This window comes from Cuculus canorus, chromosome 4 (genome assembly GCF_017976375.1).
Source record: "Cuculus canorus isolate bCucCan1 chromosome 4, bCucCan1.pri, whole genome shotgun sequence".
In the NCBI taxonomy this organism is placed as follows: Eukaryota; Metazoa; Chordata; class Aves; order Cuculiformes; family Cuculidae; genus Cuculus; species Cuculus canorus.
This window is the reverse complement of record NC_071404.1, coordinates 25,538,467-25,610,555: the sequence shown is the minus strand read 5'-3', so window position 1 is coordinate 25,610,555 and position 72,089 is coordinate 25,538,467. Positions and strand designations below refer to the sequence as shown.

General features: G+C 39.9%; 2 protein-coding genes across 9 annotated transcripts in view; both read right to left on the bottom strand.

The window, feature by feature from the left end:
• Window positions 1–20,011, bottom strand: part of RHOH (ras homolog family member H) — a 26,603-nt gene extending 6,592 nt beyond the window's left edge. Inside the window, exon 1 of one of the 2 annotated variants that reach the window (XM_054064738.1) lies at window positions 12,671–20,011. The gene's annotated coding sequence lies outside the window, so the exon portion shown is untranslated. Of the gene's footprint in view, window positions 164–12,670 lie in introns of those variants that run through there. The other variant, XM_054064739.1, reaches the window with a different exon arrangement.
• A 2,756-nt stretch (window positions 20,012–22,767) lies between these two features.
• On the bottom strand, window positions 22,768–67,501 carry N4BP2 (NEDD4 binding protein 2). 7 transcript variants are annotated; one of them, XM_054064732.1, is made up of 20 exons: window positions 67,378–67,501; window positions 59,747–59,861; window positions 59,261–59,346; window positions 58,533–58,709; window positions 51,353–51,692; window positions 48,275–49,499; window positions 47,373–47,497; window positions 46,103–46,191; window positions 44,529–44,605; window positions 42,590–42,745; window positions 39,226–41,570; window positions 37,809–37,894; window positions 37,035–37,077; window positions 35,759–36,003; window positions 34,208–34,326; window positions 32,711–32,849; window positions 32,421–32,630; window positions 30,127–30,295; window positions 28,202–28,325; window positions 22,768–27,374 (listed from the first exon to the last, which is right to left on the bottom strand). In XM_054064732.1, the coding sequence occupies exons 5-20, from the start codon at window positions 51,567–51,569 to the stop codon at window positions 27,329–27,331; spliced, it is 5,415 nt and encodes a 1,804-aa protein (XP_053920707.1). In that variant the 5' UTR covers window positions 51,570–51,692; window positions 58,533–58,709; window positions 59,261–59,346; window positions 59,747–59,861; window positions 67,378–67,501; the 3' UTR covers window positions 22,768–27,328. The 7 variants fall into 7 exon arrangements, with proteins under 7 accessions (XP_053920707.1, XP_053920706.1, XP_053920712.1 ...); XM_054064731.1 differs by lacking the exon at window positions 58,533–58,709; XM_054064737.1 differs by lacking the exon at window positions 58,533–58,709 and having other exon boundaries at window positions 32,421–32,606.
• Window positions 67,502–72,089: the final 4,588 nt, after the last annotated feature.

Here is a 72,089-nt window from a genome sequence, read left to right as displayed (position 1 = left end):
AGTCATTGCAACAGGCAGCACTTCCTGGTTTGCCACCACGACCGTGCCCTTGCCATCACAGCTTGCTTCTAGGAAGTGGAATGGAGGTTGAGGCCAATTCACAGCATTCCTGGCTGCCAGGAAACAAGCTGCTCTGTGAATTTAAGTTTCAGTGGCAGCCACTGGAAATTTGCTCCATTTGAAATGAAATCTTTAAAGATTCAGTAGGTCTGACTCCATTGTCTTGCCTTCTCTGTTCCCAAACAAGCTCTCAAGGGAATTAAACAAGATATTTATAAAATACCACTATGAAAAATTTGAAAAGTATGTGCAGGATACAGTGTCCAATTATATAAATGCATTATCATCTTTCCTTCAAGGTATTCTACTTCAAAATTGTGTCAGCAGTACAATTTGAAAACAGCCCAATTCACCACAAGCCGGTAGCGTATGATTCAGACAAAGCTCCGTGCTCCCAGGAGAAAGCTAGCACATACCAACTCTCCTTTTCAGAACAAACCTTTCTTTGGTGTAACTAGTCCTTAATGCCTTTGGGTTCATTATTTTGTGACTATTTGAATACTGGGGAAAATAAGGACATCCAAAGCATGACTTTTGCTACTTCAAGAATACCAGAATAGAGGAATACAGGTAAAAGAATTGTTCTAGTACTCAGTTTGTTCATTACCAGGTCTGATTATGTTGGCTATTTTGAGAGAAAGCACATAAATAATTAAAGATTGAAAAAGATACCAAGGACTAGTGAATATGGCTAGTGAATGCACAAAATAACAAAAGCTTCTATAACAAATAACAAAAAGAAAAATATTCTACCACAACAGTACAGAATTGTTTTCAAAGCAAATTATATTGTTCTACAGTCAATTGATGAATAAAAACACAGAGTACATAACAAGGTCTGTGTTCTGGTTCTATGGACAAATTATCATCAGTGGTCCTGATCTTGCTTTTGCCCATAACCATTTAGAGTTCACTTGCCTCTGCATATAATTTGGACTACATATTTTGCATACTGAAGATATGTTTTTAACTATGCACATAGACTATCCTTGATGCAGCTTCAGGGTAAGAGCAGTATTAGTGTATTAAGATATTTATGCAAATTCACCTCAATTAATGGAAAACTCTTTAGATTAAATACCAACAGAAAACAATGCCCCTTAAAGGATGGGCCAATACTGGGCAGTACTACACATGAGAGTTTTGTAAAGATTTGCAAAAGTTTTGGTTCCTTTCTCTGATATTATATACTATGATCTTGGCATGCTACACCCATTAAAAGTCTGTAGAAAATTTTCTGATCACAGATGGCTGAGTCCAAACTGCTGACAGGTTGGGGTTTTTTTCCCAATAATTTGATTTTCCAAATTTTTTTAACTTTATCAAGTCCATTTTGGATCTGGAATTCCAGATATAAACCTGCATCTTCTTTTACACTACTTTGGTTTGTGCTTACATCACTCGTAAGAATAGAAGATTTTCTTTAAATAATAAGGTGAGAGCTTTCATAAAATTATGAAGCATAAGAATATATATTTCTACTTCTGATGTAATCTAATTCTGAACGGTGACCTTTAATAAACTTTTAGATTAACCTCAAAAAAATTTTTGCACTGTTTTAGACTGAACAGTGTTTGAGAACTGTATCGCATCATCTGTGTAACCACTGCAACATTTATTTTCTCTGCTTTTCTATTTTTGTTCCCTCTGTCTGGAATACAGAGCCTTGCCACTGGCATGTGGTTATAGAGCCCTTGGACTTGACTGACGACATGAGCACAAGAAGCTGGACAACAGCTGCTCTCTGGCCACTGCCTGCCCTGCACCTCAGTGATCTCATGCAAGTAAACGACTCACATTTGATCATGGCTGAATATGATATGGAGGAGGTGAGTGGTGTTATTAACCTGTAACGTGATGGGGAGGAAAGAGAGAACAGCAGCACCAAGCTTTTTGCAGGTGGAGGACTCAGGAATATCCATTCCATGAAAAACTAACCAAATAATTGTTGAAACAATTCTATCAACAAAGGAAAGAAGGATTGCCTTTACCAGAAGGGCAAGTTTATCAACTGAAATAATGGGATTTTCATTTATGCCAGGAATGTCTCTGGCATCTACTATAAGATCATTGTGAGCATGGCTCACTGTGACTAAACATCTGCAGGGGATGGACACTATCTTATGACAGGGGGAAAATAAAAGGAGTCAGAACCTCCTAATTTCAAAATCTATCTTGGATATTGATAGTACACCCTCAAATAGGCTGGGATTTGGAAGCAATTAGCTCATACATAAACAAACAGTGCAGCAAGACAACAGGCTTTTTAGATCATGCAGTCACAAAATGCTTCAGAGAGTTAAAGCAATTAACGTGCTATTATTGCCATTATCTGGTCCCTACCACAATTACATCTCAGTGCAGTTCCTGTTGATATCAAGATAAGAGTAGGCTATTTTTTTTCAGTTTGAGCACTGTACACACTAGTTCCTGAAGAGACCTGATGTTGAGAGGAAATAAAAATATTTATACTTATTCAAAACTACTGGAGAGACTTCCACTTGGCCATGTGATGCTTGAATGCACATCCTGTTTTTGCCTGCCCACATTACTCCTCCAAGTCCTACCTCATGATGCAGAGGTGGGGTCTGCAAAACAGTGTCTACGATTCTTCTCTATTATGTTGATTGTAATCACTGCTTCTTCTAACTGCACTGCAGACACATAAAAACTCTCCTTGCTTCTCTTAGAGGCTCTTGAGGACAGGAAGGAGACATGGAGACTACCCTTTGGACCAGAACAGCATGCAGCTTTACACCTTCACCTCTGCGGGTGCTGTGGGCACTGCAGGGCACTGACAGAGCCTGAGAACAATGCCTGTGAGCAGAAGGAGAGGGTGAAGGAGGAAGGCTTGCAGGAAATCAAGACAGGGCAGAGATGATATTGCTGGTTAAGGGTAGCACCCAGAAGATGCAGCAGGGAGTATATTGGCCCCCACAGTGGAGACACTGCAGCCATTGTGGATCCAGTCAGGATGCTCAGTTAGATCACTGGGTTGCCAAGGTCATGATAACTTGTTTTCAGATCAGTGGGTGAGTTGTACTTGCTGCGTTCAGACACAAACCTACAGACTGCTGCACAGGCCTTCGCTGCTACAGTACCAGTCTACTGAAAACTAATACATCAGCTGTAGTCCATGTGGAGACCGCAGCTTGTCTGCAAGCAAATGGCCCCATGCTGCGAAGTTTCCTGTCACGCATTCATTAAGCTGATGCTCTGACATCCACGTTAGCAGCCCCTTGTTTTGTAAACTCATTTTAAGATGATTTTGTTCTACAGTACTAAGTGGCCCTGGTATTGTCAGTCTAATAAACAGCCTTCCTCCACTCAGATATTGACAGTGTTCCAGTACATCATGGAATTCAGTGGTGGAACCACTGCCACGAAGAAGAACTGGCTCACAGCTTGTACCATTGTGCAGTGCAAATCTGCATTCAATACATTCACTTTCCAAGCTACCACAAGGACCATCTTTATTCTCTGGCCCACAAGCAAGATGGCAGGTCATTTCATTGGCAGAATGCTCCAGCTATATGGTGTATTTATGATGCGGATGGATTAATTGCCAGCCTATCTCTCCATGTGTTTTTATATTTTAAAGAATTGAGAGGATGCCTAGAAGCTTGGATGAGAGCTTTTTTATAGAAATTTTATCCATTCCTGCAATGGATTCCTAAAGTCAGAAGAACAACCAACATACAATGAACCCGTATTTTCAAAGCCAGGATGTTTTGTCATTTCAAAGACAAACTTCTTTTTGCCAAAACCAAACTTCTTTTGGCATTAAAAAAACTGGTGACCTAACAACTTAGAATTTTTTCTTTCACTCCATTGTTCACAAAATTGAAATCCTGTTCATGTTTTCAAATTTTGGTGTTTAAAAAAAAATACAGAACTAGATTTGTTTTTATACCTAATTTATGAAATTTTAAGAGAATGGACAACCAGTTTCTTAATAGCCTTTGCAAAAAAATCACTTCTGGATCGAGATGACACCTGAAAATTTAAACATCACATTCTTTCTTTGGCAGTTTTAACAACTGAAACTGAAGAAATGTAATTATGATCAAATATTCAGTCATCTTGCCATCTTTCTTACTAGCAAGTTAACTCAAGGCAACAAATTTAAATGACATTCCCTCATACTGAGGCTAGGGAATCTTGCCATAAAATAATGGCAAATACAGACCAATGCTCTCTAGAAGATGAAATTAGACACTGAGTCCTAGTAAAAGGATGACAGCTTTCCATAGAAGAAAATGTACATATTTACACACATTCTTACAGTCTGTATATAAAGCTGTGTAATGAGATACCTTAAATTAAAAAATTGCTAGTTCATTACTTTAGTAATATTACCTATAAAGATATATATAAGAAACGGATAATGACATAGTAAACACCTATTCAATTTACTACCGTCACTGAGAAAAACTATTTAACTCTGATTTTAATTACCCAACTAGACAAAAGAAATATTTATTATATCTTCAAGAACTCTTTAGCCGTGACTAATCACGCATTGATTCACCTACTTACAAAGTAAACATGAATACAAATTATTAGAACCACTCTAAAAATTAACAAAAAATATGTAAGATTCTCATGTATTGATTCGGGACCCTAAATTCATCAGAAGTTAATGAGATCTGGCAGCGCCAATTGCCTGCTTCAAAATTCAAGCCATGAGCCCGAAGTCCCTTTTTTCTACATATTTACAGCATGAGACTGTAAATTCTGGACTACGTAGTATTCATGGCAGTAAAGGGCATGTTCAAAAGTGACTCATTTTCAGTATAAACGTTGCATCCTCTCCAAATTAAAAACTGGGTAAATCAAGTGTAAGGAAGTGACCCCTTCACAGAGGACCAGCTCATGCGTCGTTCTCAGTCTGATCCAATATTCTCCAAAGGCAGAAGAAATGGAGCGTGTGTGATGGCCAAAGCATGGCACATGCTCTTGTGTTTATCTAGTGTTTCCCTTCTGCAAGATACTGGATATGTGACCTTCCTTTCCTATCCTTTTTTGTGGTAATTTTCCTTCCCTGTTCTCAGAGAAAAAAATTATTCTTGAGTCTCGCTGCAGATAGAGCCATTCATGGAGCAGCTGGGGTGTAAATGTCACATGTGTGCATGTTTGAGCACAGTTCATCAACTATCTGTCTGTTTGGGTTCCCTCATAGTCTCTGTTTTTGTACACATACACATACACATACGTATATGTATACGTATATGTATATGTATATTGACCACTGACACAGAGCTATTAGGTCCAGATGAGGATACAGAGAGCTTGTAGATGAACATGGATTAAGTGCTACGTGCTGACCATAGCGCCATCACACATACCTATATTAAGTCATTCTGTCTGTCAGAGTGGGCTCCCAGTTAAAAAGCAGATTTCCACCCAAGTCTAACTGCATTGTAGCCAAACTACAGGACTATGTTATAAAATGCATGATATTTCAATAACTGACTTCAATGAGACTACTCTGTGTGTGGAATTATTCACATGTGGAAATGTTTGCAGCTGTGGGCCCCAAACCACTTAAAATTATTCATGTCACATCCTCTTTTAACACTGTTCACCATTCTTGAAGTTTGAGACTAATCAAAAAGGCACCTACAACATATTTTTTTTTACAGGTTTAACTCTTCAAAATCTCCTTGAATTTTTTTATCTCGCAAAATTTGAAGTCCTCTTTCATTTACAACCTCCAACAATGATTGTGTTCTCTTTCCAGAAAGTCTGGCCCTTTCCCTATTTCCTTTTGGGGATTTGACCATCTGCAGATACAGGCTGAATCATGATGAAGTATCCATTTCCCTTTCATACAAAAATAATATATCAGTTTTAAATAGGCGTTTATAATTTCCTGCAGAATTATGCATTGTTTGGTAGTCTGGATGCCCTCCACAGATCACAGAAACACAGAATCACTATGTTGGAAAAGACCTCCAGGATCATCGAGTCCAACCATTCCTATCAACCACTAAACCATGCCCCTGAGCATCTCATCCCTCGCAAGATCTCCAAGGTTACTTTCAGAAGTCTATTCAGGTTTAACTTTGCTATGGTTTTGTAAAATGCGTACCACAAAATAAGGAGACTCTCAAGCCCAAATCATCTCCTTCTAACTCTAACAGAGTGAGTAGAAGGAGGGTCTCCATGTTCATTAGGCTACGTATTTACATAAGATTGATTTCAGTGGGAGGTAAAGGTGGAGGAGGAAAATATTAGTTAGAACAGAATTATCCAATGTGTGATGGAAGATTATTTTTGCATACTTTGTGATAAGAATAAAATGTGTTTAATGCATAGGTGTTTTGAGTAGTAAATAATAACGTTTCAGTTGAACAAACAATTCAGAATAATGACTTTAGCTAAATGATTTAATTTTTTTTTAATTTGGGAAGAAAGCTTATTAAATGTGTGTCACTGTTCAGTTTTGCTGTGATGAATGTCAAGTTTCTTGAGTTACTAAGCAAAGCTAGTAAAGTAAAAAACAATTTTGTTCGTTAATTATAACGTGGAGAAACTAGCTGACTATTTTAGCTGTTCCCCTTAGAATTTCCAGCAGCAAGAAGCTTTTTCTTGTGTCTGCATATACTAGACTGTTTAAAATCATAGTCTAGATTTTAGCCAGAGGGACACTGCCATCTCTTTAAGTTCATTCTTAAATTTTGTGTGTGCACATATGTATATTAAAATGATAAAAATTTGGAAAGCTTCCTTGGAAGTAATTTCAATAACTTTAGAAGTAGAAAGTGCAATATAAAACATACAATCATTGCAAATTTCCCTGCATTTGTTCATTTTAGGTCTTTATCCTTTTGATTTGTTTTACAAACTAAAAAAGGAGTTGCCTTCCACAGTCTACTTTACAACTCAGTATTTAGGCACTATATCCTATACAAGGATAAACCAAGAGTTAATAGGACAACTAGGAGGATTTTTTTTTTTCTCACAATGTAGCTTCCCTAGAATTCTTTAATAGTAGTATATTAAATTAAACACAATAAATGGGCATGCCTATTTGCCTACATCAAATTGCCTAGCTCCTAAGCATTGCTATCATTAAAGCCCAATTTCAAAAGAACATGCTGTCAAAATTTCTTTTTTTCCTGGAATTACCACAATTTATACTGGGTAGTTCAGATTTTACATTGATTTATATCTTACATCAACCATATGCCAAAGCAGAATATATATTTCAGGGCCTGTTTTCCTTTACTTTTCTTTAATAACCTCAAGTTCTTGTCACCTTTATATAAAACATAAAATCCTGCAGACAGAAGGGTCATACGGAATAAGTTAATAGGAGAAAAGCCTCTACTCTTTAGCACAAAAGTATATAAAACCTTCTAGTGCATTCTTCAGTTCAGTATTTTAAGAAGCCATTTCAAATACTTAAAGCTGACATCTATTTGGCTTTCAGTTGGTTTAAAGATCATGCAAATCCCCATGCTACAGTAAATCTTAACGCAGAGTTTCTGTTTTTCAGTGGGAAGCACAGAAAGTTTTCCTTGATTTTCTTGATTTTTACATATTTTGCATTAAAATTATCACACATATAAAAAGAGAGAGATTTTAGGAAAGCAATGTTTGAATATTATAAGAACATTTCCCATGCTTTATTTTTTGATCCTGGTGGACTTGATTCAAACTCAAAAATATTTTACTCATCAACTTTTCTCCTAGAATTAAAACTCCACTGAAAGATACATGAATATAAAAACCTGCATTTAAACTAATGGAAAGAAAAGAAATTACATGAGGATTTTTAAGACAGATATTTTATAATATATTTTTGTAATCAGAAAAACACAAGCACACAGGTGATGGCTGGAAGCTAATATATAACTCAGTATGTCATTAATTCAATAACTTTGAATTCTAAAGACTTAACCACCTTTTAAGCACAGTCACTTAATCAAAAAAAAAGGCAAGCTGAAAACTGTGTGTTCACTTGCATGCCAAGCAACAAAAGGAAAGAATGATTTCCTTGCTAGAGCGAGAGGTTTAATATTCTTTCCATGGCTGTGTACACAGGAGATGACCAAATCAGATCCCCAATTATGTAGGAGTCTTGGCCTCACACTTTTCTATTAGGAGAGCAAATCTTCTCTAGTTTTACATAAACCAGGATAACCTTCAAAAACAACTCACTGTCACGCATGAGGAAAAGAGCCATCACCAGATGGCACAACCCCCTCAAACCGGGCAAGTGTCAGTTATTGAGAATGGTATTCCACACTCACACCTGTGTGTGAAAAGCAGCTTTGTACACGCCATGTAACCACAGCCCTTGGTGCCGGCTTCTGCTAGGAGAGGTGTTCGATCCCTTTCCAGCACATGCTGGGTCTTTCATATGCAACAGGTAACCACGACCTCCCACTGGGGAAAAACCCAAACCAGAGCAGAATCCATGTGTGGTTTCCAGTGAGTTCGTTTCATCAGGTAAAGACATGCATACAGAGTTCATCCCCACCCTCATTCTTTAGGAACTTACGTTTCTCCTTGGCTTCTGTAACCAAATACCCAATGTGATTCCCTGTGCAAAAGAAATATGTTGCAAACACAGTGGCAAGCAGTTGTGCAAGGTAGGAAAGGTCAAAGAATCTGCCACAAGTGCAGGGCACAGCCATGAGCAGGGGCTGGACACAAGCACATACTCCTGTACCCGCTGTGTAAGGAACACACACATGCAGTAAACATTCACAGCATGTTCCCAGCTATCCTCCAGCTGCCATGCCAGCAGTGACAGCCATCCTACCACACAGCCTCCAGCAGAAGATGGCCTGCTGGGAATATTGCTCCCTGCTACTTTGGCAGCTGCACATTTTAGATCCCATATACCAAAGGTTATACCAAAGGTTTGTACCCATGACTTCCACACTCACTGTGGCATTACAGAGGTTTTGCTGGCTCCATGTGTCTCCCATTCCACTGTAGACTGACGCTTTCGGTGGGTTAGGAAGGTTTTCCAGTTCTTCACTGATATAAGAATGTAGGTACAACTAAATTCTGCTCAGCTTGTAAGACTGTATTTGCTTTTATAAAGAAGAGCTAGTAGGCTATAGCCTGTAAATTTTGTTGTTACATCACTTTGTCACATTTGAGTGATCCTGTCCAGTATTTTAAAGCTGAAATGCTTTAATAGTGGGCTTAAGAAAGATGCAGCCAATGTCCTTTCTTAATTACTATGCTGGGGTTATCCCAAGACATTTTTCAGCTTTAAGCTGTGCTCATAGCATAAAAACATTTGAAAACTGCTGATTTAATAAAACCACAAACTGCTGGCCAAGAAGTGAGGGCCTAATTTGGAAATGATGTTAAGCTGTGTAGCGTGATGCCTGAAACATCACATTTAGACTTTGAAAAAGGCAAGTTCCACAGTTACTTCTTTTCTTGTTTTCAAACAATAATCAAAGCATTATAATAAAAACCTCTAGTTTTTCATTGCATGGCTGATGTCAAACCAAATTAATCACTTAAACAGTGCATTCAGTAACATTCAGCTGTTTCTTAATGAAAACTGTAGAATAACAGCACCAGTATTTAACAAATAAAATGGAGGTGTTTGCTTTAAAGAGAAGACATAGTTTTCATTTAAAATCCTTTTCATTTAATGCTCTTAATGCAGATGCTGCTATGCGTCTAGAGCTGCATAACAAAAGCAAGAGGAGAGACAGAATTTCACCTCCCTGTCTGCTGCCCTGGCTAGTTATCAGGAAGTGTCACCAAGAAAAGCTCCTCAGGAGCTTCTGCTGCCCTACCAGACAGGCCACACAAGCCTGCAAGAGTGCCACCACAATTTCTGCTTGTTTCCTGTGTGTTCTGTGTATACTGCAAAGTGTCCACTGACATCTTTAACGATTTATCTGGCTTACCCCTTGCTGTACAAGAGATTGCCTCCCTGATACTGCTGGCAGCTGTTATCAGCTGATGTGAATTTAATACCAGCCTTTTGGTTACTGGGTTTATGCACCAGGGAGAGTACTTTCATTTCATCCCCAAATTCCCCCCTCAACAGAGCAGCTGATCCAGAACCTGTTAAATTTCTGCATATGAACACCTTCTTGAGAAAGCTGGTCACCGGTCTGCAAAAGTATTTTTAGTAACTTTCTGGAAGCATAGCTCCAGCCTCACGGTTTTACTGTGTTGCATGTAGATACAGGGACCGTCCTCTAATGCAGGCCATCATGAGGCTTAATGCTTTTCTGCCATGAGACCATCTCAAACAGCTTTGGTATGGTAAAATAATAATCCCTTAATATGGGATTAAATAAAAGTAATTTACAGCCACTTCACCCTGCTGATGGACTGTGCGTTTTTGTTTTGCTATACATGAGAATTAAGTACATTTTTTTAATTTTAATTTGTTGCTCTGGAGCTTAGATAGCAAGCACAGATTACTTAGGAAAACTTAGAAATTAATTAGAATTATTAGATTCTCTAATAATACAAAACTACTGTTTTTCCCAGTTTGTAGCACCTAATCTAATGAATATAAAGCTTGGTATTACACCCTACCAAGGTCTACTCTCTCATTTTAGCAGGAAGTGAGTGTGTGGGGGGCTTTTCTATCCTGTGGTTGCTGTCTGAGTCTCAAATATGGTATTCATATCAATTCAGTACCCACTTTTGCTGGTAAATTGGACTTCAGTTGTGTGATACATCTTCAGAGCTGTCTTTGAAAAATTATATTAAACCGCATTTAAGTAAGTATATGTGCATGGTCTGTTCTACTGGAACATTTGTAACCATCCACTGACCTAAAAGGCAGGATTTAGAAATGTAAATTACAAAGCAGCCCAATGCAATGTACCATCCCACCTTATTCTGGCAGGAGCAGCAGACCAGCCAGTACTTACGTCAAGAAAATACTGTCAGATCTACTTGTTAACAACAATCTAATCTCAATTATCCTACCTTTTTCCTCTGCAAGTATTTTCTTCAGGATAAATCCTGTGTTAAAGCTGGCCTTCTCCAGATGCCAAGCCCCACTCCCACCCCATCCACAGGTGGAAGGATGGCTGAAAGAAGAAGCTAGAAAATCTTAAGGCCACATTCAGATTTTTGTGAGAACCTGTGTCAGAGAGGTGGTTCCAGTCTCTGTGTGCTCCCTCTGCATTCACCTTTTAGATCAGCTACCTCTCATTGGCAACGTGACAAGACCATCCTGCTCCACTAGTGTATGGTAAGATGCAGGTTTTGTAAGCAGAATCCAGAAATGAGTGTGCAAAGATGTGCATACATGCGCAAACACACACACACACACACACACACACACATACACCCCATCTATAAGGGGATCCCATACCATGAACATTCGGGTTCCTCAGTACAAGAAAGATATTGAGCTGCTGGAGCGTGTCCAGAGGAGGGCAACGAGGCTGGTGAAGAGCCTGGAGCACAAGTCTTATGAGGAGCAGCTGAAGGAATTGAGGTTATTCAGTCTGGAGAAAGGGAGGCCGAGGGGAGACCTTATTGCTTTCTACAACTACCTGAAAGGAGGTTGTAGCAAGGCGAGGGTCTGTCTCTTCTCCCAGCTAACAAGTGACAGGACAAAAGGAAATGGCTTCAAGTTGCACCAGGGGAGGTTTAAGTTGGATATTAGGAAAAATTTCTCTGCTGAAAGAGTGATGAAGCACTTGACAGGCTGCCCAGGGAAGTGGTGGAGTTACCATCCCTGGAGGTGTAGGTGTGGTGCTCTAGGACATGGATTAGTAGGCACGTTGGTATTGTGTTGATGGTTGGACTTGATGATTTTAGAGCTCTTTTCCAACTGTAAGTATGAACATGCCACAGTTGGCACAGAAAGCAGAGGACAAGAAGCCGTGGGGATGAGATGGAAACAAAGAGTTACTCCTGTAGCCATTTAGACAGCAAAAAAAGCTCCTGCACCTCTGAAGGCCGCAGAGGCGCAGTTAGATCCGGCAGGGCCAGGCTGCCACTAGAACCAGAGCCAGCAACAGACATACTAGCAAATTAAAAATACTTTGAATCTCACTTCAATCCTAAGAACCTAAATTTCATCTTACTCAAATCCTTATAATAAAACCTTCATCTAAATTTCCTTGGGAACACTTAAGATGAAGCAGAACAGTTTTATTGTATCCATGATGTGCTTCACCAATGAGGAAGAAAGACATCCTTTGAAGTGTTGCAGGTTTACACCTGCATATCTCTCCTGGGTTCATAGTTCATGCAACAGCAAAGCAGATCAGAATCAGACCCATCACTTTTAGAGTAATTTCCATTTTCTTTATTTTCTTACATCAGTTAATATGGAAAATATTTGCATGGCACAGTCCATCACAGTCCTCTTTCTACTTTTTTACAAGGCCTTTTTATGTTGAAGTGGAAACAAACTCTGGAGCAAATGAAAACCCAGAAGACACATAAACTGGGGCAGGATTAGACCACTGTTTAACAGGATATCACAATCCTAAGTGTTCAACAGACAGTGATAAAGGTAAAACCAGCTACATTAATCTATTTCACAAACTCGCTAATAAAAGTAAAACTAAGGATACTGGATTTAATTTGGAATATCAACCCACATTAAGACATTTAGGAAAAAACTAAAATGTAAAGAACTCACCAGACGCAGGAAGCTGAAAGCGGCTGTTGGAAATAAATGTTGCGGAAGTCAGCTATTCTAGACAAGACCGGGGAAGCAAAAAAGAAGTGGTGTTCTATGTTCTTGGCTTTTCAAATGGAATTCTTTTTCAGCGGATTAGAACAATATGTTATTGAGAGAGAAAAAAAAAAAATAACCATCAAGAGGTAACCAGAGAACACTGCACGCAGGGGCCAAATTAGTCCTGGCAACTGGGTCTAGCTCATCCGGAGGCAACAGTGACAGCAGACCCAGAGGTAGTGTGATGAGAAACAGCGGCGTGGTTTAGGGTAAGTCAACTTCCTGGTGAGAGCTCCTCCGCTCTGCCTGTGTGGGTTTTGTTGTGGGTTGGTATATGAGTGTATATGTCTTTCTCTCTTTGGTGACTATGGGAGCAGATGTAAAAACCTTGATGATGGGGGAGGAGGGGGGCAAACCCTTCACGCTACAGAGAACTTTCTCTTTGCACTGCTGCTCCTGCAGCCGCCTCCTCTCTGCGAGAGCGGCTAACGGGCATAGCGCAGCCCACCAGCTCTCACACATGCCAGGAGAAAAGGAGCAGATCAGTTGCTGCCTACCAGTGCCACAATCGACTCACACTCCAGTAGCATGAACAAGACTTGGCATATTTTTATGCAAGATGGAAGATGACTCTGCCTTTAAAAAAACAGTTTACATATTTAATTGACCTTGTGCAAAATTGAAGGCAGGCACTTTTGAGCTGATTCAAACTTGGGTTTGTCTTAATTCAGTGAGGATTCCCCACTAGCACTGCTTAGGAATGACTAGTATCATTTTACTAGTATACACATCCTCTGTTCTGTCAGCACAAGGAGGCTGAGGAGGAGGGACCACAGGCATGGAGACTCCCGTCCATCCCAGCACAAACAACTTGAACTAGCTGGGCTCTCATCACTTTCAGCTTTCCTGCCACAACACTGAAAGCAAAGCTCTGATAATAGTTTCAGGATTTCAGGTGCCAGGTCTCTGTGGTCTATACTCTAGGAGCTGTGAGCACTAGAGGTGTCCACTTAGGATATCAGGTAATCAGACGGCAGGGAGGGTATTCCAGTCCCATACTCCTGAAGCAGAGGTCCCAGATCATCAGCACGAGGGGCTATCTGCTTGCCAGTCAGAGGTATAAGCAGTGGGTTCCCCAGCAGCCTTGAAGCCTGCCCTGAAGGCAGAAAAATGGAATCCAAGTCCTTTTCTGAAAATATTTTGAGCTCAGTGAAGCTATTTCAGACCACCTCTAGCCACGAAGTAGAAGGAACAAGCTGCCTGATCCAGATCTAAAGCCATGAGTTTTGTGTTCTTTGCAGGATGGGAACTCTCTGAAGAAGCTAACATATTTGTCCACATTAACATTATGGCAGTTCAATGCATTCCAAGACAAAGTCATACCACTTCCAGGAATTATTAAAACACAATAGAATAAATTAAAAGATAAAGCATAAAGGAAACAAAAAGATAATTCATGTGTAGATGAAAGGCAGTTTGGGCCAAAACCATAAATAGCCGCTGAATTAACATAACCTGTGTAAACACACTCAAAACCTGCTGATATGAAGCCTGCAGAATAGTGCAGCACAGTTAGGCTGGGGAATCAAGTTGTTTCCTTATCTTATGAAATTAAATTCAGCTAACTATCAACAAGGATGAAGGTAAGGAAGACTAGAATGCATTTTTTAATACCATCTTCTTAAAATCTTCAATCTTCCTTTTAAATTGAGATAAGACTTTGGATAACAGGCTTCAGCACATTCTCAGTTTGTGTGAGAACTTGTGTAACTTAATTTTCAAATGAAACAGCTATTCTTCTGGTTTTGGCCAGGTTTGGGTTTCCCAATACCAGTGCATGCAACCAGGCAATAAGTTTCCATTGCAATTGTGATAATCAGACACCCAAACATTCTGAACAGTTTCCACCAGAACACTGAGGCTTGCCAGGAGTAGAGAAAGAAATACCATTTGCAAATTATGTTGATATAAATGTCTTTAGCGATCATCACCAATTTTAGGTCTGCTACAGATAGCAGCTGCTTAAAAATGCAACTACTCTTTTCTCATTTGAGCTGCAGACTAATCCAGATGTGAGGCCATCTGGCTAAGCAGTTTGCATTTTGGATAAAGAGTGCATCCATCTGTAAAATACATCATAAACAACTTTTGAAGTAAGTGAGTGAGTTCAGCAAAAACTAAGACTGTAGAATAAGAAACAGGTCATAACAAGTCTTGATTTCCACTTATTTCCCTCTACTCCGCTTCCTGGAGCATCTTGACCCAATAACCTCCTAACAATAGTTGAATGTCACATTTATTTTTGCTTCTTCCATTCTTTTGGGATTTTTTTGAATAAGAAGTTGAGACCTTTCTTAGGGATGCACATGCTTCAAGCACTTCCACCGTGACTTCACTTCCTAGTGACCTGAATTCCACAAAGAGACCCTCAGCTCCACACTCTCTGCACAACACATAGGCAATTCCAAAGTTAGGTGTAATATTGCAGCCTAACATGTTTCTCTTGATCAGTCCTCCTTTTTTTTTTTTCTTTTTTATTTAGTTTTTCTGCTCCTTTTCAACTTTTCATGCTGTGCAATGAAGGAGATCATCTGGCTGTGAGAAAATATTGTTAATACATTCAAAAATACGTTGCTTCTCTTTTTTTTAAACTCAGTATGAGTCATTATCTGGGACTTTCAGAAACAAACACTTTGTTGTGGAAAATATTTATGGGGTTGGAGTGGAGGGTTGCAAATTATTTCAGCACTGAAATGTAAGTTGACAGCAAAAAATAGTCATAAACCTCAAGTAACTAAGGGCTTTGACCAATTATGTAAAAGAGCATTATCCAGGGTTTTGACATGTAAAGACATGGGCCGGTTTACAATGAAAGGTCACATTTGTCTCTTACACCACTGATTTCTGTCACACTTACCACAGAATCATAGAATCATTGAAAAGTCATCAAGTCCAACTGTACCTGTCCACTGCTAAACCATATCTCTGAGCACTTCACCTACCCATCTTTTAAATACCTCCAGGAATAGTAACTACACCACCTCTCTGGGCAGCCTGTTTCAGTGCCCAATAGCCCTTTTGGTGAAGAAATTTTTTCTGATGTCTAATATGAACCTCCCTAGATGCAACGTGAGGCCATTTCCTCTCATCCTACTGCCTATCACTTGGACAAACCAGCAGGCTGCTGATGTCAGGAAGGGGTTTGGGATCTAGGAAGGAAGCTATTCCTGTCCCCCGTGCCCAATTTCCTTTTTGTTCTTAGATTTGCTCAGCTCTGATTTTCATCTGTCTCAAATAGTATGGTATGTGCAAGTCTCAAGAAGTAAATCATGGCACTCTCGATACCCATTGTATTTAGCCCTACAGGCATTTCTCCTGTCCTAGATGATGATTATATTATACGAAATAAAGTTGATTGTTGCTTATGTCTAGGCACTGCACCATAGATATGAACAACACACAAGAAGTGTGCTTATTTAGTTCAAAAAGAGCCTAATTTTTTGTTGTTGTTAATATTTTCAAAAAGAGAAAGGAAAAATGTATGCAGTCAAGATGCCAGCCACGTGTTGGGAAAATAGGGATGTGGCTATTTGCTTTCCCTCTGGTTCCTGGGCAGTACAGAGGAAATCAGGTAGGTTGCCCAGGCCCATTTCAACCTGGGGGTGAAAGAATTCCCTTCCGAGGAATAGACAGGTCAGAGAAAGGGAAGCTTCCTCGCAGCATGGCAGAGAGCATTGCTAAAGTTTCTGAAGTAGACCAGGCACAGCAACTTCTGCAGCATTACTCATTGTCAGAGAACTAAATCTGAAAGGGGAAATGAAAATGCAGTTTCAAAAACATTTCCTACATGGATTTTGGTAATCTCACCTTATTAACTACTTTGCCTTGATGAATTCAGGCACTGGTTCCTCAGCAAGCTAATGATCCTCAGTTTTGGTATTGCAGTGGCCCAAACTGAAGCATGTGGTGATAAAACAGAATCCAAAACCTAATGTGAGGCCCGTTGTTGACACATCCTGTGGGAAGGCTAGAGGTTGTCAGAGGGTGAGATAAGCGTTCTGGCATAGTGAGGCTGCCTGATGGAGAAGCCTAAATGCAGGAGTATGCCTGAAATGCCATACCCTGTCTGTGGACCCTCCTGCATTACAGGGGATGTTAGAAAGCTCAGCCCTCAACTCATGCCAAAGGAGCCAACACAGCTCTAGCACAGAGGGAGGTGTGGCGTACTGCTAGCGAGGAGCCAGAGTCACAGCTGCAGGTCCCCACTGCTGTGGGCATGGGCTGCACGCCAATTAGAAACCACTTCTGGCCGCCAGCTACACTGGCAGAGCCGTGCAAGGGCCATTAGGAGGCAAATGGGAAGTGTGGGGCAGTACCAGCCCAAACACTGCCAGCATACCTAGCAAGGAGAGTTGGCCAAGCAGTGCACCCACCTGTCCTGCAAAAAGCAGATCTGTCCCCCATGAATGTGGAAACGGAGCCGCCTTCAGTGACAGGCTTGTTCTGTTCCTCAGGTGGCCACTGAGCAGCCCTTCAGCTATCCCTGCTCCAGCAGATTTGGCCCTGGGTTGTGCAGTTTCCGAGTGCAAACAGTGCTGAGCGCAAGGCACTGAGAGACTCAGACCTGGGTACGCCTGAGCAGCGCAGACTTCTCAGGCCCAAAATGGAGAACTCCAAATGTGCAAATGATGATGAAATTTGGGTTTGGTGCCTACATTTGTGTGTGGGCATCTACATTTTCGAGACTGATACAGCTCAGTTCCACACATTAAACCTATACACTTGTGCAGCCAAAGCACACAGAAATTCCTCCACTCTCTGAAACTGCAGACTTCTGCAGTCTTAACCACAGAACTACTTCTTACTACTTTTACATGCTTTCCTGCTGCGTACGGGTTACTGATTAGCTATTTCTCTGGGATATTCCTCTTGAGATTGGGTTGTCAGCAATGTATGCTGTGTGACAAAACAAATGGACACCCTTATCTTTTTTCTTAGTATCTGATAAGCAGAAATTGGTGTGTTAACTTCCTACCACAATTCCTCCCATGACGCCAGTGCAGAATGGGCAGTCAGGACAATGTATGGGAAGTGCTTTCCTCCTGGGCAATACAAAAACCTCCTTCCCCTTTCTTGAAAGGGAGGCGTGCTTAGGAGCTGCTCTGAGTGTTACTCAATTCCCCCACGTCTCTTGTTCTCAGACAGTCTAGCATAAAAGCAGTCACACCACTGAGAACAAATTCTTTTTCCCAAAAATCAGGTACTAATTCCCAAAACAACCATCCTCTCTATTCAGGGAACAAGATTTCTTCCATGTTTGCCCACTGTTGTGCGTCTTTGCTGGAGAGGTTAGGAGATATTTGCAGCTCTAGGGAACACGGAGTGGCTGCACACCCTGGAGCTGGCAGCGAGAGGGAAGAAGCAGCCGACCAGGCAGGCTGCCTGCAGCAAGGAGGTGATGGCCAGAGCTGCGGAGCAGGCAGAGAAGAGCCCAGGCAGGGGCTGGAAGGGAGGGCAAGCCCTGCTTGGCAGTGCAGGGGTCTGAGGTACAGCCCTATCCAGCCCACAAACAGTTCCACACATGTAGCGTGCAAGCCCACATCTGTTTCTGTAAACTGTCTGACTTTTGCAATTTTCCCTCTCCCTAGAGACAACCACACTTCCTTTCCTCATCTGGATTTAATGCAAAAATAATCCCAGTGGCTTCTTCTAAACTATGGAGGAGGCTGCAGCGGTTTTCTCTGTGCAACTGCAGCCAGCCTGAGACTTCCACAGTAAGATGGGGGGTAATGGCTTTAAATTGGGGGTAAGAAGATTTAGATTAGACATTAGGAAGAAACTCTTCACTATGAGGGTGGTGAGACACTGGCACAGGGAAGCTGTGGGTGCCCCATCCCTGGAGGTGTTCAAACCAGGTTGGATGCATGGGGTGCAGACTGTGCTCCCCCCACTCCCCTGGAACCTGCCAGAGCCCATTGGGGTGCAGGCTGTGCTCCCCTTGCTCCCCGAGGGCTGCTCCTGCCATCACCTCACTCCCCTTGCATGCCTTCTTGCCCCACAGCACTGCCCCGTCTTGCTATTTCTGCAATCTTAGTCTTGTTAGGAAAAGAAAGGCCAGCAAATACCAGGCCTCTTGCCCCAGCAAAGTCGGAAGCCATAGGGAAAATCAGCAAGATGAAGGCAGCAGCTGCTTTTATTTTGAATGTGTCTTTCCCCGCTTCCTCCTGGTTTGAAGAAGGAGATGGGGACAGTCATACCATGCAGTCTCGGGCTCCCCGCCTCACCGGCCAGCTTCTGCTTTCTAGTCTGTGAATGCAGAGGTGTTTCAGCAGAAGGCGGCTCAGAACAGGAGCTTGACATGGGTGCCCTAAATTGCTCCTAAAGTACTCTCTAGGGGAAGCAAGCCAGAGCGTGTGGTCCCTGCAGGGACACTCTGTTCTCTCTGTACTACGTCCCAATAGCCACGTTACATTGCTGTCTCGATAACTGCTGAAAAGCTGAAGCTCCCAGTCCCCCATGGCTTGCTTATATGGCACTGCAAGACAGTAAAAGGAAATAAGAAGGACACACAGGTGAGGATGACTACTTTTACCTCCACTTAGAGGTAGGAATCCGAGGCAATGCCTTGTGAGTTAGCAGACAGAGCAAACTCCGTTACGCAGTGCTCCCACAGCCCAACCTGACAAGTCCATTCCTCCATTTACAGACCAAAATTGATTAAATTTGTAGTGTAGGCAGAGAATTTCCATTGCTCACTCTTCTGTCTAGTGAGTACAACCAGCCATGGAATTGTAAGAAGGAGGGTCCTGTTTCTCAACCTAACAAAAATAATAATGACCCATACAGTTGCTTACCAAGCTTGTAGAAAGAGTAGTCCTCATACCAGCACTGCCACACTGAAACGTCATGCTGCCCAAAGTCACAGCTATCACACCCTAATCACACAGGGGAAATGCAGCAGCTTTTAATATTTTAGCACGCATCAAGTCATGTAAGATGTCTACTGAGCCTTCTGAAAAAAACTTTCCCTAATCAAAAGGAGTACACAAATCTAGTCTTAGACCCAACACAACAGAGATTTTTCAAACCCTGAAAGGGCAGGGATTGCCTAGATGTCCTTCATGGAATGGATGCCAAAAGACTCATTTATTCACCAAAAAGCTACTAACACTGCAAATCCACCTCACCCCCAAAGTCTGCAACACAGTTTTTTTTGTCTCAGTCAAGACAAAGATCTATAGTTTTCTTAAAATATGAAAGCTACATAAATAAAGCTAAAAGAAAATCCCAGTCCTGAACACGGTACAAAACAAGTTGCTCACAGGATGTTGAGCCCTACCTACTACATTTAATTCATTGAGACCTCTAAATGGTGCAACGCAATGACAGTCTGATTTGAGATCCTGGGTTTGGATACAGCAGCGCTGCTTTGCTGGAGCTGGAGGAGATAGGCTGCTCCAGCAATAATGCCCCATCCATGCACAGTACCTCATTATACAGTCCTGCACTGCCTGCCCACCACACACCAGCTTTCCGTATCAGCTTTTGCAGATCCCTTCTATTGTTTGCCATCTTCTCAATTCACTGGCATGCCCCACCTCCATGCCACCATCCATCCTTCGCTGTGAAGCCCCTCACATTGTAAAAGGCTTTTCTTCTTCATCACATCAGTCTCTCTTCATCACATCAGGCTACTGGGTCTGGATCCAGTAGCCAGCCTTATCCACAGCTCTTTCAGGGTCTGTGCCTGTACCTGGCGACATGCTTCCTTCGATGTGGTCTCTCTAGTTCTTCCCACAAGATTCTTAGAGCTTACAGGCTTCTCTCTGTGCCCTGTAGATTCCCTCACCATCTCCCTGATACATTTTTCATTGAGATGTGGGAGAGAAAGCCTGCACCACCCGATTCAGTGTCTTAAGGGCTCTCCAGCACTGAGGGACACAGAGCAGATCAGCCCAAGGGGTGATAAAGAACCTCTGAAGCTCCTAACTGAGATTCAGGACAAACACTGGCCCTGTTCATAGGCAAGGGTGTCTGAGCTAATCCTCAAAAGACAGCATGTCCCAGCTCCGTGCCATGTAAAAGCTACTCCAGCTACAGGAAAAAGAACTTTATCTCCTGACCTATCCCACAGAATTAATGATGGCAACTAACGAGAAAACATTTCTAGCCCAGTCAGGCCCTGCCAGGCAGAAAATTAAGCAACATCAAGAGGGTCCTTCCCACGAGAGTTTTCAAGAAGACTCTCCGCCCCAGCAACACCCACAATGGCATAGGACTTCACCAAACAGCACAATGTCTTTGTGTCAGTCTCTGAACAGACTGATTTGTCCAAGCACTCAGGCAATTGACCTACAAAACCAACACAGGGTAGCTAAAGGAGAAACCCCAATGTTCTCAGCTTCAAATCTGAGTGCAAAAATGAACTTGTCTTGCCCATATTTAGCACAGAGCACCAAATACAATTTGAAAACAAACTCTACTCCACCCATCTATAAAAAAGAAAAAGAATTCACCAAAACAATACTCTGAATACAGTATTCTTCCTCTGAGGAAGAAATTAACAGCACGTGATATGTAATAACATCCTTCAGTGCATGTCATACAGAAAAACAGCAGCTCTGGTAAGGGCGCAGTAAAAGCCCTGCCATCATCAGTCTATGCCATTGGCAAGGGCACCACCTGTTGTCGAGCTACCAGATACATTCCACCAGCAGACACAACATTTAACTGTATTTTAATGATCTGGGCTGAAATTTTGTTTGCCTCAAGCAATATTTTTATCTTACACACTTCAGTTTTCAGCCTTAAAGTTCAAATAATTTCCATAAGTAAGGACAAACTAAAACATTCCACTTCTCATATCTAAATAGGGAGAATGACTCTGGAAAATCCCCAGAATGCTGTGGAGGAGCGAACTCCCAGCTCCAGCAGAGAGTAACTCTAAGCTAGCCCAGCACACGGAGGAAATAAGGGCATGACCAGAAACAGGAGCTGGTGAGTCCTGATGGACTGTTTTAGCAAGAGTAGGAGTCATGCTGGGTCTCCACATTAAACTGCCTCCAGAGAACAGGCAAGTCCAGCAGCAATACCTCCACTATAAAATATGATCATTTAAGAGACTAATCCCCAAGCTGGTCATTGAGCCACACTGCTACAGCAGGGGTCCTGCAAGGAGCATACAGTCAACCACATATTCACCAATCCTCTGTCCTAGTAATTGTGGCTCAGAATAAGCCACATCAGATCTAGGCCAGCAATGGCTGAGCTTCCCCAAAACCTGTTTTCCCTGCTCTCTTGAACAGCTTATTAGTTAGAGGCTAATTAATAAGCTGTGCAAATGCACAAACCTGGTTTGGTTCTGCAGTCTGTCCAAGCTTCAAGCCAACAAAGTGATAGGAATGACTCTGCAGGAGTCAACTCAGATTGAAACCAGTCATCCTCAACCTGAACTAATAAAATAGGCTGGACTCCAGTCAGCACTTTGCTCTCAGATGTCTTTCCACACTTCCAGGAACACGACACAAGAGTACCTGCACTTACTTGATCTGCACAGAGCAGGCCTGGGAAAAGCCAGGCTTCCTAGCGCTGAAGCCACAATACAGCAATTGTGCTTCCTCAGGATCCAACATGTCACTGCTTCTGACCTCAGAAGTCTTGCCTAAAGGAGGTCCATCCAGAACACTTCCCTCCCCCAAACTCTCACCTTTACACTGGTCATACACACCCCTTCCCTTGACATGCACCACTGCCCTCACTCACTCTCCTGCAGAATTAGCAAGACCTGAACAGCATCTCTGCAGCAAGTTCAGGCCAAGAAAAATCTGAAACCATGACCCCCATTTTTCAGTAATGTGAGCATTCAGCTCTCACTTGCAACACTTAAAATCAGGCCACAAATCTGTTCCTTTTTATTCCTGCAGATGGTTGCCTCATCTCCCTACAGATGGTATCCTGAAGTCAAGGCAAGTGGCTTTCATGCAGAACTTCACTACTACTTAACAAAATTTGACACAAGCTGAATTGTAGTCTTCCAAGGAAAGACAGAAGGCCGTACTGTGGCAAAAATCCTTTATTAAACTAGATTCTGCAAATTCCTTTTCACATTAGAAATTCTAAATGCAAATTATAAAACTGTATTTCAGTAAAAATTGAAATTTATAGTGAACAGCAAAATTACAATTTTATACAAATAAAAAATCCATTTTTATTTTAATTAAAAATAGACATCAATATCTTCCAATGTACTGGTCCTAACAGCTTTTACAACCGTAGCTGCAATACTAGGTCTTTTCACATGCATACTGACATGCATTCATTTCTTCTGTACAGTTATTTAGCTGAAACAGCATGAACAGTTGGGCTTTGGTGGGGTTTTGTAGTGGGTTTTTTTTTTTTTTTTTATGAGGACATGACACTTAGGAACTGTGGTGGATCAACGAACTCTCCTTTGCTACAGTGTGCATACTCTGTCCTCAGCTCTGCAGAGAGGGCAATGTTATTCTTGGAAATTTGAATTGCATTTGAAGATATAAGCTTCAAACAAAGTCTATGTATAATTCCTCATGCTACATGTATAACAATCCTTCTTTGCCATTATTGACAATGAAATTAATTCCTTGTCTACCCACCATATTTTGTGGCTAGATTAAATAAATTAGGCTACATTTCACCCTCTCAAGTAAAACCTCCTGGAACAAATATTCTGCTGCAGATGTAAAGATCTTTCCTGACATTATACATATCTGCAACAGTGATGTTCCAGGCGTTCTAGTTCGAGTGATGTTCTAGTCTATGACTAGAGCATCTGTACATTATTTAAATGGGGAGTCCCAAGTCACAATGGTTTCCAACAACCACCAAAAAATGCCAGTTAAACTTTGCCCGAAGTGTCCTTCAACAGGCCTATAGAAACATTAAGTTTAAATAAAATTGTACCACATACTACTAAAAGCAACAGCCAAAGTAATTAAAAATGTTATGAAGGTATCTTGAAACATTTTTTAAGAAATCACTTTTGCCCTAATACTTTCACAATCAACTCAAATATATTTTTAAACATACACATTGCTTTGGTGATCCACTTTCTTTGTTGCACCTCTGGGCCCTTTTTTTTTTTTTCCTTTACTGATTACTCAATGCTAGCACAAGCATTATATTTTGCATAAAGAGAATATTATTTCCCCAAATTACAAATTGAGATGTTAAAATATTTTATAAAAAAGAAACCAAAAGTCAGGTGTTAAAGGCTACCAGTCATCACAATCACATGCTGTTGAAGAATCAAATAAAAAGCAGTACGCAAAATAGGTATTTTAACAGTCGCATACTATTTCAGGCTGCTGGTGGCAATACTCTAAGTGCTACTTTAATTAAAAGTTTAAAATTATACAGAATTTACACCATACCTTGGGATTCTCACTGATGTAACTGCAAAAGACAACACAAAAGCTAGAAGTTCTGAAATGTAACCTACTTTGAAATACCTTTTTGAAACAATTATACTTGATATAATTAATCCCACTCTACATTATAAAAACAGTTAAAGAAATACAAGAAGTCCAGTGGGTTTTTTTTTTTCTGGACAGTTTGGCAAGTAGCTGAAGGCATAGACATCCTCTCTAATAAAAATCTGTCTTTCTCTCTGTGCACTGAACTTCAGCTCCAGTCTGCATCCAGCTCAGCACAGCTTCTAAGCACGACTAAGCTCCTTATGGAAGAAAAAGGCTGAGCTCATCATATTTTCTCCAAGATGGAACTGCAACGTTTCACCCAGAGATGCTGAAGGCTCTGTCACCAATGTCAATAAAGGCAAGACAGGTTTTGCCCATGTCACAACTGTAAACCATCATCTTCCATCAAAATTCAGCCTGTAATCAACAACTCAGACTACGCAAATGATCACCCTCAACCCCTCCCAAAAGAACAATGGATGGGGGCGGGGGGAACTGTTCCAAATTGCTCTTCAGCTATGTACTCCTCTGCTGACTTGGACAGACTGAAGAAAACAAACTCTCCTAGTAAGGGGCAGAATCGAGGTTTTACCCTGAACAATTTTTATGCATTTATCCAAATAGGACTAAGACACCAAAAAATAATATAGAAGGACATTGAAGCTCAGTGGGAACAGCTTCTTTTCAGAAGAGTCCTAGCCCTCTTCCACAGGCTGTTTATGCACTTTTTATTATTTAATCTCTTTTTGTCCCATTGATCTTGCATTTTTAGCTTTCAGTGGCAATTTCTGAAAGAGATTCAGGAAGTGGTGACTTCAAGAACACTCCTGAGCACACTGGTTAGAGCATTTTCTGGGGAGGAGAGAGTCAAGCAGAATTATTGTCCCCTTGCTAAGTCAGAAGAAGGTAAAAAGCTCTGTTTCTCACTTCCAGGGTAAACTTGTCAACAACTAGATTATGGTGAACAGATGGGCAAGACAGCAACTTCTTCTGCTTGTCTTTTGAACTGAAATCTAAGCTGCCTTTGTCCATGTCAGGAATGGTGTGAATATGATGAGTGAATCGGGCTCCCTCCCAAGACAATCAGAAGTGACAAGCACGTCACCGTGGGGCCTGGGCACCCAGCAGCTCAACACAGGGATATTTGCTGGTCAACTCAGCCACCTGGGCCAATCAACAGGGACTATGTTCTATACAGCTGCCCCTCCATTTGTTATAAATGGCAGCACTAAGAAAAACCTGTTCAGGAGCAGAAGGAAGTTCAGTTCTTTGGTCCAAAAGAAAGATCCTAGCTCCGCTGAGGCAATTCTAGCATCTGCAGCCATGGAGAGCTGATAGTCTCAAGTGCTTTCTCAAGTCCAAGTCCAAATGCCTAAATGACATCACAGTCCATATTAGGCACTATCCAAGAGGATGGAGCATGGGCTTCACCACACAGGACAGAAACACCTCTGCTAGCGCTGTTTGATCTTTTGTATTTTACTCACTTGTTACCAGAGCAGCCCAGAGAGAAAAAAAGAAGAGAGACAATTCAGATAACTAAGTACCCACAAAAAATATTCAACTTCCATGATGGTCTATTATTCCAGTAGACTCCCTTTGGTTGAATATTATTCAAGCTATTCTTCCACTGGAAATCACCATGAAAAGATTATTGTATCTATTGAAGCATGTCAAACTCATTTTTCAGTCTACCATACGCTGCATTCACTGCATACATATTACAGTGAATATGGATAGTTAGGAAATATCATGTCTCAGTTTGTCAGCAACTTATACAGAAACTTTTTCAAGTTAAATCTATTTCTGTGTACACCTTTCTTGCAGAAGTTCCTTGCTTATTGCTACCCATGCACACAAATGGCAGAACTTGCACACACATATGGATTCATACACAAATTCTATGTGCGTGTCGTTCAAAGCCTTACAACAAAATTTTGTATGCCTTTCAAGAGGCAAATATGTGAATAAAAGTAGTAATGCATTCTAGAAAATACTTCTATTAAAAAACCTGTCCTGATTGCTTACTGGAAACACTTGCCAAAATACAGATGTTTATATTCAGTTGGGGGAGATCGTTGTTTTGGGTTTTTTTACACAACTATTTCTGGGTGCTGATGCAACACCAACAGTAACAGAATAACTTTTATACTCCCGGACTTTCCAGTTAGGCAATTACTACTGTAGTATTAGCATTCACGTTGACGTTAAAAACACATTTAAAATGTCTCACAGACAATTACGTTTTCTACAAAGAAATCACCAAATTTAATACATATAGAATGAAGACCTGTCACTATTAGACACCAGTAAAGTGAAGTGAAACAGTACTCAATTTGTTCCATTTAAAAAGCCACAGAGGAAGAAACAATTTTAATCCAGTAGATGCTGAAAGAAGTATGGGCATTTCCTACAAAATTACAGTATTAGCTATGTGTAAGTGGAGACTGAACTACAGCATTGTATTTTTTCCCTTTAATTAAAGCCACAGTAAGTCTGCTAAATTACCAAACACCCAGCTGGTATTAATGCATAGTCCTTTATGTGCAAGGTGCATCAATATTGAGTGAAGTTTAAAATGGAAAAAGGTCAATAGAACTCATCAAGTCATCACAAAATAACCACTAAAAAGACTTCCAGGTTTCTTCAAAAGTCTGATGTAATATTTAGCACTGAGCTGTAACTGGATTTAAAATATCACAAGTTGCTGAGTTCCCACCCCCTCTGTGCTCAGGGTTTAGCACAAAGTTCTGAATCACAAAAGTAACTTTGTACAAGCTACTATGTTTTAAAAGCACAAAACCCACAGCAATTAAAATGTGAGAGTCTGAAAAGACACAGACTGGGTATTCTGAGAAGACAGTTATGTTTAAAATTGTACCTTAACTTCCCTTTAAAACATTATATACTGCTCAGCAGAATTCTTCATCTGCATTTCTGAGACTTCAAATCTTGTGTCTTTTTGCAGGTTCAAAAAAGGATCCATTCTATGCAAAAAAAATTCTTGGAAACATACTGACAAAACCACTTGCTGTAAACTGAGACCATTTCTAATAAAATATTGTCCTTTAAAACATGTTACAAAACTGTTGTAGTGGTTCAAAAAAAATGTATCTGCACTCTGACACCTCAGTTTCTATATTCCTCTTCTTTTCTCAACAGCTCTTCAATTCAGCATGACTTTCAGGCAGCCTGGTTTTATTTCTGTGAACCTGTGAAATGAGAAAAGATGAAGCTTCAACATAATAGCTATGTGCAATACCATCAAACTTCAACCCTCACCAAACATGGAGAGTGATGAAGTTCTCAGTCAAGTATGTGTGCATACGAGAGTCAGGAAGTCAACATTGTGTCCTCTGGATGTGATGGTGAAGGAGGATTTTACAGGGTCTGGAGAGGTGAAGAGCTGGAAACAGTAAGAACTAAGGGGAAGACGATATAAAAAAAATTTTTTTATTATATTAATTCTGCTCCTCTTTTCCTGCTCCCCTTTCATTCCCTCTTCTTTCGAAACATTTTCTCCCTTGTCTTCTGTGGAAACTAAGAAGGAAACGAGAAGTATTTGCTATTTCTGACTCCCACCTTCACACCTGCTGCTCCTGTAAAGACAAAGCAGCAAACATGCTGATACCAACCCAGATTTGCTAAATTGCTGTCTCACATAAGAAGCTGAGACTTAAAGACGGTATTGGAGACAAATAAAAAAACAGATTAACAACTTTCCACAGTAAAGCTAGAAACCCTGAACGGAAACGGGTAATTAAACTATGTTAGATAAGTTTGATTCATAGTGTTTTCATCGTAACTCAGAGAAAGGGATTCAACATTTTATAGGTTCTCCATGTGATATCATTTTGTATGACACAATCGCACTAGATTTATGAAACAGCAGATTTAGATTAATTTGAAACACCATACCTGCCTTAATTTGTTTAATAGTTTAACAGTATTATAAAGCTAACTTCTATTTTCAGTTAGTCAAATGCGGGTTAGCTAAAAAGAAAAAAAAAAGGTATCAGTAACAAAAATCTAAACTCACCTGAAGTTGTGGTTTGTGAGGTATCTGATAGCTGCTGGTCGAATGCGAGCAACTCCTCCCTGACTATGGCTTCCTCTTCCCGTGATTACACAGAGATATGGTTTACCACCAGTTTGCTGGTACTCTGTAACAGCAGGGATTCTAACGGTTAAAACTTTTTCTCAGCAGCAACTGGGCATTCAGTATAACTTTCCCATTCATTCTTCTATAAACTCTCACTAGTGATTTAGAACTTTGCTTTCCCATGCTGGCTATGCATCTTCTACAAATATTGTTTCTGAAAAAGATATTCTGGAAAAATATAGCCAAGCTTTTTCAATCTATATTGCTTGCCCTATACATATTGTGATCATCACAAAATCCTTCTAATTTCACAGCAGATTCATTGTTTCTGTCATCTGATCTTCACTTGGAATTTATATCTTGTGATGTAAATTAAAATTGCAAAATTGAAAGAGGTGAGTGTAATTCAGTTAATTTTAAGTAACATTCTATCGTTTCACATTTTATCTTAAATTAATGTGAATAAAGAAATAGCATTTTATTGGGTAAAGACAGGAAGAAAGAAAACATAAATCCACACAGTTTTTTGACATTAAAGTCACACTTATTTGGACAAATTTTTGCTGTGTAGGAGCACATGAATCAACACATCAACACATCTCATAAGCTTTATTAGGGCATCTAGCCCTGATTACAAAAGAAACTGCTCCTCTCCCAGAGATCACAGCCACCCAAATTGACAGAGTTTAAAAAGAGGAAAAAAAATATAAATTCCACTGCATTCTCAAAACAAGTCAAAATTTGCCAATTTGAGATGATCAGTTCATACAACATCTTTGCTCAACTATCTTCTCGCTCTCTCACTTAACTTTCTTTGGGTTTCATGTTAGTTTACTGTTAATTCTGCCAGTACCAGGTGCCCAGTATTGATCCCTTTCCCATGTATGCACCCTGAAATGAAGTGGTTTTTAGGATTTAGGTGAATGGACTGAACAGAGTCCATACCATTATTCCAACAACCCTGATGTAAGTGTGGCTCGGGAAATTTAGCTCAAAAGAGCACTAGGTTACAGCTTAAAGTATGCAAATGTCATCTTAGGAATAGCACAAGATAACGCAATTTTATTTTCTCTGACGTATACTGAAAGAAAATGATTATCTAAGGATCCACTGAACATTTCTGTTCCTACTGCGTGAAGTACCTGTTTAAAAATATAAGGTCTGTGCAGTAGTACCTTGCATAAGAAATATTTCTTATAAAAGCATTCCCAATGTGCTTAAATTTATAGTCTAAACTAGTAATGCAGAAAATATATCTTTTTACAGAATACTCATGAACTACTTGAACACTCCACTGGGAGAAAAAAAATAAGCCCTCCAGCGAAACTGCGCAAAATGACATTTATAGAAGCATCACTACTCTGATCTCAGGAGCTCCTGCGGACAAATCACATGGAAGTTGCTGAAAGATAGCACAAATCGCAACCACAAACTTTGATGTCAAAGTTGAAGACAATATAATCATTGTGGTTAAAATTCCAACATAATGATTTTTTTTAAGGATAAAAAAAGCAACATACTTCTTGACACAGCAATGCAAAGATGACACAGATGTTTGCATTACCACATGCATTAAAAATGCCAGGAATGACAGATCAAGTCTTCAACAAAAAAAATAAAAGTAAAGATAAAACAGAAGGAAAAGGAAGACTTATAGGAGGGGCAGCAGTGGTGCAAAACAGAGAGTAAAAAGTATCATTGTCGTGTCAAAGAAAAGCTTTGAAAATAAAACAACACAAATGCCAGTTGATTTTACATGTTATTAAATTACATTCACTCCAGTATTGCCATATATCTTGACCACTTAGCAGAAAATGAGGAGAATAATTTTTATGAAGCAAGGATTACTAGCTTATTCCTACCTTCACTTTTTTCCTGCAGCACTCTGGATAAATGATTCACAGCTTCATCCACATGGAGACCGTGCAGATCCAATACATTCATAGGTAGCAAGGAAGTATTTACTTTCTCAAAGATTTGCACAGCAGCAGCATGGTTGGCTTCTTTCATCTTCTGCTCATGAAGGCGACCCTGTATTCATAAGCACAGCAACTATTACACGTTTAGACACAATCAAAGCTCCACACTGCTGGTTGGTTTCAGAAAGACAGTCCTGGCAGGGTGCTTTGAGCTCACAGTTTGAAGCAATAGAAGTTATAATCACAACAGAACTTCTGGAAGACACTCAGTGAAACCTACTCACAAGGAGATTTCATTAAATACGTTGTTAAGAAACTACTTGAAGTTGGCACAAAGAAGTGATTATAACAAAAGCCTTACAAGAAAGAAAAAAAAAAGTCAGAAAAGGCATAAAACTGTAAGGTCTTTATGTAAGCTAAGAAGTTACACTCCGTGCTGATTTCCAGAGAAACTGCAAAACAGCACAGGGAAAAAAACTGCTGAATGTTGTATTTGAGGTTAATTCTTCTGAATTCATCATTCCCTAAAAATCCCATAAGCCAACATGAAACTTTTTTTTTAATAGTTACTTATCGTCTCTCCTAACATAATTGACAGATCTTTTATGACTGACAAGGCCACTACAGTCCCTATCGGAATTAGGCGCCAGGAGCAGTATAGGATTATTCACATTACATAGCAAACAAGTACCAACTATCTCCCATCAACCTCACAGCAATAATATCTGAGAGACTGAAGCAACAAATTATGTCTTCAAAGATCTGTAGGCACAGTCTGAAAAGGAATGGAAGACTTAACTGGGACTGACAAGGGCTCAAGAGAACAGAAATGACAGTCTGTCTTATACTTTCTTAAAATGATTCATCTGAAATGTATTAGTGTCAGACCAGAGAAACCAGCCCCGTCACTCTCAGTTGCAGAGGATTCCCAAGATAGGCTAAGGCCACCAAGCATTATTTTTCATTAATAAAATTACCTTAGTTTGCCTTTTTATTACCTAAAAGAAAATATATAATAAAAGTCTAGATTGTACTTGTCATTATGGTTAAGAACAAGAGACAGGACTCAATTATATTTCTAATTAAAATCATGCAGACTTTTGTTTAGAGTCTCTCCGAACTCCAAGAATATATAAACCCAGAACATAAAGGAATTTACAATAAAGACCAATAATCAGTATTTCCCACATGCATAGTAACAATCTAAATGTTTATAGTGAAAGCTCTTGTAAGATAAGCAAATTCATTTCATTTCATTTTTGTTCAGTCGTAATGCAATTCATAACTTAGAATTAAATGCTTCTATAAGATGAATTATTGCCAAATTTTGATATGCTATCGGGAAAAAGCTCTAGCTTTTGAGGATAATCGTAGCAGAATTTTTAACAGTGGTCTAAATGAAGAGTGAATGGAAAGGTCTCATGTGAAGGCACCATGAAACTAATATACAAGAACAGTTAAAAGAACACTTGATAAATGTAATCAAGAATATGATCAACAGCAGCAATCAAGAGTAATCAAACTGATATACTGAGAAATGGGCTTGAATAAAGACCAGAGAACATGTGCTCCAAGGCCAGAGCACACAAGACTGATCATCAGCAGATCTACACTCTAGCACCAGATAGATGGCAAAAAGCATGGCAAACGCCTGTCCCAGTACAAGACAGACTGTAGCCATAAAGACAGTCACAATGAGGAAGTAAAGACAGCCGGCGATTATCTTGTCCAAGATTTATGGAGGATGAAGCAAGCAAGATTCTGGGGCAAATGATCACACCTTAATACCTGTCTGACTCCTAAAAAGCACAACACGTTTAAAATCAGTTCATCACCAGTTCAGAGGAACCCAAGAAGGAAGATTTTTAAAACTGATGTTCATTGCAATCTATGTCATATGTCAGTGAACCTGACTAGGCCATAGAGAGACAAGTCTTCGTGTTTAGAAGTACGTGGAAGTGAAAATGAGATCTATGAGAAAACAAGCATTTGTGACTAAGCACTGAATACCATCTTTCACGAGGTCTTGCACTGAATTTGCTTACATTGGCCTCTTGTATCAGTATCACTAGTAGTGAAAGGGAGTTTACTTGTAAGGTCATTCTGAATGCAACACACAGGAAACTAATTGAGCAGATTTATCAACTCCAGTAGGCACAATGTTTTTCTTATCATTTCCAATTAAGTATTTAAGTACCTCTCTAAATTCAGGCAAAAAGCACAATATTTAGGTTTACCTGATGTGCATAAAATGCTGCCACAGGCTTCATACCCATGCGATGGGCCTCCACAGCCTTTTTCAAACATTCCTGTCTCTTTTGCTGGTGACAAAAAGCCTCTGCTCTTAAATCCTCATATTGTGGATACTCAACTTCTTGAAATACTTCACTCAAAGGATCATCCTCTTCCTTACATTTTTTTGCCTGTAGGAATTTGCAATGTTGAAGCTAAGTATGCATTGTAGGGTGTTTTCATTAACATAGCTTTGGATACGCTTGCAACTAGTATTTAAAAAAAATAAAAATACCTTCTTCTCCCGGTTCTTTGCAGCACTGTAGGAAGAAACAATTTTACCTCGCTGAGCGCTTTCTTGAGCTACAACTGTTTTTACAGGATCTGCCTCCAGAACACAGTTCAGAAACTGTTCAGTTTGTTCTAAAGAGTAGCTGTAAAGGATAAGTAAAAGTTGTGACTTAACAAATATATTAACAGCTGCCACATTCATTAAAATGCATACTACAGATTTTGATGTTGTTACATAAATAGATGATAAAGAAAATAAAGCGCTGGAATGGAATTTTCCACCTTGTTAGAAAAAGGCTTGCAGACACACTGTACAGCATTACTGGCATCTACACATATTCCCCTTGGTTGAGGGCCACTTACATTGAAAGCACAATGAAATACTAAAGTAAACTGCAACCTACCTTAATCAAACAGACATTAGTTTAGAAGTAAACACTGCTTTTTGGGCCGGATAAGGCTTTTTGGGCTGGATACTTCATCTTAACTCTTCACTGGTCAGGGTTAGATAGTACAAACTAGTTTAAAACTAACTCAGTTTTCTGAAAGCATTATACGGGAAAATCCTTGTATTTCTAGTCAAGCTTTGTATTACATTTAATGAAATCAAAATGGGACATCAACTGCGATCAGGTTTCTAATAAGCCCTTTTTCTTCTTTATTCTTCTTGCTGTTCCATAAGCAGATAAGAGGAAGACTGATCAATAGTAAAGATAGATTTTAGAAAAGGCAACACTATGAAGAGCATTTAGAATATGAAAAACAAGAGATGGCAAAATGTTTGAGCAATACAGATGGATGAAGGACATATTTTGAAGTTCCCACCGGGAAAGGTTTTTATAGCAACCTGGACAGACTGGTCAGTAGAAAGACTGACAAGTAAGCATGCATACCAATATGTAGAGACAGACATTCAATTGGCCAAGGATGAAAAAGGAAGTTTTCTTGAAAAAAAAGTTCAGTTCTCAGAAACTTGGATTCAAGGAGGTAGCCACATACCCCAGAAATACAATGCAGAAAAGAGAGAGAGAATGTCAGCAGGAAGAGGTAAGAGAGATGGCTCATTCCTTGAGAGCTGTGTTAGTAACCATGAAAGTAACAGCTAACAGCAGATGATGGTAGTTTTCCTCTTGGGCAGATGCCATTTTCTGTGAACCCACTACTACCATCCCCACTAGTTTTTCACACTTGATTTAAACTTCAACTCTAGAAAAAATATGCAGTTCCACTGACAGTCAGAGGTTAATAGCCAGAGACAGTCTTCTCCCAATAAGAGAAACTGTCTACTCCCCAAAAAAGGAACAAGTCTACACATACAGTTTTTGTGACCTTTTTCCTTTTAAGACCGGCCAGTTTTGCCTTTATTTAGATTCACAAAAAGCATGCTAGTTTGGAAAAAGCCATTAGCAGTATCTTAACTCTTAAATATTTAAGACAGTAACTGTGCACTATAGACTGTTACAGAGTAGCATTTTTACAAATAACTTTAAAGGTATCTTACTTGTTGTCCTTGAAGATATCCATTAAGAAATTTTGATTAATGGTTGGAAACATCTCAAAAAGTTGCTTCTCCTTTAGTTTAGCAGCACAGTCTTTTCTAGCCATAGAAGGAACACGATTCTACCCAGAACACAAAGGAAAAATATTACAAGTTCTTGAGTAGAACAAAATATAGTAACAGTAGAGCCAATCCAACTTTACTGTTATTTGTTAGGATCTAAAAAAATATCTACCCAGTGGGTATGCACCCACAGCGATGACAACATGCCAATATCAGCCCACCACACTGATTTGATGAGAATAAAGTAGGGACAGGTAAGTTGTATTATACACCACTGCAGTACCCTGCAGTCATTTCAAGCGACTCAGCTGGAGCTCCCTCATAATTTGGACAAAGCTAAAGGAGGATTTTTTAGAAGAAACAAAGTTTTGGAATGCATTCCCTGCTAGTCTATCTAGTCCAGTGCTAAGCCCGTGAAGTCCACCTCCCTGCACTATATTGAGGTGCTGGGGATGAAGCAACATTTTATTATTTTAAAGAATAAACAATTTTGGTTTGGTGTATCTGAAGTTATACTGTAGTAAGTATTATATTTGTGAAGTCATGCTGAGAAGATAACATAACTCCAGCCCAGAATAAAGTGGACTGATGATTCAAATACTCGGATTAAAAAAAGGGAGGGGTGGGGGAAAAGTCATCAAAACAAAGCCAAGCTCCATGAATCCAAACTGAAAATAAAGCTGCAGACATCACAACTGTTATCAGTGAACCACATATATGCAGTTCAAACAAAGAATCCACAAGTTATTCTTTCTAAGTACCGGCTACTCCATCCAACTTCCTATAACAGCAGAAACAAAGACCCTCTTTTTTAGGAGTCATCACAGACTTACAAACGAAAACGCCTGTTCTGAACAGCTGCCGGGCAGTAGAGGGCAGTACCGTGCCCGTGCCCACCAGACAGAGGATGGGAACAGTGGGGAAGACAGAATTAGTTAATATCTTTTAAAAAATTACTGTTTTCTGACAAGTAAGTACAGAACCCTGTTAGAGATTAACTGCAAGTACTTCTTTTCACATCTCATCTGTTAAGAATGCTATGAGTTCTCCTTACCAAAAAAAAAAAAAATTAAAACAATTCAATCTGCTTCTGATCAAACAAGGCACAGAGCTAATTTTTTTGATATCACTTTCCCGATAAGAAGTGTGGGAAATCACACTGATAACCTCTCTTTGGTTTTAGGTGACCAATCAAAACCAACATAACCAAACACAAATGCTAACCTGTGTAGTGAAATGCCCCATGCTCTGTTTGTGAAATAATTAAAATATTACATTTTAAAATGAGATTTATATTTTTTAAAGAGAAATATCTAGCACATGCAAGCTCCTGTATCACAGTAATCAATCAACAACACTAACTGGCATGCATTTGTCTCACAAATTCAGGCTGTAATCAGTAGCACAAAGATAAGTCACCAGGTAAGACATATTTTGCTTCATTAGCAGTAACAAATTGAAACCACATAAAAAAATTGATGCCATCCATACCAGGTCCTGTTTCTCCTGCATAGCTATTTCTTCAGAAATTATCTGTCTGAGAGAAACTTTCTGAATCTGAGCATTCCAGTGATCCATAAAAGGAAAAACATCCGATGTTGCTGGATTTTTTGTCTGTATGTCATTAGATGAGCCTGAAACCCAGCTCATGTTTTTCTTCTGTATTTTACTGTCTGTATTCTGAGGTAACAGCATTTCTGAGTCATCTGTATCTATCTGATGAACCACAGTAGCACCTTCAAAAGCAATAAAAATGAGGTGACAAATAAAACAATTAAGTTATTCATACAAGCAAAGCCAAAATAATTAAGATAAGCTTTTCAGACTAAATGGTTTGGGTTTTGTTAAAAAAGTATTATTAATGCTAAACCAGAAAACAACACATTGTTTTCACCTTTCTCACTTCTATTTTCCAAAGAATATCTGATCATCTTTATCTATTTTGTCAAACAAAAGCAAAACCATCAGACTGCTTCAGCAAATTTTCAAGTGTCAGGACATACCTCACAGCTATAAACTGTCTTGCACGTACATTCAGTGAGGAGGTTTGTTTTTATAAAAGAACTATTAACTCATGTTTACATGTTTACCTGGCCTTTCCTGTACAACTTAAGGACAGATGCTTAAAAATCTGTTTTAACAGTTCTAGGAGTTAATTCTAACAGCACTGCTTGGTCATTCAAGTGAAGATTTTTGCACCCACACTGCAACCGAATCTTCACCTAGGTCCCATGCAAGAGTAGTGGAGTTGTGCTGCAGAGGGACATTTCTGGGCGCTGAATAAAAATTAGATTGCCGGAGATATTAACACTTTCTGAGCCAGGATATACATCCTCCTGCTACAATCAACTCCTCTAACAAGGACAACAACTTCCTGACCACCTTCCTTCACCTGCAGAAATCTTATTCTGCTAGTAATTCTCTGGCCATACCTTTTCTTACCATAAGGATTACAAAAATCCTAAAGAACAGCTGTCTGATCCAGCCAAAACTTCTTTTTAAGTTCCGTAAGGTATACAAAGTGACAGGCTTTTTGCTTGCATTTACCTGGGACTAGTGATTCTGCTTAAATTCCTTTGCCCCCCCAACATCTCTGTAAGCAAACGGTAAATGGAACCAAGGGCAGTAAATAAAAGCTTAACTTAATAAAAGAATCCATCATTTTTCAATACACAGAACATTTGCAACCCTCCTGAGGTTTCAAAAGAATTAAATTTTTATCATGCGAATTAAGTATTTTTTAAATTAAAAGAAATACATAACATACCTTCTGCAGACAACTTAGATGATTCATCTCTCCTCCGACGCTTCTAAATAAAAATAGTAAAACCATGAATGTTATAATTAAGCTATAAATTTTGCAGTGAAACTTCACTTTTAGCTTCTAAGTAAACCAACTTCAAAATAACTCTCACAGTGTTTCTCAAAAATTGGATATTTTAAAAGAAATACACTTAAGAAAAATAATTATGAAGTTAAGTTCAAAAGATAGAACTATCTTTCCTAAAACACATCAAACTAGAGGAACATTCCTCACTGCTAGTAATTCATAACCTTGATTAAATAAACCAAACAACAATCTTGCCAAAAAGCATTCCAAGTTTCACATGGCTATGAAGGAAGGGAGGTTAGAGAATTCAATTAATGTACAAGGAGATGTTTTGTATACATAAGTATTCACAAAATAACTCTTCGTACAAATCAAAAGCCTATAATGACTTTTGACTAGTGGAATTTTTGATCAATTTTTGTGCAATACAGTGCATTATGATCCTTCTTCTTTTAAGAATCTCGGCTTCATGATGAGGGTCTCAGGACATGCAGTTTCTTCCTCCCTTAATCTGTCTTTCAACAGCTCCAATGATTATGACATATGCCACATATTTTTACAAACTACTATTGTGTTTTATCATTGTTCTCGTAAAGATATGTCTTACACAGTTAGACCAACACATAAGGAGACAAATGGTCTGACAAAGCATCCCATCCCATCCCACCCCACCCCATCCCATCCCATCCCACAAGTAAGAAATCTACCAACCAGAATAGATTCTTTCCATTTTTCATGAATCACTCTCGCCAAATTCAGATCAATATGAACCACACAATCCTCAACAGTCAGTGAACCTTACGGAAGAAAGAAAATGCACTCATTAAAGCATTCTATACAAGCTCACCTAACCTATAGAAGTATAGTAGCCTAGACCTATTAATTTGAATTCTAGCACTTCTGCATAAATTGCTATTCCTGAAAAAAAAAAAAAAAAAATTCAGAATGCCAAGTTAAAAAAAACAAAACCAAATAATTCCACACAAAAATCATTATCTTGTGTTCAAAAACTCAGAAAGGGTTGAAAAAAGCAAGTTAATGTTAATTGAATCTTGTTGAAGTATGACTACCTGAAAAACTACATTTTTCCTCCTTTTTTCCATTTTTCTAGCTGAACCTTCTTTTACAAAGCCACTGTTAATTTACAACCAAACTTTCATTCGTGGAACCGTGATTCCTCCTATTTTATGGCAATCCATAAGCAACTGCTTTTATGTAACACAACATACTCTCTACTGCCCAACAGCAGTCATATCCCTCCTTTCAAACACAAAAACTCAGAGAAGCAAAGTCCAAGTATCTCCTCTAACTCTAAACTGCAGGAATTATCACTTATGATACATCTTTTCCCTAAAAGATCTTTCTGATAGTGTTTCTCACCCTTTCAAAAATAAAAGTGCAAGAAGTACATATGTAACAAATAAAAAGGCAGGGCATATTTCATGCACAATAAAACACCCTTCTGCTGTCAAAAGCAAACTAAGCAAACTTGGATTTTTTGGAGGTGGTAGATATGGAAGGCAAAGAGGCCAGCTGTCAAACCCACCAATAACTCTAAGGTATCTAAGGTACTCTTCTCTTTCTTCTTCTATCAGTCTAACTTTTGCGATACATATTCAATCTGCTGATGGCTTCCCTCATCATAGTCTCTCAGCAGACTAGTCTATTTTCATCTTTTAAGTACAGCTGCACTTTATCTTCTCACTAAACCATTCATCTCCCTCCCCAATTTAACTGATGCCCAAAGCTTTCTTTTTCCTCTTTTTCCATAACCAGCCATAATTTACATCTTCCTTATCACATTAATATCCCTTCAGAATGTGAATACAAGCTCCAAAGCCTGCTGCTTAAAATGCAAGTAAGTCAATACATTTTCTCACACTTTCACAGCATGCGCACACAGAAAAAGATAAAGGCAGAAGGTAGTACTACTGCATTTATATTTTTTGCCACACTTAGTTCAGTTCCATTTTTGGATTAACAAAGCAAACAGTATCACAAGGAAGTGTGCAAATACATTCCCTAAAAATCAAGCATGACGGGAAAAAGGGAACAGTACAAGGAAGTAAGGTTTTCTCACATAAACTGAGTTTTTTTCATAAAAATACGCATATAATTATCCTCATACCTGCATCAATGCCAACAGGCCCAAATATTTCTTTCAGCTGGAAAGCCAGTTCTGGAGGTAACGTTAGTTCGAGGCAATCTATATCAAAGGCTGCACGTGATGCTGGTATAGGGCTTTGTGTCTTGGCTTTAGTTTCATCCCAGCTTGGAGCCTCAATTTCTGCTTTACCACATATCTCTCTGGAACTCCCCTGGTTTTCTTCATCTGTCTCCAGTTCTTTATCATTCCTAGAACCCACCAGAGGTGCATGATCCACTTCCTGTAATGAAGCAGTCACTTTGGAATTCTCTGCATTGCTTTCTGAAGGGTTACCGTCATTTCCATTATTTAATTCAAATCTCAAACTGGTATAAGTTGTGTCAGAACCATGACGCAAAGTCATGGGTATACATAACCCTGCATCAAGTTGTAAAACTGATGGCTTATTTATAGTTTCTTCAACGGGATGCTCAGAATCCATCTTCTGCCTTCCCAAAATGAGTGGCTCACTGATAGCTACTGCTGAGCTGCCTCCATCAGTTCTAGGGCCTGCATCCCCGGAACTTTTCAGTTCTGCCGAATCACTCAATGAGGTAGCAGTAAACAAGTCAAACACATCAGCATCTGTCACAGCAGCCTTGGTAGCTCTACCTTCTGCAATGCCAAGTGATGAGTTTTTGTCTTCTGAAGGCTCAGAGACATCACCAGCCTCAGTTACTTGCAGAATTTGTTCACAGTCTTTGAGATTCTCAGCACAATTTGTACTTGCCTTGCAATCAAGGTCTGCAACAACTGGCTCAGCTTCTCTTACTTGTGAGTGTTCAGTATCATCATCTTCGTATACCTTTTCATCACAGTCTAACAGCAGACCTATGGCCCAGTCTATATCTTTGTTACATCTTTCATACAGATCTTTCAGAGCTTCAACGGAAACAGACTCAAAAAGCTTACACAGAATATCTAGCTTTTCAGACTCATCAATATTATTGATAAGTTCACTTTCTTCCACAAATGTACTTTTATCATACGTTACTCGATAGGGTATTTCTTCCTGAGAATCTGAGTTATTACCAACGTCTTTGGGTTTGAAGCCATCTAGTCTCCCATCCAATACTTTGGTAGTCTCAGGAAAGAGTATTTTCTTTTCTAATCTCCACAGGAGAGCAAAGTCCTGTGATTCAGTCTGTGAATAGCTGCTTTTTTGTCTGCATGAGCATGTGTCATGCTTTTCTTCCACTGTGTTGAACAAAGACAAGTGTTCCTCGTTCTTGGGATGGGGCAACTTGTTTGTAAAAGTAAGGGCTAATTTGTGAGGTTTCCTTGTTCCGTTATTTTGCTGGGTCGTCTTCTCACCCACTGTTTTAGTAGTTACTGTTTCAGGTTGGTGCCCATGCAAACTCTTTATATCTGGTTGCTCTGCCTCGCTCACAGGTGTCCCACTAAGCATGTCTACAGTCTCAAGAGCTTTTCTATTAATGTCACCTTCACCATTTCTGCTTTCATCTGACTGATTTAGACTTGTCTTTCTCATCCTCCTTGACCTTTGTTGTCTCTGTTCTAATGAGCCTGAGACAGGCCAATGTCCTATCATTTGCAGTTCTGGTGTGGCTTTATCTGAACTAAGAGAGGAACAGCTAGAGGCTAGTTTTCCTTCCTCATGTACTTTTTCAACAGTACAGGTTCCAGGCAGGCCTGCTTGCTCTTTACTCAACTCGGGATGCTGCTCACTGGGAGTTTTACCTTCTGTATCACTCCTTAGAGAAGATTTTTCTAGTCTTCTGGCTCTTTTGACTCTCTGCCCCATTGTCTGTTCTATAGGCCAGTCACCCAGAAAGTTTAGTAGTTCAGGTTTTCCTGATGTGTCAAAAGCTGAACTGCTTGGTTCGATTATCTTAATACTTTGAGCTGATTTTGGTTCCATACCTATTTCACATGATTGTTCAGCTTCAGTCTGAGCTTTGACAATGTCGTTACCACTGTGTTCTTTAAGTCCTCCTGTAAGCAAGCACACAGCCTCTTCAGTTGTGGTCACATCAACCTCATCCATTTCTATTCGAGCATTTTTTCCTATTTTTTCTCTGTCCTCCTTCTCGAAGGGCAGTTCTTTTTCTACACAATCTGGTAAACAAATATCCAAGCCACCTTGAACAGTGTTGTTCTCAGATAAGTGTTCCACTGAGTTGTTTTCCATTTCTTTTTCCTCTTTCTGAAAATGTTCAGGATGACAGTTACTTTCTAGTGCTAGAGAAGTACTGGAAATAGTTTTATCATCTTCAGTGTTAGCTGAAGCTGATAGTTCAGGCTCCACATTAGAAGCAAAAAGGTTTTCTTCCTGTACATCAGAATGTGCCACTTTTTTTTTTTGTCTGAAAGACAAAACACAATGAAAGACAAACTCATCTGAAATCTTGAAGCACTTGTCCAGCTCTCTAGTGAGAGGAAAACAATTTTAAGATGACTTAGCCCTAACTTAAACTATAGAATAAAGGAGCTAAGCTAATTGAAATTTTCCTCAGTAAGTATCCCTTTCTTACTTCAGTATGGGGCTAAGAATTCTTTTCTCAAGAGTATTTTCCCCCATTTCCAGCATTCAGTTATGTACTAAAGCACTCTGCTGCCAGATGTTTCCTCCTTCAGATCAGAAAACCTGGTAAATATGCTTTTATTTAATGGCTGTCGCTCTCTCCTGATGGCTCAATGCTAAAGAAAGTCTAGAAGTTAACTAAGAGAGAATATGCCATTTTCCAGTCAACTACATTCCATTCCTTATCAGTGCCCACTTCATTTCAAATACATTAAGCATGCAAAACCCAAAAGAAATAAAACTACAATAAAATCTGATTTCCTATGCATATATAGCGTTATCTAGATTAGCCACTACAAAATAGTACAGAAATCTACACAAGTCTAAATTAAACATACTCAAAAGCGAGTAGATGACTTGTTACTACGGCATGAAGAATCTATCTTCTACCACAAAGACATTTTTTAATACCAACACACAGACTCAGGAATTGTAATTTAGACTTCATCCTTCGGAAAGGCATTTTCTAGAACACAAATTTTTTTTATATCTACAGCATACATCCAACAACACATTTCTAAGATAAGAGAAAGTTAAACAAGATTGGCTTACTGAAAAGAAACACACAGCCGTACTGGTTATCAAAAAGCATCAGAAAGTTGACTAAAACCCTTACTGCTCATTTCTAGAAATCCTGACATTCTAAACAATTAAGAAAACTATATAGTGTATTTCTTCTTATTATTTAACTGATTTTTCAAATGTGTTCACTGTTCAACAGCATTATCCAGGTTCTGTTTCTATGAAGTTCGAATTTTTAGGCTTTTGAGACCACAAAGGTAGTGACAGAAAGAATCTAACCTACGGTTTTCTTCCTGACAATGATCGTCACTCCAGCCAGCAGCTTCTGATTTGTCTGGGACTGAAGAATTCAATATTGAACTAATGGTAAGGCAGGGCTCATACCGTTCCAACATTCTTTTGATCTTTTCTTTAGAAACACCATGAATGTTTCGCCTATGAAGTTAAAAAAAAAAAAAAAAAAGAAACATAGAAACACAACATTTCACATTCGTATATTACAATAATAATAACATAATGACAATAAGTTTACAGCAAGGCTAAGGGGGCCAGAGTGAAAGCTGTGAAACAGGAATTCTGTCTGTATCAGGGCACTAAGGCATTCCAAACAGGCAATCTCAAGACAAATCACAGCTCCAACCTTCTCCACTCCACCTGGTGGCCCTGTTCTGCAGTGGAATGGCTTAATACTAAAATCTAAACTATACCAATAATGCATCTTTTTCAAGTAACTATCAGAAACACACCACATCAGACCCTGACAGTGATGCAGATATCAAACTGAATATGGACAATTTCTGCATTCAGTTTAACTTCTCTCGTTTTGCTAAATTAAGAACTCCTCAAGCCTTGAGGAAAACCTATTTACCCATTACTTTGGACACCCTTTGACTAGGAATTTTCACTGACATTGTTAAACATCAACTAGCAACATGCTCTGCAGCAGTTGCACCTAGAACAAGTGAATCCTGCCCAGGATGGCAAAACAGAAATTGAAGGTACAGGACAGTTCAAGACCTATTTTAGGAAAGAAAATAATCTTCCTTGTCTCATTTGAAAAGTGGCCAACCTTCAGCTAATCATGTAAGTTCAGATGACAGCTGATATTATGAAATTACAAAACAATTTATGTTGAAAGGGACCTCTGGACATCACACAGTCCAACCTCCTATTCAGTGGAGGTGCATCTAGATAAGGTTGCACAGAGTTTTGTCTTATCAAATTCTGAACACCCCTAGTGAATGAAAGTCTACAAATTCTTTGGGTAACCTCTTTCCATGCCTGACCACCTTTCGTTTGCTTTTGGTTTTGGTTTTTTTTTTCTTATGTAATCAAAATTTCCCAAGTTCCAATTTGCTTTTGGTCCTGTCATCTCTCAAACCTCAGAAGAGATCTTTTTAGTCTTCTCTATAACCTCCCAAAAGGCAGCTGAAGACAGCAATGTGATCCTTCCCTAACGTTCTCTTCTTAAGGATGAAGAAACTACTCTTACTTAATAATCATCTGCAAATATGCTGAGAGTGCACTCTGTTCCAGAATCCAAGTAATAAAAAGGACATTAAATAGTAGTGGTCTTAGTATTCATCCTAGAGGGACATCAGCCTCCTCTTGGACCTGGAATCACTGATCATAGCCTCTGGACCTGGCATGCAGCCAGTTTTCTGGCTACCTTATTATTAATTTACATAGGGCTTACATCTTGCCCATCTTGGCTCTAAGTAAGGGCTTTATGACTGTGTAGAAAGTCCTGCTAAAGCAGAGGTAAACAACAATGGTGATGCCCATGCCCAGGAGTTTGTCTCTTTCAGGCCAGAAGGAGTTGATTGCCTTAAACTCAGTGACAGTAGAAACAGTTCAAGTAAGGCAACAGACCAGTCTGATGCAAAAACAGCCCTAACATGACCTCATTTTTGCAACCTAAGGAACCCAAAGAAGCAGTCACTGTACCTTAAACACAAAAGGACTGCAATCATAACATCTATTACTAACAGTATCTTCTGTATGTAATCAGAATAAAGTGACAGGGAAAAAAAACTCACAATGCATGTAAATCCCACAAAAGTTAACATTGTAAGAAAAAAATACTAAAAAGCTACTTATTATTGCAAAAATCTTGATTGATATCTTGCTACTTCACCCACCACGGTACTAAAAAATCATAGTGCACAGACTGTGATTGATATACAATTTAATATGAAATTTTCATTCACATCCTTACCTCTCAAGTTCTCTTGGTTTAGACTTCCACCAAGTGTCTGGTTCTCGGAACATGATTTTGTATTTGAACTGTTGAGCCTGAATAAAACAGATACAAAACAGAACAAGTCACATCACTTATTTCTTATTTCTGTGAAAAAAAGCACACAACATGCATAGCCTGCTTCTTTACAGATTTTTTTCTTATTTTTCAAAACCAAATAAACACTTGGAATCACATATTTTTGTTCAGTGTTTCACTTCTGCTTATATAGAGATCTTTAAAATTATGCATATGCATCTCTTACTGTAAAATTAAATGTGTACCACAATCACTAACAACAACAAAAATCGATATTTTATATCATCCCTTTAAATGTTCTACATCCTCTGAAGTCAGGACTGCAGAACATCTCTTTCCAGGTACCTATAGCATGTATATGTCTACACAGTCTCTCCAAGACAGAGAACAGCTCACTGCTTACATTCACAGCTGACCAGACGCGAGCCAGTCCCAAAACAAGCAATTCAGTTATGCTAACACAGCAACTGCAGGCAGCCTTCCTGCCCTATGTGAAACTTGAGCATGCTGCAAGTAAGTGGCCCTTATATGGTCTAGTCTCATCGTGACAAAAAAGGAGCCTGAAGTCTAATCATAAGAAACACTGTGAGTCCTGTGCCATTTCTCCCTATTCCTGCTCTCAGAAAAAATTCTTAGCAACCTACCAAATCCTGCATTTCCTGGAAGAACTTTTGTTGTATCTTTATTTCAGAATACAGCAAAATCAAGGACTTAATTTGTGAAAGAATTGTTACTCTGACAATTCTTAATGAATGCAAGGATAATAAAATAAAGATTTTATTAATAAAAATTATGTGTCAAGTCCCACAGTTCACTAATCCATTACCACTTGAAGCACATGTCTACTATCTGCTAAAAAGCTGTTAGTTCTATGTACTAAACTGTTTCTATACCACAGCAGGAGAAATCAGACTTCTACTTTATAATATTTCTTCCAATATATTATTTCTGTTAATCAGAAGCAATTTTATAAAATAATGCAGTTCTGCAAGCATAAAGAAAAGAATATTAAAACCACCGACCAAAATGATGAATGATGAACAGCAAAATAAGAGTCGAGGTCTAAAAGTCTAAATCTACATAACTTCAAGCAAGCTAGCAACATTTGGTAACTTCAGCACTCCAACCAGTCATCTGGTATCTGCCTCTATGCCATATTCAGGATGAAGCTAAGAATGAGTGTTCATCAAACATCACTGTCATTAATTAGTATTGATTATATTTTTAAGGTAGCTTATAAAGAGGAAAAAAATTCTGCTTCCTCAACAATATTTATTTTTGATCCCAAGTGCAAAGCACTTGGCTTAGTCACTTAGAAACTAGGCCAGTTCAATACCTAGATGTGCACAGATTATGACACCGGGTAATACAATTCCATGTAACATTGTTTTTATTTTAGTCCAGAATCCCTTGTGGAACAGCTAGACTGAGAAAGACAATCTCATTTTAAAACATATGCTGTTGCCATGATGGTCAATAATCCCTCTTCACACTGACCAAATGGTAATACTAACCAAAGTAACATAAGGCTTCATCTCCCATGCTTGTATATTTGTGTTGTCTATTATTATAGGAGTGATTCTCATTTCAAATGCTTCTTTGGCTGAAAGAAACACGTGGGCAAAAGAATATGATATAGTTAATTTCATTATAAAAGGGTATAACATTTATACTAATTCTCTAAATTTGCAATGTGTTTTTAGGTAGATAATTGATAATCATTAGCCACTGTGTAAAGAACTCTCGCCACAGTGTGATCTGTTGCAAGGCTCTCTTTTATTTTAGAAATCCCCCCCTTCACATGTAAAGCTACTGAGATGTGGCATTATTCTTTTGAATTAACGTATGTATGATAATCAAGGAATGAAAATGCAGATGTAAAATGCACCAAGATGACGAATCAATCAGTAAATTAAACTAAAAAAACTACATGATCACCTTAAGGTGGACTACTTTGTTGCATACAAAATTCTTGGCTTTCTAACAGTCTTAAGATTAGCTCACTCTGTAAAACTGTATAAAATATGAAAAATCAAAATAATTATTGTAATTTAAATACACAGTAATGAAATGTTTAGTCACTAGCTTTGAGAAACACCATGTTTTTGTAGCTATGTTACGTGTCTGAACAATCAAAGTTATATTTGAATCACATATTTCTTATTACTCCATTTCTCCACTGATTAACAATTTCACAGTAGAAAAGTGCTCGTTGTTTAAACTTAGCAAATAAGATCTTAAAAAGCGTTGTTCTGTGGTGAGGTTAACAGGAGCCACTATCAAAAAATAAATTGGTAATGGGAAAAAAAAATTATCCAGTCTTCCTCTTATAATTTTGTTTTAAATTTGCCAAAATTTTCATGCTGAAGAGGATGAAAAAAAACAAGAGGAAGAAAATATCTGAGTGGTATTTGTATCGACATCCCACATTACTTACTGCATATGCATATATAATGGCTCACCTCAGAAGAAATATTTCTGGGACATGGTACGGATTGCCACTCCAGAAATGGGACACAACCCAGAATATGCACCATGATGAAATCCGAGGACAACACAATGTTTTGACAAAGACACTGGCGTTTTTCATTCCAAAACACACAATGGACAGATGGCTGCTGAGTTTGTGCTTGTAATCTTCTTCCACACACACATTAAAAAATATTTCTATGACGAGACAAGTGCTTGTCCAGTGACACAGGCGTTACAAGACAGGCAGCTTTTTAAACGGCACTTGAGCACTGAACTGTGAACAGGCAAGCTAATCCCTTATTTATTTCTCACCTCGTTTCCTGTTCCAGTCATGCGCTTCCCCTAAGCAATCAGGATCATAATGGTATTGTCCATGTTTATAAAAGTAATCATCAGTACTAAGAATGATTCCACCTGGGTTATCCTCAAGCAAAGTCCTGCAAAAGATCAAGAAGTAAATAGCTTTCCCCATCTTCTGTCCCCAGCCTTGATATCTGCTACCATACATATATGTATTTAGTTTCTTGCACAAACCAAAATGATTCGGAATGGAAGCAGCAAATTTGGGGGGAGAAGGAATCACCTGCCAGGCAAAGATTATCTACAATGATTTCCACCCTCTTCTGAAGGCTGAGCGGAAAAAGTTGACAGGGGTTCTCTACAAGTCACATTTCAAAACAAGGGAGGTATTTTTCCATCTACATCTAGTGGCATACTTTCACAGTGACAAATAAACACAGAGTCTTAATTCCACCAACTATTAAGGTGCCAGCCAAAAGAGTCTAAGATCAATCTAGACTTTTAGAGAGTTAGGAAAGAAATCAAGAATCCAACCCAAGAAGATCCACACATACTGCTTACACAAAAGAATTCCAACATTGGAAGGGGAATTTCTGCCTCTAAAGAGCTGGCATGTTTCCATTCATGTTATGGGAATGAAATACCCAAAATGAACAGAGACTGGAAGAACACAGCAGACCTAATACTACTGCAACAAACCTCTGCTGACAAACTCCTTCAGCCAGTAACAGAAGTTAAAGCTAATCTCAGCTCTCTGAAATTACTATTACTCACCGTGCTGCACAGACCACGTAGCTGGCAACTAGGGTATCAGCACAACAATTTACAAATGTCAGAAGATTGTCTCTGCCTGCACTAACTCCTGTGCACAATTAAGCACTTTCTTTTACAAACTAAAAATACATATGTTCTACCTTGCCAAATATGATTTTCCTGATCCTGGAACACCTCTGAGAAGAACAAGCACTTGACCTGTAAGGTGCATCTTTTTTCTCGTGTGACAAACAGGTGGCTGCTGTGCTTCCAAGAGGTTCAACTTTGAGCTTCTATCTTGACTTCCCCGTATTTTCAGAGAAGAGTTTCTATCCCAGGCATTTGGGAATGGAGAGGGGAAAAAATGTCCTTTTTCCAAAGTCCTGCAGTCTGAAACAGGTCTCCACTGCTCTGGACTGACAGCCACAGGAGGTACAAAGCTGCGACTTCTACTGGACGGATAAAACACAGGAGCCATGAGATTCCAGCGTTGCTGAGGGTGACATGATGGTGTAGAGTAATTTAAGTTATAGCCCTGCTGAGCTTGCTGAAAATGTGCAGGTTTTGGTGTTTCTAAAACGGATGTTTCAAGAGAGACATAGGCCTCTGGAAGAAAAGTGCTCTGCTGGCTGTTAAAAGCAGTTACTATCTTTTCGTCCTGTTTCAGGCACCTTGAATTAGGATTTTCAGTTACAGCTGCTCTAAGCTCCACAGGTATTTGGGAGGACTCATCAGAAGCAGCAGTCACGCTTTTTTGATCTAAAACAGTGTCTTGTGTCTGATCAGACTTCCCACATGATATTTCTCCATTCAACTGTTTACAGGGTTCTGAAGCTATATCATGTTGACCATGCATTTCTGACAAATCAGAATCTTCCAGTATCCGTACAAAAGCGTCTGATGCAGCTGGTAAGCTTGTCTGGAGACCCAGCTGACTTTCTAGCGGCTGAAAACAGCTGGAGTTTTCCAAAACCTCACCGTTCATCCCCGTTTGCTGTGGAAAAAATAGGACATTGCAACCTGAATCAGATTTTTCCCACTCAGGAAATTCATTAAAGTCATCATGTTCCACAGAGTGCATATGTACTATTTGGTCATTCACAGAATTAAGCAATTCATCACTCCAGCTGTACTTCTGAAGAGCATTTTCTATTAAGGAATCTATGTCTTCAGTCAGCTGCACATCAGGTGACAGGACCTCTTCTTTTTCTTCTTCAGAATTCCTTTGTTCTGCAGTACTTTCCCCCATTCTTTCATTTGCAACAGATCTTTGCTGATAAACAAGAGCTACCGATGATGCTACTGTATCAAAACCCAGGTATTTTGAAGACGCTACCCCTTTGGCATGGGTGGACAGCTCTAGCAGATAATCCATAGCATTCTCCACTGTTGAATGAGGTAAGGAGAAAAAAGCATGGTCAACCAAACAAATACAAGCTGATGTGAACACAATTTTTTCACTTGAAGGAGTATTTATCACAACTAAAGAGATAACCAAGACAGTTTCATCTTTCAAAAAAACCTTCTGCAACTCCAATGATCTGGTTGTCATTAGAGGTAATGGCAGAACACAACACAGACACATTGCAAAACAATAACCTAATAAGCATAAAAAATACTAAGAAAATAGTGTATAAAAATTATTAAGATTAACTGGGAAAAAATCCGAACTGGGTGTTTAAATGGATACTTATTTCTAACCTAACTCATACAGACAAAATAACGTAAAATAAACTGAAAAACACTGCTAAGAACTAAAGAGATTAAATTATGCAACATATGTTCATTATGGCTAGGCTTAGATGAAAATGTCATACCTAATATAGCCTGAGAAATCCAGTAACTGCATTAATTCTTTGTAAAGCCGCTAAATGGAGTATAGACTGCCTGTGATCAACATGAACAAAATGAAAACCTGGCACAAGTATCATCTGAGCCCTAAAGTTAACCTTGTTTTCCTGATAGACAGCGTAGCAAGAAGTCTAAGCCCACTAAAGTGCAACTCTCTCTGCACATGTTAAATAAAACCTTCCTCGTCCTTCCATCTTCTCTACTACATGAGACCAACTTACTATTACTCATATGAAAGTATGCTAATCTTTCAACTTTTAAACTATTTTTAACAGTACAGCACAATAATGTACTTTGTTTACTGAATTCTCCAATAAGCTTCTAGATAAATCTGTTATTTTGATAAAGGTAAATCAAAAGCATGAATTGGTAATTCCATCAATTTCAATTTGAAAAGGAACAACAATAATAGCAACAAATATGACCGTGCTATTAAGTTATAAACTCTTTACAATCTAGGTAAGGTAAAAAACAGCAATAAAAGTAGTCCTTTCAATGGCTACCTAGCTTTCATACATATTAGAAAACGCCAAACTCTCCCTTCTTTGCAGATAGTCTTAGAAAAATATCTCAGCTAATCACATCTGATCAATACAGATTGATTAAAACACTCCATAGATTACTTACTCTCCTGTCAAATAACTGCTCAGATGTTGCCATACAGCATCTCATCTATTACTTTTATTATAAGCGAATTATAGTTATAATTATAATTTATTTTAAAACCACTAAAGCACGGGAAGCACTGGACACAGACATGAAAACAGTCTGCTGGGGAAGCAGGTAGGTTATGTAGCTTGGCAGAGTACAGGGGAGAAACACAGCCCAAGCGAGGCTGCAGATAATTCAACATGACAAACAGAATTTATCCTGCAAAAGCTAATCCTTAGTGGAGATGACAAGACGACAGTGAAAACCAAAGTAAAACTAAAGCTCAATTCAAGTATTTAAGGAAAAGCAAATGCTGCCAGGACCACATACTGTGTACCATTGTCTCAAAAAATTGTGATCTAGAACATAAAATATCCCTCCTGCAGAACGGCTTGTGTGTCTAGCAGCTATGGCACGAAAACTAATTGGAAAAAACAGATTCTCCTCACAACTCTACCACTGCCTGCTCTGTGTCACAGAACAAGCCTCTCAAACTGTACCCCTTTTTACGGAGCACACTGCTACTGCAAATTATTAGCCTCACAGAAGCATTGTCTAACTTAGAGAATCTTGCATTAAAGAGCTATAACATTTCAAAATATTATGACTCACCTACTCATTAAAAGTTAAACTCACAAACAGGCTTGCAACACCCACACCAACTTTTCTAGAGTCGCCCTAGTTAAGAGCTGTCTGTGTATGTAACAAAACTGTAACGCCAAATGTACATCATTTACCTTTAAAATCACATTCAGACAGAACCATATAAACCACACTAGGATCTAGGGCAGAAAACATCTCTGACATGCTGTTGAAGAGCTCTTCCCTATTGCCACTATGCGCTGCTTGTGACACCAAGTGGCTTGGGTCCCCCTGGGATACAGCAATAGCAGTTCCATCAACATTGCCATTCTTCCGAGAAGGACTCCCACCAGTTTTCCTTCTCCGTGGCATTTTGTTCTTTAAAATTCAGCTTGCTTTTTGTTTTAGTTTATTCACATGCAGCTGACAGCATCAAGTCCAGAAATCATGAAAAAATATCTCATAACTGGGATACATGTAACAGCAATAGCAGACCTGGGGGGAAAAAAAAAAAAGAATAGAGAAATTTTAATAAAATACACAGCCACATTTCCATGTCTCCTATCTAGATAGCTAAAAAAAAACCAACCCACAAATAAACAACCATAAGCATCCAGGAAAGCATTTTCTAGAAGGCTACCTTTCCTCTTTTCAAATGGCTGACAGCTAAATAGCAGCCTTATTTTCCAAATAACTAGATATTGAATCTTTGTCTGGAAGACAGAAAAAGTAAAATGGAATTTATAAGAAAAATCCAGAAAAGTAAAGGAAGCAATGCAGGACAGCGAGTTCACACATACTCCTCTGCTAGCACCTAGTGATGACCAAATAACATTAGGGAATGCTTGTATTCTCTTTAAATTCAGAAATTTTGCTCCTCTTACAAAAGTACTGGAAAACATAACAGACGTCTCCAAATCTTCCAGAGTCTTTCATGCCTTCCCCTCCCTCTACTTCTTTAAGAATAAAGAGTCGAGTTTCTTCAATGTTCAAACACTTGCACAGGCTGCCCAGAGAGGCTGCAGAGTCTCAGCCAAGCAGATTCTCAAAATCTGCCCTGAGCAACCTACTTGATCCTGCATGAGGATCCTGCATGAGGTTCAACATGGGTTGAACCAGATGATATCCAGACATGATTTCCAAACTCAGCCTGTACGGTTTGGTTTTTTGTTAAAAAAATTTTACACCTTCATAAGCCAAAGCAAGAAAAGTTTCTGTCCACCCTGTGCTACTTCTGGTATAAAGCGTTGAATATATCTAGTTAATACATTATGGCACCTATATTAACTTCAATCATTGCATTTATCTTATATAGAAAAGTGATTATTAATTGAAGTACAAGCACAGAATACAGCGTGGTCTCACTTTTTTCTTTATATCAAATAGCATCAAAGCTCTACTGCCTTCTAGTGATGCTCATAATAGACTAATTTATACTTTTCACAAATAATTATTCAGAACACTAGCAAACCTTGCTAAGGCTGCAAATCTTAAATTATTTACAGCAAAGAATCACTACTTACTGAGCACATAAATAAATGGCAGCACTTCTAAGTTCACATAATCCTTCCCTTCATAGATCCCTGGCACATAACTGATGATGCCAGATCAGTGCCAGATTCAGACAGCACTTCTCCATTATTCTCTAGCAATCTCTCCAGCAACCAAGAAAAGTATCATTTAGAAAAGGGTGGGTTGTCACGTTCTGAGTCACAGAAATTTATGTAAGAAAAGCAGGCAACTCCAGGATCCCAGGAGTTTCTACCATATGTATACAGATTTAGATAGACAAACCAGATGGATGTCTGAAACAATGAAGAGGTCAAGGAATTCTGAAATGCATGACAAGGAAAACAATACAAAGGAAAAGGAAGAAGCAGGCTTACAAAAGTAAAGGAGAAACGCTAGTCAGCCAGACTGAGCTGGGACATTTGCAGCTGTTCTTTTCATTACACTTTTTTTGGTTCACCTCTCTGATTAACCATCCTTACACAATTCTTTACTATCATGAAAAAGTATTCAAGCAAAGCAATCATATAAAAAAAATGTAAAGCAAGTCGAGTTTCTCAAACTCGTATTTCTAATTGATTCATCCTCCATCCAGTAAAACAGGTTGAGACTTAAATTCACACACTGGGGTAATGCTAAAAAATGTGATTTTTTTCTCACTAAAAGAGGTTCAGTGACAAAGGTCCTGCAAGGGAGAAGGGTTTTCATGCACCCTGATGTTACTGAATGTCAAGAGACTTTAAGCTGAACACTCCAGATGTCAACAATGTTTTAATTCAACTCTCTTTTAACGATCAACCCTATATGGACCCACTGCTAAAAATCATGCTCTGTAGCTAGGACTTTTAACAACTGATTGTCTTACTTCACTACAGGATATTATCTTCCCAATGTATTTCCTGCAGTAGGCTTTCTATGCCAACATATATTAGGGTGCCTTACTCTAATGACTTAACAAAGCCACGCACTTCAGTCTGCACGGATCTCAGTTAGTGAATTCACAGTGCAACGCTTCAGGATGATCAAGGCCTAAACTGTTTATTGCCATTAATCACCAAAAGCAGAAAAAAAAAAAAAGGAAAAAAACATCTGTCACCTCAGAATCTACACACAGATCAAAAACTTAGTGACTCCCACTACATCCAAGCGCGCTAAGGCAATGCACAGATCCACATTTTGTCCCATCTCTTCATTTAAAGTCTTAGTAAAGCTGAGGAAATTGTTAAATCTATCAAAAAGACTGATCATCATTGCTCAGGATTTCATTTAAATAAGGTATTTATCAAGGCCAGACAGATATTTTGACAGTTACCTCCTTTGTTTAACACAATATTTTCAATGAAGTTCCTGAACAGATTATCACTCAGATTATCATCTTGGGTGATATCTGTTGGTATTACCAAGCACAACAATAGTACATAAAAACAAATGCCTGCACATACTGAAAGCACACTGTGCTGTATTACATAAGAGATTACACAAACATGCTCAATCGAAATGAGTAATTTTTATTTGCTTTTAAGAGCACGCCCTGAACTTTACAGATGATTTTATCCAGGAACTTGCCTTTTCAGATACTCGAGTTTCTTGTTTTGAAAATTAGTTTCATAATTTTGAAAAAGGATGCAATTTTTAATAACCCAGTAGCCAGACTTGCAAGTCTGCTATATTCCTCAGTTCTGGATAACACAACATGAATCAATTTGTAGTTTGCTGTGGATGGGGGGGTAGGTGTCCACCAGGATGAAAATGGAGTTGTAATAACATAATGATTTAGAAGAGCAGGGCTGTGCTGAACCCACTGAAAGGGAATTCTAGACAATTAACCAGAGGCTGCAATATACTCAGAGGTTCGCTAGTCAGTTCTGGTACCACCATTCGACACACATCTAATTAGAACAGCTGTTTCATTTCAGCACTGATGAAAAACAATACTCGTGCGGCAGTCTCAACTTCACCTTTAAAAACAAAGCAAAACCAAACCCACGAGCACCTCCTCACTCATAGTTCTTCAGAAATAAACTTCTCCTGACATTAAGGAACTCCTCCCAATCTAACCGAAGTACCACAAACAACCATATGTACAAAGCTGCCTGTATGAAAATTACCTTCCAAATGAAGCAATCTTACAAATAAAAGAGATATTAAAAAGACACCAGCATACTCTACAAAGTAAGATCATTTTCAAACCCTACCAACCTAGAGGAAAAAAAAGTAGATTTGTCAGGTCAGAGCACTTTAACATCATCATGTTTCTAGCCAGCTAGACTTTATTTCTGATGATAGACTATGACCCTCAGGTATGCCTGTTCCGGTACTGCTACCCTGAGGAAGCTGGATGGATGCATCAGAGACAGACATTCCACAGGCACAGATATTCTATAGGCAGAGGTCAGCATCCACTACAAGCAAGCCAGTCACCACAGAAGCAGGCAGGCCCTGATGTAACCACCCTTTTTTTTTTTTCCTGCTTGACAGACAGAACAATGAAGTGGAGAGAAGTGGCTCACCTGGCACTCACTGCAAGAGGATGGGCCGAGATCTCAAGTCTCAATCCCAGCATCTTACTAACAACATCATTCAACTTCCCTATTCAGTGAAAGGAAAACCCATCATTTCATAAACTAGTTCTAAGAATGTGTTCATAATTCCCTAAAGAAAGATAGATGACCAGTGTTTCCAATAAATAAAAAGTCTGTCAGCTATACAGAAGAAAAATACGCAAGTCTTTTTTTCCCTTCTCCCTTTCCATTTTTTGCATTCTCATACCTAAATTGATAAACTAAATCGATGAAAGTATTAGTCTTAGGAAAATATGTAAGAAAATTCTTCCATAAATCACAGAGTGAATTTAAATCACTGTAGTTACTGCAAAGAAATTCCCTTGCAAACATGTTTCAAAAGGTTCCATTTTATTTTCATTACTACAATCATTCACAGAAGAAATTAATCCAAAATATCAGGAGTAAAATAGCCATCCTGGTCAGAATCCTCACGTTAAGGGGGAAAAAATGTGAAAACAAAACAAAACCCTCCAGGCTCCAACACAGGTAAAATAAATCATAACTTTACTTTAACTTATTTGTAAGTTGTACTTAGAAAAACCCAAAGTGTACTTTTTTACAACACAATCAAATAGAAACTTGAAGAAATTAAAAAAATAATTCAGGCAACAAATGCATTTTCTAAAATTAAAGCTAAAAAGCATGAGTTATGTTTACACTGAAATGACAATAAATTTGTCCAGCTAAACATTTGTTTTCCATACCAGCAGCTAGAAACTCCCCCCTGCTTTCTAAGAACTCCTACACGTTGCTGAAGAACTGAATTTTTACAAAATCAAACAAAAGCTACTATAAAACAATATTAGGCATGACCTGACTGTTCTAAAATATCTGGGAAAGCAGTTTAAGTCTCAGGCTTGAAATATGCATTATCTCATTTTCAATGTAATAGGAAAACGTATATGCAGTTGCTGAATAAAGATCTGATCAACACCTGGCACATCTCATGTCTTTTACACTGAGATGTCTTCTTAGAAACCATATTCAGTATCTTGCATTTTCAAGATGCGTCAAACCTCTGGAGTAGAGTGGACTGGCTGTAAGACCTATTACACACAAACTGAGGAACATGAATAGAAGGAAACAGGTAGCACACAAGCAGAGACAGAACACACATAATAAAGGAAGATATATACTAAACTACTCTAGTAGAGTTATACAGTTGATAAAGTATTCACAAAGCTCTCTTAATCACAGAATGGTACGGATTGGAAGTGACCTCTGGAGATCATCTAGTTCAGCCACCCCGCTAAAGCAGGTACACCTACAGCAGGTTGCACAGGAATGCATCCAGGCAGGTTTTGAATAGCTCCAGAGGAGATTCCACAGCCTCTCTGGGCAGCCTGTTCCAGTGCTCAGTCACCCTCAAAGCAAAGAAGATGAAGCAAGTAGTTCCAGTAGTTCCTTTTCTAGCTTGAACTGGGGAGCCAAGAGCTGGACACAATACTCCCGATGTGGCCTCACTAGGGTAGAGTTTGGGGGAAGATAACCTCCCTCGACCTGCTAGCCACACTCTTGTTAATACCATTTGGACTTCTTGGCCACGGGGGCACATTGCTCACTCCTTGTCAACTTGTTGTCTACTCACACTCCCAGGTCCTTCTCCCCAGAGCTGCTTTGCAGCTGGTCAGCCCCTAACCTGTATTGGTGCTTGGGGCTGTTCCTCCTAAGGTGCAGGACTCTGCACTTGCCTGCGTTGAACTTCATCAGGTTCCTCTCCACCCAACTCTCCGGTCTGTCCAGGTCTCACTGAATGGCAGCACAGCCTTCCGGTGTATTAGCCACTCCTCACAGTTTGTATCAGCAGCAAATTTGCCAAGACTACACTCCACCTCCTCATATAGGTCGCTGATGAAGATACTGAACAAGATTAGGGCCAGTATTGGCCCCTTGGAAATACCATTAGCACAGTTTTCCAAACAGAGTCTGCACTGCCAATCACAACAATCTGAATTCTGCCATTAAGCCAGTCCTCAATCCACCTCACTGTCCACTCATTTAACCTACACTTCCTAAGCTTACTTCTGAGGGTGTTATGGGAGAGAGTGCCAAAAGTCTCACTGAAGTTGAGGTAGACCACATCCACTGCTCTCCTCTCATCTACCCAGCCAGTCATGAATGGCATCATAGAAGCCTATCAGAGTGGTCAACCATGATCTCCCCTCAGTGAACCCATGCTGACCACTCTAAACAACCTTCTTTTTTCTAGATGTTTGGAGATGACATCCAGGATGAGCTGTTCCAAAACCTTTCAGGGGACAGAGGTGAGGCTGATAGGCCTGTACTTTCCCAGGTCCTCCTTCTTGCCGTTTTTGCAGACTGAAGAGATATTAGCTTTTCCCCAGCGTTCAGGCACCTCCTCTGTTCTCCGTGATCTTTCCAAGATGATGGAGAGAGGTTTAGCAATAACATATCCCTGCTCCCTCAGCACTTGTGGGTGTATCCCATCAGGAGCCACAGATCTGTGAGTGTCCAGTTTGCCTGGATGATCTCTAACTTGATCCTTCTCAACCAAAGGAAAGTCTTCCTTTCTCCAGACTTTCTTCCTCCAGCATCTGGAATTCTTGAGGGCTGACCTTAGCAGTAAAGACTGAAGCAAAGAAGACATACAGCAACTCTACCTCATCTGCATCTTCTGTCATCAGAGCACCCACTTCATTCAGAAGCGAGTCCACATTTTCTCTAGACTACCTTTTGCTGCTGATACTGCTACTTGAAGAAGCCCTTCTTGTTGTACTTGTTGTCCTCAGACAACCCCAAGTGGACCTTAGCCTTTCTCGTTGGATCCCTACATACACTCACAGCATTCCTGCCAAGTGGCCAGTCCTTTTTTCCACGCTCTGTAGAATCACAGAATCATAGAATCACCAGGTTGGAAAGGACCCACTGGATCATCGAGTCCAATCATTCCTAACACTCCCTTAAACCATGTCCCTAAGCACTTCATTCACCCATTCCTTAAACACCTCCAGGGAAGGCGACTCGACCACCTCCCTGGGCAGCCTGTTCCAGTGCCTGATGACTCCGTGAAAATTTTTTTTCTGATATCCAGCCTGAATCTCCTCTGGCAGAGCTTCAGGCCATTCCCCCTTGTCTTGTCCTCTGTCACTTGGGAGAAGAGGCCAGCTCCCTCCTCTCCACAACCTCCTTTCAGGTAGTTGCAGAGAGTAATAAGGTCTCCCCTCAGCTGCCTCTTCTCCAGGCTAAACAACCCCAGCTCTCTCAGCCACTCCTCGTAAGACTTGTTCTCCAGCCCCCTCACCAGCTTCGTTGCTCTCCACTTCTTTCTTCCACTTCTTCTGCTTACTCCTAGGGATGCATCAAACTTGAGCCCGCAGAAAGAAATGCTTTAATACTGCCCAGCTCTTTTGGCCCCCTCTACCTTCTAGGGCCCTATCCCACGGGATTCCTCCAAGTAAGTCAAATCAGAGATACTGCACTGGGAAACAATCAGCAGAGAATATATTTTTTTTCAAAGTCATTACCAGAATTTATTTTTTAAGCAAAGAGACCAGAAAAATATTCTCGCCACTATTCAAGGTTTACTTAAAGCATTCAATAGCATGGGACATTTCTGATTTAACTGTGATCAAGTTCAGATGACAAGTAAGTTATTATCACTTCTTTTCCTTTTTTAGGGACAAAAGCAGCCTGCAACCTTGACACAATGTAACGTTCAACCAATATGACCAAAGTTGCCTGATTTGTATACATTTTTAAATTTCTCTGATCAATTTACAGAAGTTAACTTCATACATACGAAAAGTTTGTTTGGGGGTTGTTTTTCTGTTTTGGTTTGCTCTTGGCACTGGCTTTTGGGGTTTTAAAACAATTTTTTAATTTCAAAATAGGTAAAATATTTATCATGTAACACTCATTTGAATCTTCTGGCTCTGAAAAAACTACATACACATATATACTGACATGCTGGGGCTGAAAAAAAAATCTATATTTTTAATTCAAATAAAATAGTAATGACAGAGAACTTACATTTTCAGCTTCACTGACCTGCCCTTCAGTAGGTCCCTTCTCATCTTTCCAAAATCACCACTGATGGCACGTTTAATAAAGATCTGCTGTTAAAAAATATAATGCACACTTCTGTCAGGATACCATAGTTTCAAACTTACAAATTAGATATCAGCAAAAGTGGACACTCCCTCCTGACAAAGGAAGGAACGTTCAGAACAGAAATTAAAATGGATATTTTGCTCATGGACCAGACAACTTAAAGCAAAGTTTTAGCACTGAGCAATACACATAATTGTTTTTAGTAGATTAAGCACAGCTAATATTTTACTAACAAAGTATTCAACATGCCAGGGTGAGCTAAAATGTAAATTTTCCTAAGGATAAGAATACACCTACTTGATTTCAGCTACTGATTTCTCATCTTAAAAAAATTACTTACATCGGGTAAAGAAACAACATAGTGGCAGCAGAATTAGATAGGAATAAAAAAGTAAGTTTCCTCACTTGTCATTCCACTTTGTTCTCCACGGTGGTCCTTAACCATCTTGAAAAGGTTTACATATCCATACTGGTAAAGAAAAGATTTGTTCCATCACGTGTAGAATTTCGCAAAGAAAACCTAGTACACCAAAATCAGAATATATTACTTACAGCAGATACACTACTAATGTGTAATGCCCTACCAATGCTAAGGGGGGGGAAAAAAATTGTACTTCTGTTCATGGAAGAGGCTGCAAACACCTAGTCTGCTGTGCACAGGCCAAAGATGTCAGATCTACTCAAAGCCCAACTTCATCCCAGTGTAAATATTAGCCTAGAGCTCACTCTCCTAACAAGAGTCTTGTGCTCTCAATCAAATTAAAATCAATTTTAAGAAAACAAATGAAAAAAAAACCACTCAAACCTACAAGCATACACACCTAAATCAGGTAAAGAATTCTGTCACACAAATATCCTGTCACATTCCCGTCCAGGTTGAGAATTCAATTACCTTGTAACAATCTGCATAAGGGATGGAGAAACCTGTCCCCCATTTTGCACCTAACTTCATTCAACTGCTCCAAAGCACTAAGAATTGTCATAAAAACATACACAGGACTTCACATAAGCAAGAACTTCATGATGAGGATCCAAATTGACAAAGTAAAGGACAGACTGCAAATGGAAAATGCTATTCACCCCACTCTCAAACATGTGGCTTCACAAAAATCACACCAAGAAAGACTGAATGCTACCGAACATTTCATGGCTGAATACAAATTCAGCCCAGAATAGAATAAAAAGGTGGAAGCGTACCTGATAACAGTATAACGCTACATTATTTCCATAATCAGATTTCTGCTTTCTGAATCAGACTCTAACAACAAACGCATTAAAATACAGAGGTTATTTCCTCATTTGTTCACTTGTGCCTTTAAGTCTCATAAACGGAGCAAAACAAATACATACTTAAATACAAGCATAAGAGAAAAAAAGCAGCCAAGGAAATCAAACCAAGACCCCTAGTTGTATTTAACAGTTGTATAAACACAACAAGGAGCTTTTTTATTGGACAACATTCAAGTCCCTTCTGTAAAAAAAAAAAAAAATCACAAGGTAAAAAAGTGAAGAAGAAGAAAAGGAAATGCCTTCCAGTACATTTTTCTCAATAAGCATTAAGAGTAGCAAAGGAAACTGTTTGGGAGCCTTTTGTGTTCTTCCATTTCTGTCTGCAGTCAGCAACAGACTAAATGCTTTGTTATTTAATGTGAAAATCTACATCCAGATAGAGGCAAAGCACTTTTAAAAAGACTTCAGGTATCTTCTCTGCATTTTTCCTTCTACCACTCAGTGTTATTCCTACTGGTTGTTCCAAGGGCTCAAATTCTGTCAAAGTGCAAGACGCTGACATGTACATCTCAAATCTCTTCGTTTATGCAATCTGCTCTGCTAGGTTTTATTCCGCTTGTGTGATTTTTAAGCCTTATATATGGCCTGGACCAAGAACAGATTCTTTTGAGGCAGCAGCAGAAAATATATCTTGGTTTGAGTAAAACAAACAAACGAACAAACCAACCACCTTTGTCCATCTTGTCCATCAAGTACACACACACTTCAAGAGTACAAAACCAGCACAAACTCATCCAAAGCAGATTCTTCGGAAATAAAACTTTCAGGAAGAGCAGAACCCTGTTCACTAGAAAAGACTCAAAGGGTCTTCTCCACATACTATGTCACAAGCAGAAGTCAACATGCAGTGGCAGTTAGCTAGTGTTTGCAGATGACAGAAGCTGTTGAACTCAACAGTTCACAGTTTCTTTTTAAGCCGGGAAGATTCTCTTGCTAGAGGACATCCATACAGGTGAGGATTAGCTCCTAGAAAGGTGTACTCTCAAAGACAGGCCTATCTCCTGCTGGGTGCAAATGATTCCAGCATTGAGGCAGGAGAAAGAGAGCTACCAGTAAGTGTGTTCTCCAGCACCAAGTCTGCTTGGTAAGAACTACTTTCGTACTCACTTTCCTTTTGCTGTGTGCTGAAGGTCAAAGCTCACGACAAGGCAAAAAAACAAGCGGCCTTGTGTTTATGCAGGGTGCAAAGAGGCAGCCTGACAAGCCAGAGAATCGACAGGCAGTTGTTTTCCTTGTTTAGGTGGAGAGGGTTGTTCCTTGAGTTCTGTTTCATTTTCTTTTCAGAAAATAAGAGTACTTGCAAAATGTCTTTCCAGCCCCAGGAGAGAGATATAAGACCCTTTTCTAGCTTCCCTTCTATGTTCTTTGGTAGCCTTCCGTACAGCCCACAGGCCTGCTTGAGCATGCCAAAGGATTACCCATGCCCATGCCAAACTCAGCTTGAGAAGGAGATCTTCGGAGGCGGAGCTCTCTCGGGCTACCTGGACTGTCCCCAGTGGAGACTCCACACAGATTGGCTGCTTTGCTGTGACCTAAGCCCAGACTCAGAGCAATGTAACAGGCTGCAACGAAGGAGACAAGACTTGTGGTTATGGTGGTGCTTCTGCAGTTTCACACCTGCAATCAGCAAGACTGCTTAAGACTGCATTCCTGCTCCATGTTATAAAACAGCAAGAGAGAGTGAGAGGTATGTGGAAAAAGAAACAAGAGCTCTTGCAAGATGGAGTTGCGAATTGCCCACATCATGTTTCCAGAGGTCAGGCCAAAGGTCAGGCCGAAAGGCTGTGAATAAAGGTAACATGACTCTGAAAAATGACAGTTCCTCAGCACAACAGAATTTCCTTTCACAGCCTCCCCAGACGAATTTTTATATTTGTTTCTGAAAAAACTTCATACAGACAGCAGCGCCTGGACCTTGTAATTCAAGACTTGGTGCCCCTCTGAATTGCTTAAATTTCTTATGAATTGCAGTTCTGGGAAGATGTAACGAAGAAGCTACAATATAGTCTAACGCACAAAATTTTTGAGGCCGAATAAAAGAAAGGAAAATGTAACATAATAAAGCTGACTCTCTTAATGAGAGATTTTAATTTTAATATTACTTTAAATAAATTAAAATTAATAAATTAAAATTAATAAATTTTAATAGTGCTGTATTCTGCTATATTACTGTTTTCTGTTTCATAAGGATTTTTTTTTTTTCCTGTGACTGAGACCTGGCCAAAGGGTGACTATTTATTTTATTACTTGGAAAGCCAGCAAAAGGGCAGCAGTCAGGGCAAGGACTGATTCCATCAAGATTAGAAGGTACTGTAAAAGAAGGGTATTACTGAATATCACAGGTAATGCTTATTATTATGGGCACACACACAGAGCTGGCATTATTGAAGAAGGAAAAGCAAAACATTTGAAGAATACTTATTTACAGTTTTCTACACAAGAAGCAGTCAGGACTAGCAATAAACGCAAATGCTACTTCCTCAAACCTTGGCTCCCTTTAGCTGTTTATGCAAAGGAAGACAGGTTTACTTTCTTCTCATAAATAACACTGGAACTCTAACACGGCTGGGAACAAAGGGAAGTGGCTGTCAAAAACTGAGACTTCAGAACCTATGTAGACAGCTAACACGGCTTCTGCAATACGACCAGATCTTGGTTCTGGTGCTTCCACATAGAAAGGCTTCTCAGCTCCACATCCTTCTGTTGCGTGGGATACACAAAACAACTCAAAGGCAGCACTGTCTGGCTAGCTTTCTTGTCTCTTCCTACCTGAAGATCTGCCTAAGACCTCCAAGTCTGTGATGCAGACAGCGGTCCTCTCTGGTGATCCTGAGCTGCCACTTCCCTCCTAACAGACTCATACGGTTTCCAGTTCTACGACTCTAAATGAAGTTTTGTTGCACATTAAGACAAAGCTGAAGCACAAGAAATTTTTGTGAAATTCAGCATGTACTCAAATACAGAAACAAAATGAAGATGCATTCAGGTGCAGAAAGAACTGGCAAGAACAGGAGACTGATGAGAGAATTGTCATCGAACATCAGAGCACAGGAGGTGTGCTGGAACATAAACCAGGTTTTTCACCAAAATGTTATCTATTAATCAGTGACCTCAGAACAGTAGCAGCCACATCAGGAAGATGACTGGAAAGATACAAAGAGCAGTTTGTGAATGTTGCTGTAGGTCCACATAAAGCAGCAACCTGAGAAGCACTCCACCATTTCCCAAACAGGAAAATGCTATAGTGACGCATAGTACACTTAGCCAAGTCACACTGACTGAAGTTGCAGAATACAATCACAACATAACAAAGAAAGCAAGGAACCAAATCACAAAGAAAGCAAGAAAGGAATGAAAATAGCTTATCCATATAGACATCCCTAAATATTTTTCTGGGGGAAAAAAAATAATCATCACATACCAGGTTCTACGCTAGAAACTGCTACACAGATCTATGAGCGTAATTATATCTATTTCATACCTTCAAACGCATTTCCACAGCAGACGCCACCAAGCCAGCTGAACACAGCACACACACATCCATTACACAGCTATTAAAAAGAGAACTATTTTCAGCTTCATGTAACGCACACATAGATGACCTCATCTTGACCTAGGTAGGTCAACAAAAAGCTTGTGGCCTCCAAATGACTGTTGTTACTTACTTGATAGAGACTTAAACCTGTCATTTACCTTCAGCAAGTAGTTCACCTGAGTTCACCTTATATGACAGGAAAAAATGAAAGCCAGATCCATGTAAGTAGTTTTAAATGGTGGCTTGAGTTAACACAGGCAATTTTTGAGGTGGAGCACAGAGCAGTTACATAAACCAACCAGATCCCCAGTAGCGTCCCAAGAAGAAACAGCTGGAAAACTTAACCTTTTCCACAACCACACCTAGATTCAGGAGAAAATATTAACATACGGCCTTACTTAACTCTGAGAGACAGTGGAGCTGGCAGGCAATTAACACCCTACTGCTATTTTTATAGTAGTAGACCCTCTGGAAGAAAAACAAAGGCAGCAACTTCCTAAAACTCAAGGATTAATAATTCAGAAACTTTTATCAGAGCTAAATTCACATGCATTAGAACTCTTTAAAATAATAATTATACTGATTATATCAGCCATTTAGAACAGACTACAGATCAGTACACAGGCAAGGAGTGAAAGACAAGACTACGCAACACCTCGAAACTACAACTCCCTCAAAATCCCTATTACAACTTAGTTATACAGTAATTCAAGACAACGTAACTGTCTTTTGTAAAATGTACAAGGTAACTAACAATCCACCCACACTATAAAGTGAAACAGACATAACTATACCATAGATATTTCCTAACATCATACCTAGACTAACATTTTTTTCAGGTATTTTTGTGTTTTCACATTGGTAACACTAAAAATCTGGCTTCCCCCTACATCAGTGCCTTCCCCAGCTGAAATACATTAATGTTAATGCAATAGAGGGAAAGGGCTTAAAATAAAGAAAGGAAAAAGTGTAAACAAAACCACAAAAATATACAAGGCAATTCCACAGGGTAATACAAAACAAGACCAAACCACAACAGAGAAAGCCTATAAAGAAGAAATTAAAGGATTTTTAAGATGTGCTTTGAGGCTGTTAAATTTCTGTCACAAGCTGTTCACATTATCTAAAGCAAAACAAACTATTGCAACTTTAAAGTGCTGCAAATGCACGATACAAGCAAGCCCTGCCCTAGTCGTGGTGACTGCACCCAGATGCAATCAGAACTAAAACTGTCATGCTCACAGATGTATACCATATTTATTTTTCTGCCCTTCTGTAATTTGCTTCAGGTTTATAATTCAACATTTGTCTCTCCAATCACATCCCAAGATAGACTACCTAAAGCTTCTTTCCAATGAAGGTGAAATGGATGAAAAGCAAACATTATTTTCTCTTTTCTTCTGCTTTACCCAAAATAAGCAAAAAAAACCCTCCAACTATTTTTTCAAGCTCCATATGAATTATTCTCATGTTTTCACTGCAAGGTCCTACTGAACGACTTCAGATGCGTACTAAACTTTGTCAAGATGCAGTATAAAACATTTAAAGTCTCTCTTAATATTCAAACTGTTACTAGACATTTAGAAAAGAGCTAAGAAAAGTAATGATCTATTTTTTTCCTTTCAAGTCCTGTTACTCCAAAACCCCTGTGGCCTTATGGCACTTGGATCCATAAAACTGCAGGCCGTGTCCAAAGCACGTGGGAACACTGCGCTAACGACACAAATAACCACAGGCTAAACAGGTTTCAGAGGGTCTCTACTATTCAAAACGGACAAGCCCTTAAAGTAGTAAAACTTAATAAGAAACAATGTTTTTATTTAATTTTGCACCGGGGGAAAATCATCTTGCAGGATTCTGTTCTTTGTGAGATGCTTTTGGGTTTCACGGGCTTGGCACAAACAGGCTAAGTTCCCAGTGCCCTGGCCTCTCCTCCCGCGGCCTAAAACGCCAGCAAATAAACTCTGCAAGACTTGTTTTGGAGTTTTAGAAAGGAAACACCCTTTAATCAGGCCTGGGCAACATGCAGGAGTGATCTCTACCAATCCTGTGCAGTGAGACAACAGCTGGTTGCAGAATATATTTCCCACTTAGAATCACACAATAGTTTGGGTTGGAAGGGACCTTGAAGATCACCTAGTTCCAACCCACCTGCCATGGGCAGGGACACAACCCACTAGATCAGGATGCCCAAAGCCCCATCCAACCTGGCCTTGAACACCTCCAGGGATGGGGCAGTCACAGCTTCCCTGGGAAACCTGTGCCAGTGCCACACCACTCTCACAGTGAAGAAATTCTTCATTATGTCTAGTCTAAATCTGCCCCTCTCCAGTTTATACCCATTGCCCCTCATCCTGTCACTACAAGCCTCTCTAAACAGTCCTTCCCCAGCTTTCTTGTAGCCCCTTCAGGTACTGGAAGGTCGCTATAAGGTCTCCCTGGAGCCTTTTCTTGTCTCTTACAGGTGTATGTATAAATTTTCCCAGCAATCTTATGCATATTCTATTACTTTCCAAGGACTAATTTTAATGTTATTATGAACTTCATAACAGTCAAAGCTTTTGCTAATTTGGAGCCAGCTCTGCCTGACCTTGTATTTGAGACACGGAAAGGCTGCAAACAGATGCAATCACATAAGACACATCCGTTCAACACAGATCACACTAAACACAAGGCGCTATTGTCTCCAAAGAAGGAACAGTGTCTGGAAAAGCGTTGTTTGAAAGAAAACAGAAAGAAATCAGAGGGACACTGTCTGACTTTCAAAGAACACAATTATAGTAGTGAAGCGCTGGCACAGGTTTCCCAGGGAAGCTGTGGGGCTGCCCCATCCCTGGAGGTGTTCAAGGCCAGGTTGGATGGGGCTCTGGGCAGCCTGGTCTAGTGGGACGTGTCCCTGCTCATCGCAGGGGGTGGAACTGCATGGGCTTTAAGGTCCCTTCCAACCCAAACTATTCTATGATTCTATAACTCCGCTCTACCTTCCATGAGAACCTTCCACTTTCAGCCACAGGAACCACTTCCCACACCGCGGCCGGGGGAGCCCGGGACCCTCCACCGAGCCCGCAGGGGCGGAGAGGGGCCGGTAACGCAGGGAGGCCCCGGCCCGGCCCGGCCCGGCCCTTCCGGCCCCGCGGCGGCGGCGAGGGCTCCGCGGCCCCTGGGGAGCGGGCTGAGGGCGAGGCTCCTCCCTGGCCCCGCCGGGCTTTACCTCCCGCCGCTCGGCTCGCTCGGTTCCGCCGCGGAGAGGGGGGCATTCCAGAGGGAAAAGGGGCCGAAGCTCGCGACCGGGCGCGCGCCGCCTGCGAGGCCCGGCTGGGGGCGGGTCCCGCCGGGTCCCTCCCCGCGGCCGCCCCAGTGCCGCCCGCCGGGGTGGAGCAGCAGCTCTGCCGCGAGAGAGCAGGGAGGCGTTTCCAGCGGGTGGAGGGGCTGCGGGGAAGCGGAGAAGGGGTTGGTGCTGCTTACTATCTTCACCAATGATATCGACAGCGAGATGGAGTGCGCCCTCAGCAAGTTTGCGGGTGACACCAAGCTGAGCAGTGTAGTTGTCACAGTGGAAGGACGGGATGTCATCCAGGCCTGGACAGACTGGAGAAGTGGGCCTGTGCGAACCTCCTGAGGTTCCACTAGGCCAAGTGCAAGGTCCTACACCTGGGTCGGGCAATCTCCGATTTCAGTACACGATGGGAGATAATGTGATTGAGAGCAGCCCTGTGGAGAAGGACTGGGGGGTGCTGGTCCATGAGAAGCTCACCATGAGCCGGCAATGTGCGCTCGCAGCCTGGAAGGCCAACCATATCCTGGGCTGCATAAAAAGAAGCACGGCCAGCAGGTCAAGGGAGGTGTTTCTGCCCCTTTATTCCTCACTTGTGAGTCCCCACCTGTAGTATTATGTCCAGTTCTGGAATCCTCAACATAAGAATATGGAACTGGAACAGATCCAGAGGAATGCTGCAAGGATGGTCAGAGGGCTGGAGCACCTTCCATACCAGGACAGGCTGAGAGAGTTGGGATTGTTCATCCTGGAGAAGAGAAGGCTCCAAGGAGACCTTATAGTGACCTTCCAGTACCTGAAGGGGCTACAAGAAAGCTGGGGAAGGACTGTTTAGAGAGGCTTGTAGTGATAGGATGAGGGGCAATGGGTATAAACTGGAGAGGGGCAGATTTAGATTTGACATAAGGAAGAATTTCTTCACTGTGAGAGTGGTGAGGCACTGGCACAGGTTTCCCAGGGAAGCTGTGGCTGCCCCATCCCTGGAGGTGTTCAAGGCCAGGTTGGATGGGGCCTTGGGCAGCCCAGTCTATTGGGACACGGCCCTGCCCGTGCGAATTAATTGATAAGTTTTGCTGCATCTGTTTTTTTATGTTTAATTATCTTGTAATACAAATCTGTCTTCTATCAAGAGATAACATGCAGACAATCTCCAAACATGGATAAATAACTTAAAAGAATAAACACTCTCTTACAGTTGCAAGAATTTGTTGATATGCTTGGTTGTCTTGTAAGATGTAGCTGGTTTAGGTCAGGAGATAACCTGAAGCAAGCCTCCAGACATGGTTGGATAACCTAAAAAAAAACCCCAAAAACATTATTTTAGGACTTAGATGGTTCTTTGTTTACAACTGGTATATATACTCACTGCTGTTGGAAGATGGTATGCCATTTTTTAGAAGAGATCTGATTCAGCACTGAATTGTAAAATAAAACTGTTGTTACCTTTGCTTTGAAGACTTTGTCCTTTTCAATATTTTACCAGCGAATAAGTGTTTCTGACACTGCCCATAGCAGGAGGGGTTGCAACTCAATGGTCTTTAGGGCCCCTTCCAACCCAAACTCTTCTATGATTCTAATTCTCTTTGCCACGCGGTGACAGGTTGAAGTTTGTGACAAAAAGGATGAATTTTTTAATTCCTAGTGCCGCTGCCATGTTCCACTGAGCCATTTCTAGCATCGCAGCAGAAGAGAAAGCTCCCAGAGTCTCGCATGATGCTCTCGATGGGCTGACGCTGGAGGAGAAATGGTTTGTAAGAGGCAGAGAAAAGATGGAGAGTTTTTAAAGAAGCTGAGGAGAGCCCGGTGGGATCTGACATCAGTGATTGCAGTGGAGGTTATGAGATGCAACAGAAGAATAGAGGAGGAACTGATTAGGAGAGGGTTTCATTATCTGCAGCAAGCTAAGGACATTTGATAGAGATGGACAATGGAAGATAATGGAAAGTTGAAAGGGAAGAGAGACGTGCTGCTGACAGACTGAGAGGATGACGATAAGCAGCTCTTAAATTAGAACTGCTGTGAAGCCACCATCAAGGGAACTAGGCACCTGAACGAGGTTTTTTAATTTATCAACACAAGAAAAGAGGGAAAGCTCTCAAAAGAAAGAAACAAAAAAAATCCCAACACTCAAGATGAGGAGGTTCTCCTGGGAAACTTTTCTGTAATTTTATAGAAGTTTGTTGATCTGAGAAATTGTATAGTCAACAAACGGGCATGAAAATATAATTGGAAAATTACTGATGACGTTTACCCACTTCTGATTTCTAAGAACAGGACTTATTTACATAGCCATAGGCATCCTTGTCTGCTCTGTCTCCCTCCCTGCCTGTCCGAGCAAGATAATAGGCAGGGTCTCGACTTCTTCCTGCTTGTTCATCTGATTCCCAGAAGGAAATGGGTGCCTTCCCACACCCCACTGTCTTGAGATAACTCCTCTACATCTGTATTCAACCGCTTCCCATCAAGGCACAATGCCTCGGGAGGACGTCGGCTGGAGGTGTTCCAGCGTAATCTTACTAGGAAACAGAAGCAATGACATTCCTGTTAAAGTGGAGAAGCATTTACCCTGAGGGGAGTAAGGTTGTCTTCCAGCCTGAAGGTCCCTCACGTTGTGATTCATCCTGTTCAAGGACGAGGTGGCATCCCCGAGACTCTCCTGCTACTAAAGCGCTGCTTGTTTAGCACCTCATCTTACATGCTTCTCAAGAAAGTCCAAGAAGTCACTGCCAGCTTTGTCTCTCAACCACTCGTACCCCCCACTGCTGTTTCCTTCTGGGGACTCTGCCCTTTTTGCTTTAGAGATCCAACTTTAGTTTTAATGTCAATAAAGAAAAGGAAGTACAAAAATAATAGCTAGTTTTAAGTTGAAGTAATTATGCACGGGTAGCTCACTGTAGTTGTCTTGTGAAACCTGCAGATGGGTGCTCAGGGTAATTTCTCTAGAGCGAGTGGAGATCACACTCCCAAAATGCTACCTATTCAGTAGCCCAGCAACTGAAAAGCAAGTCGTTTTTACGTGTAGGGTTGTATATATTTAATAATAAAAGTACTGCTAGAAATTTTGAAATTAATATTCAAAATGGGTTAGAAATTGATTTAGGCATTGCTAATTTGCCTAACACTTTGCTATTTCAGCGCTTATCTTGTGTGCAACATTAAATAAAGACAAGTGCTTAAATTTCTAATGCAATACATGAAGCACCCATGTACTCATTCACAGGACCCACTGTTAACTTTCAAAAAGCTGTTTCTTGCCGTGGTTCACAAAAGGGGAATAAAAAAAAAAAAAGTAATTCTGGCTCTTTATTCCTCTCTTGTGAGACCTTATCTGGAGTATCATGTCCAGTTCTGGAGTCCTCAAAGTAAAAAGGATATGGAACTGCTGGAACCCATATGAGAACAGGCTGAGACAGTTGGCATTGTTCAGCCTGGAGAAGAGAAGTCTCCAGAGAGAATTTACCTCCACCTTCCAGTACATGAAAGGGGCTACAAGAAAGCTGGAGAGAGACTGTTTACAAAGGCTTGTGGTGACAGGGCTAGGGGCCATGGGTATAAACTGGAAAGGGGCAGATTTAGACTAGACATAAGGAGGAAATTCATCAGAATGAGAGTGGTAAGGGGCTGGACCAAGTTGCCCAGGGAAGTTATGGATGCCCCATCTCTGGAGGTGTTCAAGGCCAGGTTGGATGGGGCCTTGGGCAGCCTGATCTGGTGGGAGGTGTCCCTGCCCATGGCAGGGGGGTTGGAATTAGATGGCCTTTAAGGTCCCTTCTAACCCAAACCATTCTATGATTCTATGAAAATAAAGTATTATTCAATTCACTGATGTTGTACATGTCCCAAAGTCTGGATGAAAAGCTTTGATCAGAATTTATGTGTGCATGCAGTGTTAAGTGATGTTTTCATGCATGCATGCAGAACTACTGCCTTAGTTCATGTGTTCAGCGTCTGGACAAGTATCAGAAACAAAGTCCTTTTTCTTTAAGGGTGTGATGCTGGTAATGTGTTAATCATATGTTTGGAAAAATAGGTCATGTAAATTCCAGTATAATGACTGTGTCTTTATATTTTTCCAGGTTGCCAAAAAAAGAGGAAGAGAGGTTTCCGTATGCTCAAGTCTGATAGTCTCTATTGCTCTTCATTACTAGTAGTGTGTTGCTGCTGACACTTGTTGCATGAAACTATATTGTTCTTTGCCAGTTGTACACATTATAGTATTCGATTGACACCATGACAATGCCAGACTAATTTGGGTACTGGCAGATTTCTTGCTTCCACAGTTAACACTTTCGATAGGAAGAATTTTGGTATCTTGATAATTATAATCACTGTAATAGAGATTTTTTGAGTATGCATGTCCTTTTATTTTTGAGTTTTCATACAACTTTTTCAAACATAACACAATAATCCCCTATTACCTGCTGTTACTAGAGGGGGAGATGATTCCTTTGTCTCTCCTTGTGTCTACAGTTGGCTTGGTTTTACTTGGAGTGGCTTGAACATACAGTATGTAATCTGTGCTGTTTGGCTCAAGTGTTTAGTCTGGTCTCCACTGAATGCTTTAACAACAGGTTTTCCATTTCAGCTTCTACATTGCTGTCTTCTCAAAATAAAAATACTTCACTATGTTCTTGCTTATGTTATAACTC

Coding starts and splice junctions, on each gene's coding strand:
- N4BP2 (XM_054064732.1), bottom strand. CDS start 51,569: ATGCCACGGAGAAGGAAAACTGGTGGGAGTCCTTCTCGGAAGAATGGC. Junction 47,498..48,274: donor GGAAAATCATATTTGGCAAG/GTAGAACATATG, acceptor GATCTTTTGCAG/GACTTTGCTTGAGGATAACC. Junction 41,571..42,589: donor TGTCAGGAAGAAAACCGTAG/GTTAGATTCTTT, acceptor TTTGTCTTTCAG/ACAAAAAAAAAAAGTGGCAC.